The following is a 72,089-nucleotide window of genomic DNA, read 5'->3' as shown; positions in this document are numbered from 1 at the left end:
CAACTCAGTGGAACTCCGCGTAGTGGTACTATGCCAGCTCCGCTCGGGGTTATTTAGTTGGTAAATATACTAGTGCTAAGGCAGGCACACTTTATTTATGCTTTGCCAATTCAAGGAGGGCCTTCGATCTGGTGAACCATAACCTACTCTAGTCAACTCTGATCTCCCTGGGTGCACCCTGGCCAATCATTGGGTTTCTCTCCCATCTTTACGAGAACCTAACTAGTCAAGTCCGATTTGGCCTCCGTGGGGAATGTTTGACCAAATTTAAACTGGAACAAGGTATTCAGCAAGGGTGTGTGCTAGCGCCAATATTATTTTCCCTTTTTGTCAATGGGGTAGATATTTACTTGCAGTCGGTTCAGACAGATGCCCCTCGGGTGGCTGGTTGCCCGATACATTTATTGTTATATGCCGATAATGCTGTATTATTAGCACGTACCCCAGTTGTCCTCCAGAGACTGATGAACGCTTTCGCAGACATTATGACTCTAAAGAAAATGGATATTAACAAATCTAAAACATTTACCATGATTTGTGGGCCTAAGCATAAATTATATAAATCGTTTTTATTGATAATACTCCAATTGTTTTAGTGAACTCATTTTGTTATTTGGGTATTTTATTTGTGGGAATTGGCTCATGGTCACAACATGTTTTAAACATTAGAGCTAAAATGAGCAGGGCATCGCAAGGGATTTTTAAATTCTCCTCAAAATTAGGGAACCAACTCATTAACGAAATGGCAGCTATTTATAAAGAAAGAGGAGCAACTTAAGCCCTATATGGATCAGGTCTCTGTGGTTATGCAAATAGCACAGTGCTGCAACTAGAAGAAAATAGCTTTTTAAAATGTTTATTATGCCTACCTTCCTCTGTATCAAATACTATTTTACCTCATGATGTAGGACTACAGTTTTTAGAGGATCTTCTATTAGCCAGAATGCTGTTATTGTGGGCTTCATTATGGGCCAAGGAAGAAACTGGTTTTACTAGAATAATGATTTCAGATTGTTTGACCTTGAATGATGCACTAAGTATCCCCTGGCTGCTATATATTAACTCCTCCCTTACGAGGCTGTTAAATGTATCTATCTGGTCGGACCTTCCAAAGGTATTATCACTAACTAAGAGGAGGATTAAAGAAATATTTCTTCAGTATAGACTGGATCAATGATCGATGGACAATAGGAACAAATCAACAGTCACCTTTTATAAGCCTCTGAACTTGGAGCAGGGAGGAAATAGCTATTTATGACATGTGACTAATATGCAGCATTGTTTTTGTGCTGGTAAGAATGACATGTGGCATTGTGCACCATCTAGTTGCTTTTCCAACTATGAAGTCCCGTCCACCCTGTACGGCCCTTTGCCCTTGTGATGACCAAAGCAAACAAAGCACATTGCACTTTCTATTGTTCTATACATTTTATCAGTATTTTAGTTGTTTTTTTAATCTTACACCTATGATTTTTGCACAGAATATTAGGTCACATAAAGTAGCAATATAATATCTGGTGACTCTAAGTGAACCTTTCGTATGTTATAATGTTGCCCAAAGTATTTTGAAATCTATAAATGTGAGGAAAGGTACTATGTAATAGGGCAGCAAATTAATTTATTAATTATCAATGTATGTATCACATCAAAAAAGATTTTATTTGTTTTAACTGGTTATTTATATGCACTTTATGGCTGTTTTTGATAGCTAAATAATTTTTTACGAAAATTAGTAAAGTAGAAAGGTATATGTGTAAGAAGAATAGAATTAATTTGTTTCAATTCTTGTAACCAAAATTGATAGGTGGTGGGACATTCAAAAGAAATATGTTTAGTATCAGAACAGGACCAACAAGGCAATGGAGTGGTGCTATCTAACTTGTGTAAAGAAGCAGGAGAAGGCGGTTATGAATAAAAAAATAGTGTTTGAGCTGTGTTGGCAGCACGTGATGTCTTGCGCATTTTAAGCCATAATTTGTTTCACAAGGGAATAGGAAAGGAAGTATGAGGATCTGCTTCCAATTGCAATTCTAAGGTTGATTTTTGTCTATCAACAAGGGGAGAAGGAAGGTGGGTAAATGTGCAGGAAGCAGAATGGGCAATTAGCAGTAATGTTGGAATAGGTGAAATATTAAGAGGGGAAATGGGTAATGAATAAAGTGAAAGGTATGTGGTAGAAATAGAAGAGATCAGTAACGGAAATATGTGTTGATATGAATGAGGAAAGTGAAAGATGGGTTGAACCTGCGTAAAAGAGTTAGGTGAGTGGTTATGTATCAATTGATGAATCCATAATAGACTTTTATCTCTCCAGGCTTTCCAAAAGATATTTTTATTATTCATTTTAATGAATGTACTTTGCCAGATCGAGGATTGAAGGAATCGATCTAGAGGTGAATGAGAAGAAATATAAAATGGACGTACTATTTTGCAAGCATTTTTGAGGATAGGAAGAGATAAGGGCGTTAAGCAAAGGATAAAAGTTCTGCAAAGGAGAAAGACTGAATAAAAGATAACTTAAATGTGTCCATTAGGGATATGGAATTGTGGTTGGCCCCCCTTTAAAATGTATTCACTGTTTTAAAAAGAAAGCGCTTTGATAAGACTGATAATTAGGAAAATGTACTTCCCCTTGCTGCTTTTTCCTATGCAATTCGGACAAAGATATACAATACTTTTTATTATTCCATAAGAATGCAGTAAGAATAGAATAAAAAAAAATGAACATAGAGGTGGGAAAGTTAATTGGGATTGCCGAAAGATAGAAAAGAATGATGGGGACTACCATCATCTTAGTAGAATCTAACCTACCCCACTAGGAGTGAAATAGAGGTTTCCATCATTAAGTATGGTTAGATAAAGTAGACAGTAAAGTAGTAGTGTTGAGTAATAGTGTCTTTTATAAAAGTAGTGTACCAAACATTTAATTTTTGTCAGGCACCACAAACTGTCGTCTCTGTATACTAGTAAACTGTATTAGCTTGCAATCCTCTTGAAGAAGCAATGCTCAGAATATTCCCATGTTTGTAACATTCTCAGTCCTTTGCTCGAGTCTTTCTAGAGTTCATTCGTTAGTTGAACTGTCCATTGTATTTTTGTATTATTTAAATATTGTGCCATTTCCTATGCTCACCTCATTCAATCAATATGCTGTAAAGTAAATCCTAACCGTTGTGTCTCATTGAATGTATCTTGTGTACTAGAATGGTTACTGGTTAATGTTTTGAAATATTGGTACTCCAACCCTATCAAACCATTAGAAGTAACTAAATGTGTGTGTTTCTTTCTGTATAAAACTATATGAAAGATGTTTTGGGGATGTATGCCAGACTTTCATGGACTTTACAAGTGAGCAGACTCTAAGATAGCCTGATAATTCATTTTATACTAAAACATTATTTTGGCTTACTTCTTTGGGAACAGAATCTGAAAGTCTGTTTTGTTGCTTTAAATTTAGCTTTGTTCTCTTGACTTGCTTCAGCAACAGACCTTATCTTAGTCTGAATGCATATTATGACCGTGACTATTTTGATTGAGCAAATTCATATTTGACTAACAAAATGCTTTTTGTCTTCAGTGATGATCTCAATTTTGAATTGCATGTCTTGCATAAAGTCTTTAATTTGGCTTCAGACTCAGTCTTATGAAGACTTACAAGTTACAAAGACTCAGATAGTCCCTGATCTATGCCTTGACCCTCGTGTCAACAGAGGCACTCTCATAGAATGTTGGGGCTGGTGCTGAATAGGATTGTGAGTTAGTTGAGAGACAAGAAGAAAATGTGTGGCTCTAGTTTAAGATCAGAGGGATATAACCAGCTGCAATGTTTTCTTTGAGTCCAGGAGGGTACAATTGAACAAATGGCTTCCCGGGTTGTTCATGTATTCAGGGTGCTACCTCTCGTGTTTATCCCATTTGGACTCTGGCTCATATCTGAGCTAACTGTGTAACGTTGAGGGTTGGCACTGCGGTAGGTAGTACTGAGGTGAATTATGAGGATCCCATTTGAGCAGCATTGTTGAATGATAGCATCCCACTTTCTTGACTGAACAAGTGCAGGTAGGACTGGGTGTGAATGAAAAACCAAGGTGGGCAGTGTCTGGTTTCAGTATAGGTGTACCACTAAAGAAAATAAGGAAAGGTAAAGCTCTCAGTTCGACTGGTGCAGACAGGAGAGGGATTGCTATCCTCAGATGAGAGTACACATGGGACATAAATTCAGGATACGTTTGGCTTACAATTGAGCCAGTGTGAATGTTAACTGTTGAAACAAAGTGGTAAAGATCATAAGATTGAATCCAGCAAGGTCAAATCACTCGTCCATCCTCCTGAAGGTAGATAAATTGAGTACAGTGATTGGGTCATGATAACATGTTATTTAAGTGCAGGTTGAGGTACTGTATAAAGACAAGTTATTGCAGGGTCCAGTTGAGGAGATGCTGTCAGGAAATGTCTTCACTGGCAGAGTAGGGCTGTATTGGTTGGTCTCTACTCAGTACATCCCTGCCAAGTGCGGCATAGTACAGTTTCCTAATGAATTTGGTTGGTACCTAACCATTATGTCATGAGAAAGACACAGGAACTGTTCTTGGATGCAGATCAAGCCTGCATTATTGTAGAAGTAAGGGAACATGTAATAGAGATCATATATAATTTGTAATTACATGTTCCCGTGTTCTCAGAATGTTAAAGCGCCAGGATATTTTGTGCAATGGCCATTAATTGAGAGTTCAGATCTAGGCTGAAGGTATTGGCACCTGTTTAAAACCTGCATAAAAGGTTTGCTAATTAATTAGAATAATATACACCAGGTCCGGAGTTTACAGAGTATTTCTTTTTGCAGTTTTATATAATTAAAACTCTAACCGAAGGTAATGGAGCGCTTTACATGAGCACCAGTTGCATTACACAAGGACACATTCATTTGTGGTAGGCACAGGGAAATTCAGTGATTTGTCCAGAATCACAGGTTGTTGAGCCAATGCCAAGACTCAAACCTGGTTCCCCAGTTCCAAAGTTGGCAGCCCCGACCGTTTCACTACATCCTCTCCACTGATTAAGTACATCTATATGATCCTATAATTTTTTGCACCACAATTATCTTGCATAGGAAATGATAAGTAAAGCTGAGATACTAAATTGAGCATGAATTTAAAAGCAGGTATAATAAAAGGCTAAGGTTAAATTGTAGTCAGTGAATCTGGGAGGGATCCAGGCACTGAGTGAGCACATAAGTGCTGCACCCCATCCCTAATTGCTAACTCAGCTTGGGTAACAAACACCGGTTAGTCCTCATCACTAGCTTTACGTACCTTGTGATCTGTGTTATTGAAGAGTTTACATTGCGGAGCCCATGCTAATGGAAGGAACCCCAGAGGCATGGTCCCTCAATCTCTGTAGCATAATGAGCCTCAGATGTTAAATGCCCACTCTATGGCTTAACCTGTAGCAGGTCCATAGCGTCCACCTGGGATCCTCCTACCTTAATCTTTCCTATCATTTTATCAAGGCCTACCAACATAAATCGCACAATTGAACATCGGCTCTTCAGAATAAGTAATACAACAATGATTTCCCAATGACAAGAATATCCAACAAAGCCGGAAATGTCCATAGAAGCATCACACCTAGAACTATGCTCCTGGAACATAAACAGGCTTAACAACAAAGTAGCGGACACTGATTTCATACAATACGTGAAAACATTTGACATCATCCTTCTCCAGGAAACATGGCTTGAAGAGACGGTTCAACTAGAGGGTTATACCTGTTACCATTCTGCAGCAACAAGGAAAAGCAAGTTTGGTCGGTTGTCAGGAGGCCTAGCAAACTACCTCAAAATATCAACCATTGGTAGCGCACGGGCTTTAAGCAATAATTCCTCGGCCACAAACACAGTAGAGATATCACTTAACTTTGGGGGCATAAAGAAATATATCCAGCTGACCAACACTTATATTAACCCAAAAAATAAGAGTCATGAGGGGAAACTTCTAATGGACCACTTACATCACGTTATCACTACTCAAACATCAACAAACCTAATTCTCTCTGGAGACCTTAATCAATGCATCTTAGGGTCTTCCGCAAACAGTGACATTCAAGCCCAGTCGTACCATTGGAATATACCAACTCAAACATTTAGTAGCCAATGTAAAACATCCAAGCTTGCAAAATCACTATTGGAAGATCTGGAACATATAGGCCTAAGGGCTCTAACTGGTAGATTTCCTGATGATTCACCATCTGTGGCCTCATTCACCTCAGGCAAAACAACCTCTACTATTGACTACACTTTAGTCTCCCTTTCATTGTTCCATCATATATTGGGCTTCAACTTAGGGGACAAGGGTGATAGCGATCATAGCCCTCAAGAAGTCATCCTAGGAGCCCTTCCTGAGGCCATACTCTCAAATCCAACAGGACTGCAGGACAGTCACACCATAAATCATAAACGAATCAAAACTTTGGTAGCAAATACTGTGGAGGTACTTCAAGCTGCAAAAAGGCAATTGAACAACTCAAATTACCCTTCGGGCAATACAGTAGCAGGTTGGGAAAAATTCACGACTGAGTTTGCAAACAATTATTCAACAACTGTACGGCACTTTCCACCATCTGCATCTGGTATTGCAAGGAAGATCTCAGGCACCCAGAAACTGGCCATGAAATCCCACAAAAAAATGATTAATAAATCTTTAAGACTGTTGAAGAAAAGCCCGGGTGACGGAATACTTCTAGCTCAGCTTCGTAAGCATGTGCTGATCTCAAAAAGCTGAAATGGGTAATCAAAAGAACCAATGATGAAGATTTATGGGCAAAACTCCATTATGCTTCCAAGGATAATAACAGCGCCCAATTTTGGTCTACTATAAACAAAATGTTAAATCCGAGAAGTAATAGCATAACATCTTATATAACCAAATCGTCTTGGGAATCTTTTCTTGACGAACATTTCAATCTACAGGTCGCAAAAACAAGCGAGCCCCAGGTTCAGCTAGTGAGCCGACCACTTTTAACAGTCTCACCATGTGAAGATGTCAAACCTGAACCTTCTGCGGTCCTAATCAGGAAATTAATCTCCAAAGGCAGGAACGACGGCGCAGCCGGGCCTAATGGAATTCCGCCGGCCCTCTTTAAACTCGAACCGGAATATTGGGCTGACACGCTGACCCCCCTCTTTATGTCTGTCAATAATTCGGGCGCTTGCCTGCCTCATGGAGGGGCTCAATCATTTCACCGATTTACAAGGCAGGGGATAGAATACTCCCAAAAAACTACCGCCTGATTGCACTCCAAGACATTGAGGCTAAATATTTTGCGGGCCTTCTATTGACCCAGCTGCGAGAATGGGCAACAAACCATAGCCTAATACCATCTAGCCAAACGGGATTCGGCAGAGACACCGGAACAACAACAAATCTGGTGCCCATTTCATTACTCATCGATAAAGCAAGAGCGAACAAACAGGCTCTCCTTCTCTGCTTTGTGGACTTTAAGGCGGCCTTCGATAATGATAACAGAGGAATCCTTTGGCGAAAATTGGCCTCCTGGGGGATTCCCTCGTCATTATTAAGTCTCCTGATTGAATTGCACATGAACACGTGGGTCCAGGTAAAGCTTGCAAATGGCTCGCACCTCTCTAGGCATATTCCAACTACAAAAGGCCTAAAGCAGGGGTGTGTGCTAGCTCCTACCCTCTTCAATCTATTTACAGCTGACCTGCCACCCGCACTAGAGGCTTGCAATTCCCACGCCCCCCGGTTAGGGGGAAAAGCATTGTCCAGCATATCTTATGCTGATGACGTGGTCCTGGTCAGCCACACAAAAGTGGGCCTTCAAAATTTGATTAAGACGCTCCATGGGTACGCCGTCGACAATCTATTAGAAGTCAACATCAACAAAACCAAAGTGTTGTCCATAACTAGGAACAAAACGTTGCACACTTGGTCCCTTGGTACAAAAGTAATTTTTAACTGCTCAGAATATAAATACCTTGGGATCATAGTTGATAAAGGTGGCCGCTACCAAAATCAATTAGAAGCCTTTAAGAGGAAAGGGATGCTAATAACCATGACATTGAAACAGCTAGAGTCCAACTTGAGTGGTGAGACTCTATTGCCACTGCTCCGAGTGGCGAAAACTAAAATAGAGTCATCAATCACGTATGGCAGTGAGGCCCTAAGAGGTACTGATGCAAAATTTCTAGATATAACTATATCAAAGGCCGACAGACTTCTCTTCCATTTGCCATCCTATACCTCACAAGCTCAGATTCGTTTAGAATTTGGTCTGACGAGCCAAATGCTTGCACGTAGAGGGTCATATATAAAGTGTTGGCACAAAATAAAGAATTCACCGGAAAACTCCTTGAATCCACAGCTCTGGCAATACCTGACCAACTCCTCTGGAACACCGGCGAAAAAATACTTAGAGGAGTCCCTGAGTATTACAGGTCTAAAAGAGATAAGGGAGATTCCTCTATCGCAGGCACAATTTAAGCACATAGTGAACAAGAGCTTAAAAAGACATTCTCATGTGGAGGACAAAGCCACCTTTTCTTACAGGCGTCATGCCTGGAGGACTCTGTGGACATACAAAACACCGGGGCTCCAAGCATATTTTGGTCTGGGATATGGCTGGAAAACAAAAGAAGCCTTTTTAAAATATAGGTTGGGGATCCTACCTGCCATTCCATATCTACCACCGTGGCTGAGAACGAACTATGGGACTAGATGCCGGCTGTGCGGAATAGAAGTCGAAGACTAAGAACATTTACTATGCACTTGCTCGAGGCTGAACGAGGAGAGAGCAGCTCTGTTAAAAACAGCCTTTAACGAACTAAGTATCCGCTCACGCAGACAAGCAGTCCTTGCCTGTTTTGATCCTGGTCTTCCACCGCTAAATGGGAAGCTGGTGAAATTTCTGATACTAGCAGAACGGAAACTACAATGCCAGGCAGTCGGCTAAAGAGGAAATTTCGGGCTGTGACTAGCTGCTATGAACAATTTGCCACTCACGTTTATTGAGTTTTAGTAATGTTACTTTTTAACTAAAATTTCTTGTTTATACATTTTCTCTTTTAATTCTACTTGTGGAGATTGTTTTAACGTATTTTTTGTAATGGTTTTAATTAACCCTAACAATAAAAAGTTACTATCTATCATTTTGTGTCTGCCCCTTGCTCGTTACTGATCTTGCACCCCACACAATCTCATATGTGTCCTTTACTAGCTTATCTCCTTCCTCACCCTAGACACAGAATGAAACTTCCACCTTTACCTCGGTAGCACTAGTGCCCCAATCTGCTCCTTGATTTGTTTCTGGGTCTCCTGCTGTAAGTCTATCCAACTTGTACACGCCTCTTGTACGTCTCCACGCAGTCCTATGCGGCAGACAATGTCTCCAAATATGGTTGTGCCCTTCAGGTCGTTTTAGGCAACTCATTGCTTTTGTCTTCAGTTATTTGAAATGCCTTTTTAGGTTTCACCTACACAGCACTTGCGCTGTGCTTGTGAAATCTTTTGTATTTAATATATCTTCAAAGGGGGCTTTTATCAGTTCCCAAAGCCGAATTACTGTGTTCATTCACTTTGAGTGGAACTTTTTTTGCTAACTTCCCCTGGCTGCACACATTTACGATACTTCTACTAAAGCTGTTCATACTGTTTAAGCCCCATTCACTGTAAAGATAAGATCTCTTCCCAGGGAAAAGGCAGACAGCATCTAACAGTCTGCTGACTTTTTATTACAGAGTTGTGTAAAGCAGATGCTTTAGTCTTAGAACATTTGTGGCATTTCTAATTCATGCCTCAGTACCTTCCTTTGTACTTTGTAGGCATTAACGGATTGATTTATTCAACTTAATGTATTTGATCATTATGATCAAATTCTAAATGTTGTAATAAGAATTGCACATCAAAAATAAATGTAATATACAAGAGCTATGCTATGTTTTACTACTAAACAGGCTGCCATGAGTGCAGTTACCTTGCGGACAACAGGGCCATGATTTGAATGGCGCAGAAGGTGCAGTAGCACCAGACCTAAAAGTTGTCGGACTCCTCTAAACACAGAATATTGCTATATGTGACAACTAAACTACAAAACAAGCAGTCACAATTGTAGTTACCTGGCAGTTAAATGGTACTTGATTTGAATGGTGAAGTAGGTACAGTTGCACCGGGGCCAATAGCTCTAGGGACCCCACTAAATCCAGATTAGTGCTAAAGTTTGAAACTAAACAGGTAGTCACAAGTGCAGTTACCTTGCAGACAACAGGGTCATGACTTCAATGGTGCACCAGGTGCAGTGACACCAGGATCAAAAGCTCTAGGCACCCCACTAAACACCTAAAACTGCTATATTTCACTACTAAACAGGCAGTCACAAGTATAGTTACCTTGCAGACAACAGGGTCCTGATTTGAACGGTATAACAGATGCTGTTGCACTGTACCAAAACTTTGTCAGAACTCCTCTACACACCTAATATTGCTATATTTTACTACTAAACAGGCAGTCACAACTGTAGTTACCTTGCAGTTGAAACAGGCTTGATTTAAATGGCGCAGTGGCACCGGGGCCAAAAGTTGTCATAACTCCACTAAACACCAAACACTAAAAATTGATATATTTTACTAATAAACAGGCAGTCACTAGTTATCTTGCAGGCATTATTTGAATGGGTCAGCAGGTGCAGTGGCACCGGGCCCAACAGTTGTTAGAACTCCTCTAAACACCTAATATTGCAATATTTTACAGCTAAACAGGCAGTCACAAGTGCATTTATCTAGCATGCAATAGGGCAACGATTTTAATGGTGCAGCAGGCGCAGTAGCACCAAGCCCAAAAGCTGTCAGAACGCCTTTAAACACCTAATATTGCTATATTTTACTACTAAACAGGCAGACACGAGTGTAGTTACTTTGCAGTCAATAGGGTCATGTTATGCATGTTGCAGCAGGTACAGTGGCACCATGCCCAAAAGCTGTCAGAACCCCTCTAAACACCTTATATTGCTATATTTTGCTACTTAACAGGCAGTCACAATTGTAGTTACATTGCAGGCACTAGGGTCATGATTTGAATGGTGCACTAGGTGCAGGGACACCGGGGCCAAAAGCTCTAGGAGCCCCTCTAAACACCAAATATTGCAATATTTACAACTAAACAGGCAGTCACAAGTGCAATTGCCTTGCAGACAACAGGGTCATGTTTGAATGGTGCAGCAGGTGCAGTTGCCCCAGGGCCAAATGTGGTCATAACTCCTCTAAACACCAAATATTTCTATATTTTACTACTAAACAGGCAGTCACAAATGCACTCATCTTGCAGGCACTAGGGGCATGATTTGAATGGTGTAGCAGGTGCAGTGGCATAGGCACAAAGATATCAGAACTCCTCTAAACACATAAAATTGCTATTACATCAATGAATTCTATTATTTGCTCTTTCATTTCATTTTTCAAAAATTTGCTATTACTAACCCACACAATTCCACTAGTAAAAGCAAAATATATTGCCTTTTTGTAATAGGCAAAACACTTTAACAGACTTTCTGTAACTTATATTGTACGACTACTCAGCAAGCTAAAACTTACAAAAAAAAGCGCCTTAATACATTTACCAATGCTTGTTTGTTTAATTTCTGCATCAGTTTTGTGTTATTTGGTTACCAACAAACCTTTGCTGCTTTATGGTACAGCGGACTTTCTTCCTGGCAGTGCAGAATATCATCAGTGTCTCTGCACTTGTGAAGTCTCACTGTTGTGGTTCTTGGAGTGTGGTGGAGAGCTGAGGGGGCACAGTGCTGCACCTCCTTGACCAAAGAGCAGCTGCATAACATCTCCTCTTTCAGTTCTTCGCGTCTCTGCCTTGGACCCCACCTATCCTAAGTTCTTGATCTACTCTCAGGCCACAGCCTAGTCTTCCAATGTCCTGGTGGCGGTAATTAGAATGTAATTAACAGCTCGGATACTCGTTGTATCTTGCAGCGCAAATAAGCCCTTTTCTAAGCCATCTTGATGAAGGAAATGCAATCTTGGTCGGCCGACCCAAACCCACACTAGCACCACTAAAATCCACCCACTACACCGGCAAACAGGGGCGGCTCCTCCGTGTAGGCAGAGGAGCATCGCCGCACTGCTTTCTCGCAGTGCGAGAAGCAGAAACATAAAATGGTATTATAAATACCATTTTATGTTTCTGCTTTTCGCACTGCGAGAAAGCAGAAGCGTTTGGTTGGGGCTGGGCGGGCAGATGGGCCGTTCTGCTGTAGGGCAGGGGAGGAGTGGCTTGCCCACTGCTGAGGGTGCTGACTGTTTGGTCGGCCTTCTGGGGCCGACCAAAGCAGTCATGCGCACTCTGCCTTTTCTCCATGTAGGCTGTATGCAGCCTATATGGAGAAAATGGCCTCTCTATACGCGCCTGGCTGGTCGGCATCCTAACCAGAGACGATACGGTACTGGCAATTTAACTTTAAATTTTTTTAATTGTAATTTTAAATTCATATTCCTCGCCCGTGTGACCCCCCGCCTGCGTGAACCCCGCCCTCCAATTCCCCCACCCGTGAGTCATGCCGGCCGCAACTGCAGCCAACCACTCAGTTGCGGGAGCTAGAAAGTCTGATCATATTACACACGTTCTGAGACAACTCCACTGGTTCCCTCTGGAGCCAGAATTGAGTTCAAGTTAGCTGGCATAATGCTTAAAGCAATACACAACCACGAATGAGTAGTGGAGGAGGAAAGATTTTCAGAGATGGGGAGTGGGGGCTGCCATCAATGGGACATCACTATGCTCAAAGTGATTCTGAAAATCCAAGATTCACACAAAGAACAAGTGTCACAAATGAGCCACGCCCATTCAGAAAGCGAATGCTAAGCATGTAATATATGTAGCGGGTGTTGCATTTTGGAGCTCACTGTCACAAATGTATCACTAAACATGGTGTGGCAGTTCACTGCCATTTACAGAGAGCTCATCTTTCAACAAAATGGGCACTAAATTTGCACACACATTCAGTTTTTTTGCTAAAACTATACGACACTCAAACGTTAATGTGTAGAAATCACGTTTCAGTGAATATTTATCATGTGTGCATCACCAAGTAAAGTGTCTTGAATTGCTATGATCCTATTAAAATCTTTGTTTAATCACACTATAGAATTGCAAAAAAGACCTCCACTTGTGCATTCCAAACTCTTACCTGTTCTGAAATATTAGTACAGTTCATTTATAAGTATTTAAATTTTGCTGTGTGTTAGTAAGAAAAAACAGGCCACAGTAGGAAGCCTGTCACATAGTTAACTTTACAAAAGAGAGGATGTAGTGTAAGGTCAAAGCTGTCGACTTTGGAGTTAGGGAACCAGGTTTAAGTCTCAGTGTTGGCTTGTCATCCTGTAATTCTGGTCAAATCACATAGGGGCTTATTTATGAGAGCCCTGAGTCACTTTAGCACCACGTAAAGTGGTGCATGCATGACGTAGGGCTCTCAATCAGATTCAGATTCATGAAGCCACGCAAAGCCACTCTGCGTGGCTTTTAGTGGCCTCATAAATCTTGAGTAAGGCAATGCAGCACAAATTGCTGCATCGCCTTACTCTGCACCCGGGAGGCATTCCGTGGGTGCAGCACCCATAGATTTTGACATTGCCCCAGATTTACAAAAATCATGTAAACCTGGGAGAGTGCTAAATCCGTACGCCTCCTAAGGTGAGGCGCGACGAGGAGAAATATGTTTATTTCCCTAATTTTTTTCTCTTTCTACGTGTGCCATATTCTGCAGCACACATAGAAAGAGGAAAATGCCTCTATGGATTGTTTTTGTGCAGGAAGGCTTCTTCCTGCACAATAACAATCCTACATGTAAAAGAGGCACCCTTGCACTATGGTGCAAGGGTGCCTACATTGGCGCTAGGCTGCCGAAAGGGTGCCAGCGCAGGGAGAAAGGATAGGACTACAACGTATTGCATAAATGAGGTGTATTCCTGCCCTTTCACCTTGGCATAGGACAGCGCTGCAAGGAGCCTTGCTGTGTTGCCATGCTCCAAAATTCCATAAATGAGCGCCACAATCTCTCCGTGCCTACAAAAAATGAAGGTGTCCTTGTTAGAAATGGTGGTCTCTAGCTGGCAATGGTTTGCACCGTTGTCCAAGTAGTAACCCTTATTTCTAGTCAGGGTGAGGGGGATACACTTCTAAAATAACCCATTCTCACCCCCATGGTAGCTTGGCATGAGCAGGCAGGCTTATCTCAGAGGCTGTGTGTCAAGCATTTGTGCACACATACAGTAATACAGTGAAAACACTACTAATGGACACCACACCAATTTAGAAAAGTAAGTAATCTTTCTCTAAACCAAACAAGACCAAGACAACATAAATTCACAATACAGTAATAAAAATGTGATTTTTAAAAGGTAGAACAGTTCTGTTCAAAGCAAATTGCAGATGTGACACTTTTCACACAAAGTATCTTGGATGCGTCACGCACACCAGCGAAAACTGTCGCAGGGAAGGTGATGCTGTTGTTTTCTTATGTCCAGGGAAGGTGATGTGTCGGTTCCTTACTTCAGGGGAGGTAATTAGTTGGTTTCCTACTGTGCGAGGAGGTGATGCGTTAGTTTCTTACTACAGCCCCAGCGTTCTTGCAGGTGTGGTGCCCAGATTTGATGCGTGAGGATCGGAGATGCGTTGGTTTCTCCAGCCGTGGTCCCACGATGCGTTGGTTCTTGCAGCCGATCAGCGGGGCCTGCGCCGTAATCGGTGTGTTGATCTCGGACTTCGTAGATTGGTGCACTCGATGCAGCATGATATCTCGAGCCGTGGGCAGGTGCTGGGTCATTGCATTATCTTTCCAGCTCCCAACAGCAGGAACAACCTCCAGAGGCCCAGTACAGCAGCAGGCACCTCCTGGCAGATCAGAACTCCCAGCAAGTAAATTCAGCGGAGCTGGGGGTGAAGTCTTTGTTTCCCTGAGACTTCAAAAACAGGAGGCAAGCTCTACTTCAAGTCCTTGGAGATCTTCCTCAAGCAGGGGATACCGCACACAGCAAAGCCTTCGACTTTTACTTGGTAGAAACAGCCACTGCAGGCCAACCCCAGAGACCACACAGTAAAGGGGCAGTACTTCTCAGTTTCTCCAGATCTCCTTAGCAAAGGTTCCCCTTGAATCCCAGAAGTAATCTAAAGTTCAGGGTTCTGGGCACCACTTTTTATAGCACAAATTCCTTAGTTCTCTGGTCGTAGACAAGCTCTTAGCCCAGCCAAAAACAGTTCTGTCCTATCTCTGGTGCAACTGCCTGGCAGGAGGTGGAGACAGCATTGTCCCAGGCAGACCAGGCCCAGTTACGTGTGAAAGAAATGTCCTCCCCCTACCCTGAATGCAGCTCAGGTCTATTCAACCCAGTCCTGCCTCACCCTGGGAAGGCAGCCCTCCCCCAAGTGTCTGTCTGAACAGAATGCACACCCCCAGCCCCTGTTACTCCAAAGCCAGACAGTCAATACACAATCCTAGCAGAGGCACATAGGATGGCTAAGCAAGAACATACCTACTTTCTAAAAGTTATATTTTCAAACACAGAATGTAAAAATCATCCTCACTAAAAGATGCATCTTTATATTCTGAGTTCATGTATACTAAACGTTATCTTCCTATCTTGTCCCAATGGGATGTTATATATTTATAAGATGTTATAAATGACTCCCATTGTATCCTATGGGACTGATAGCCTTTCAATAGTGAAACATTAAATTGGCAGTATTTCACTATCAGGACATGCCACACACATCAGGGCATATCTTACCTTTCATATACACTGTACCCTGCCCACAGGGATACCTTGGGTCTACCTTAGGGGTGACTCACATGTAAGAAAAGGGAAGGTTAAGGCCTGGCAAGTGGGTGCACTTGCCAGGTCGACAGTACCAAACTGTGCACAGACACTGCAGTGGCAGGTCTGAGTTACATTTACAGGCTGCTTATGTGGATGGCACAATCAGTGCTGCAGACCCACCAACAGCATTTGATTTACAGGCCCTGGGCACACACAGTGCACTGTACTAGGGACTGAATAGTACATCAAATATTCCAATCATGGAATCACCAATCCATAACAACAATTTATAGAGGGAGCTCTTGCGCTTTGGCACTGAACAGCAGTGGCAAAGTGCCCAAAGCATCTACACCAGCAAAAACGAAGTCCAACACACAGCAAAATAATGGGAGGCAAAGGCAAAAATACAGGGGAAACCCACGGCAATGATGCCAGGTCTAACAGTCCTTTTGTAAGGTAACTGGTGCTCATGTAAAGCCCTTCAAAACCTTTGGGTTGAGTTTGCGCTAAATAAAACTGCAAAAAGAAATTGCAGTCAAAGAAAGAAAAGTAAACACCAAGGCTCATGATAAAATAATAAGAATAACCAGCAATGTGTCAGAAGGTTAGCCCCACATTTGACTGAGTTAGGCCAATATAAGTTAGATGCACATTTTCTTAAATTGTCCTCTTCTTGCACAATAACATTAATGCTGTGACTTTTTGCACATATTCGCGAGCTTGGCAATGTTGGATTAGTTTCTCTGAAACTACTTCAGTTTTTACCTCTGGCTTTGCATAACATTATCACGATGCCTTAAACACCAAGTTAAAGGCCTTCACGCACAATGTATAAATGTTGTTCTATCTTCATCCATGGGGCGACAGGGCTATCTACATATCCATAACATTGCTAATCTATAACATACATTGCAAGGATGCTTTCTATCACAAATAATAAGCATCTCATAGGAGGCACTTCAGCTGACACCGAGGGTCCCTGTATGCTGAGACTTCACCACGCGGCGGTTTGACATCTCCTTGAGGGGTGCCCTGTTCGTGACCAGGACCAGGTCCTACATTCTCTCCCGCCAGGTAATGGGGTTGATCATCCCTTGGGTGGATTCTTGACTCTACACCTACACACTCTGAGTAGGGTTTGCCTAGTAGGAGTAAGCCTGATTACTACCTTGTTTTATATATATACCTGCATATATACACTGTCTTAGCACCGTGGTGGAACTATATCTTCTATGCACTCTTTTGGTGCTTGTAATCACTTTCATCTGCTTGTATTGATTATCGCAGCACATGTATTTTATGCAAGAATAACGTTGGTTCAATAAATATATTTTAAAAAGTCCCACTGTGTATATATCTCTGAGAACAAAAGAGCACGATTGTCTGAGCAGAAGGGTCCTGATCTGTTACCATAATCCCTGAGGAGTCAGGGCTGTCATGTTCAGTGGCTGCCAGAAACCATTCGCTCCCCATTCGGGTTAGGAAGGCTGGTGGTTATACTGTGAGCTATCTGGTCACTAAGCCAACATATCCTGTGGGGGTGCTTGAAATCAATCTAGGCACCTCACCCAAAGTTTATCTTGCCCGCAAACGCGCAGGTCCTACGGATTAGTGGGAACTACACTCTCTCACCCCCCACCCTCATCCCCAGCACACCCCTTCTACTTTACGCCTCTAAGCAAGTGAAAGCTGGAGCCAACTACTAAAAGATCATTTACCCTCCCAACCTTTCCAAAGCCTCAGAAAAAAGGTTCAAACATAACACCCTTGAACAATTTCTTGACTACGTTTTCATCAACCAATACCACTGCGGCCGATATGGGAGGCTTAAAACTGCCCTAATTTTCTTCACCCACAACATTTTATCTTGGACCATGATCTTCAACAGCTCAATTAGTGTTACATCCTCCTCCAAAATCCCACACAACTTTCAACTAAAACGTTCCCCCTCAGCTTGCTTCAAAGGATCCCTCACCATCTCCCTTACAACAATGGTAGACTCATGATTCAAGCTACTAAACATGAACACATGTCCCTCTCTTTTTGACCAGCTATTTCCATCCCTGCTCAGCACCCCTGATGCTCTGATCTCTCCTGACTCTCCAATAGACTCCTCCCTCACTACACACTCTCCTTTCCCAATCCACCTGGATCCCAGAAGCCGAGCCCCCAAGAGGAGCAGGATTCTCTTCTGACCCTCCCGCTCCCTTTTATCCCCCTAGCCTCCCCTCCTTTCAATCTCTATAGCTGGGACTTCATCCTTAGCACTCCTTCCCACTCTCATTTCCACCATGCACCCTCCCAGGACTTCGAAGAACCCCCCCAACTGGGTTATCCACCCCCTTAACCAGACCATATTTCCAGCAGCTAGACTATCCAGCTCACATAGTGAACTCTCCACCATACGCTCTTCCTCCTTAGCCTCACTGCCTTTCTTTGCCCTGCTTCCTCCCCTCTTACCTAGAGTCTTTCCCACACCCCATACCCCACCCTCATTCCTGTACAGTCGCTTGACCCGTTATTCCCCTATGTCAACGTCTACCTTTCTCCTCCCCTTTCTCTAACCAAGAAGAATTATCCACATTCTTCATCTACCCTCCTGGACAATTTTCCATATCAACTATGTCTCCGGACTTCACACACTCACACAACTTAGCTTGTGTGTCACCACCCTTCCCCCTCTCTTCACTTCACTTCCTACTACTCTGACCCCTGCCTTTCTTTGACTCCTATCTCTCCCCTCCCCACATGCCTTCAACCCACCACAGCTATCACCCTTCTTTATCTCAAATCATATACAATAAATCTATCTCTCACAATGAATGCTCTGAGAATTTTATTTGCACTACAGCAGCACCCACACTTATTTCCAACCAACACCTTATTACATTGCACTCTCCACAGCATAATCCAATACCCTCCATATCTTCATGGCTCCCCTCCTTCCTCACTCTACCTCTCAAGAGGAACTCCTTTTAATGCAATGTAACATTCCGTGCTCAGCTCTACTCACCCAAGCAAATAAACCAGGCTACCTAAACTCCACAATCTCCCAGCTTGAAGCAACCATCTCCCACTTAAGCTCTAAAATGTCTACTGTACTTGACTCCCTACTCCCTTTGGCACAATGCCACAAACTCCTAATCCCGAGATGTACTCTTCTCCCACGCCCCAAAAGAGCTGCGCACTATAACAGAAATGTGCAATTTACTTGCTAGCTACAATACCTCTAACTCACCCACCTTCTCTTCTCAAAACAACACAAATCAATGCAATGATATATTGATCTTTCTAGGTGACTTTAATCTTCACTGGGGCATCTCAGAAGATTTTACGGCCAACCAGCTTGCCACATTTCTCTCAAGAAATAACCTTTTGCAACACACTCTAAACCAACACACTCCAAGGGCTCCACACATGACCTTATCGTTTCCAAAGACAGCCTGTTAACAGTTGATGATCATGTTCCTATACGGATGTATGACATTACAACGCATGCTTTTACCACGCATGCCTTTACAACGCGGTTTTTACAACGCATGCCTTTACAATGCATAGCGCTTTGGGGTGCTAGATAGGGAATAGTTTAATTTACTATTCCAACTCCAGTCCCCGTGGATAGTAGGGAAGGTGTTGGATAGTAAATTAAATCTATTCCCTATCCTAGAGCGCCCCCCAGCGCAATGCGTTGTAATGGGTTGCGTTGTAAAAGTTGCGTCGTAAAGGCACTGCGTGGTAAAAGTTGCGTTGTAAAGGATGTTTCCCGCCTATACCAGTAAACTGGTCTGACCACTTCCTCATCCCCTTTTCACTGCACCTCTCTCATTGTGTAACCCTGGGCCAACCAAAAAGAGCAACGACTTGGTTTCACAACACTATAAACATCGACCTAGATACTCTCTGCTACACAGCCAAGAAGGCACTATCAGACATCAGCCTCAACTCCGACGTCAATGACTTAACCACCCAGTGTCTCACCAGTCTTTCCATCTTGATAGACAATGTAGCTCCACTACAAAGCAAAAAGAAAAGGCCCACATCCTCTGCCCATTGGTTCAATAGGTCCCTCTATGATGAAAGAAAAAACCTGAGTTATCTGGAGAAGAAATGGGGACATTCCCACTCCATCATCAATCTCTCTGATACGCAAGATCGCACTATCACAAATACCTCCTTGGCTAAAAAACGAATCACTTTAGAACCCTCATTGGCTCTGCCAAGAAGAGACCAAAAAGCTATTTATTCTAATCAAATCTACCAGCAATTCCACCTACTCTTCTACCATCAAATTTGATGACCCTCCCAAGAAAGCAGCAGAATTTGCACAATTCTCCAATACAAAAGTGAAATCGCTCCTTGACCATGTTGCTCAGTCAACCCCACTTGAGGATTGCAAATCCATGAACTCCATGCGCAGTTATGACATCATCCCTGAAGATGCCCTCCTCAAGAGCCTGCTGAAAACAAAACCTTTAAATCATTCTATTGACCCTATCCCTAGCAACATTGCAATAGATTTCTACACTTACACGCTCCCCTACTGGACAAGCCTGGTTAACCTCTTTCTCAGCCAAGGCTCCCTTCCCAATGCCCTCAAACCAGTTCAGGTGACCCCACTCCTAAAGAAAGCCGCCGCTGATGTGAATGACCGTAACAATTTCTGCCCTATCACCAACCTCCCTTTTTTGCTAAAATCACTGAAAGATGTTTAGGGGAGCAACTCTCCCAACATATCAGGGACAACAACCTTCTTGATTAATTTCAATCCAGCTTAAATCAAGGCTGCAGCATTACAACACAGCTGCAAGTTATCTACAATGCCCTGTGAGTACTTTACTTAGGCAACTCCTGTTTCCTGATCCTTCTGGACATTTTTGCTGCCTTTAACACTGTAAATCATAACACACTTCTGAATTCCCATAAAACAAAGAATGGGGTTTGAAGGCACAGTGCTCAAATGGTTTGAATCATACCTCATGATCATATCTCAGATGATTAAAATTGAAAACTGTCTCTACCTCAAAGGCTGTGGATCAAGGCATCCCTCAAGATTAGATCCTGACACCCACCCTTTTCAATCTTTACATGGACACCGCTGGGCAACCTACTAAATACTTATGGGATCCATAATCACCTTTATGCTGATGACACCCAACTCTACCTAAAGGTGTCCTCCGCACACGACATATCAATCTTCACCTCCACACTCAACTCCATGCAAGAATGGATGATGTCTCATCATCTAAATCTGAATCCCTCTAAAAGCAAATTCCTTCCTATCTCAACCTCAAACTCTTGTTCAATCATGGATGGATAATCTGAACATTCTTAACCACAAACCTACCATCGTTGACAGTTCCAAATCCCCAGCTCTCATCCTGGACAAAAGACTCAATCTCCAATCCCAAATCAACACCATGGCAATAAAGCATGCTCCCAACTGTGCATTCTCTGCAGTGACGTGGCAAGGGGGTGGGCGGTATGCCCAGGGTGGCCCGTGTTTTGGGGGTCGCTGCCTTCCCCCGCTCTTACATGAGGATGCCGCAGGGCAGTGTGGCATCCTGCCCTTGTAACTTGTTGCTAGGATGTCACATGCATCGGAACTCTGTGTAGAAGTTCTGATACCTTAGTCTAGAATGTAGAGACAGTGAAACAGTTAAGCCTGGACCTTCCTATCTGTGAGACATGTATCCTTTGGATGAGATCCTATTTATTTAATAAATACTTAATTCATCCTTCTACCTGCATTTGGACTTCTTTACATTGGCGACAGGACGGGATATTGGAAGGAGAAGAAAAGAAAGGATCTCAACAAGGATTTCTGAATCTCTGAATTTTTATGAGAAAACTTATAAGGTACTGTTCCTTTTGATTTTTAAACCTTATACACTGTGAGGTAACACTTCTGTGCAGAGCGATCCTCACTTCAACACTTTTGGTGCAGAGCGCTGTGAGGCGACTTCTTCCTCACTCTTTCAACGCTTGTTGTGGCTTAAAGCGCTGTTAGGTGATTACACTCCATATCACCCTTCTCAGACTCAGCCTTCGTCACGGTTTCAGCTGGCTCCCCAACTGAAACAACATTTCAGGCAATTGACTTTGTTAAGCCGTCGCTTAGGAAGAGGCATCTTTTAAAAGTGAAGCCTTACCGTTTCCTTTGCCCGGCTCGAGCGTTCACCATCCTCGCGGTGTTCTTTTTCGCCTGCACAACACAGCGCCACAGTGTTCCCTGGTACGCATGCGCATGCAAGTGCATTCTGCGTAACCTGGGTAACCCTCATCACGCAGGAGCATCTCCACGCCTGCGCAACGACGTAACAGCCATCCTCATTGTTTACCTCTGGAAGCGCTGTCGTGACTTCGGAAGCTGAGCGCATTCATTACTTCAGGAACTGATTTACATGAATTTGGCAGTATAAACAGGGTAATCTAATACAATGAATAATCGTATACCCTGAATTCAACCACAGATTTGTCAATGACTAAATGAATATGACAGATCTACAGGTATTTGGTTTTAAGGAGGTCTGAAAGGAAAAAGGAAAGACACACAAACTACTTTCTTAAATAAATTTTTTGCATCTCTGGCGTTTTAAGGAGGTCTGAAAGATAAAAAGAAAGACACAGAAACTACTTTCTGGAAAAAAATTTTTAAAGAAGGGTTTGCTTTGTTTCACATAAGTTGTTTATTCTTAAAACATTTAGAGTGTAATCTATATAATGCAGAATGTAACAGCACCTCCATTTTTTCTACAAACCCCTGGGGACCCTCCCATTAGATGGAAAAAATGGCGTAAAGTCTTTGAAAGGTATGCAAAAGTTTGTGGAGCCAATTTGAGTGCGGAGAGGAAAACAGCTTTGTTACTACACTGTTTGGGTTCAGAAGGCCAGGAAGTATTTGATCATCTCCCGGAGATACAAGATAGAAACTTAAACGAGTATGAAATTTGTATAGCGATGTTAGATAAACATTATCTTCCTAAAGTGTCAACTATTTTAGAGAGATATCATTTTGGGCGCAGATTACAACTTGAAGAAGAAAGTATAGAGAATTATATAACTGCACTGAGAAAGTTAGCATCATCGTGCAAATTTGCTGCCTCTGTTGATGAGCGGATAAGGGATCAGTTTATGCTAGGTTGCAGTATTGAACGTGTTAGAGAAGAGTTATGGCAGAAAGATGAGCCTGATTTAGATGATGTAATTACCATAGCGAAAAGAATAGAACACTCTATTAAATGTGTAGACGTCATAAAGAAAAATGGTGAAAGCAAGGATAAAAGTACTGTTAATGTTGTTAAGACCTCAAATATAACAAACGAAAATACCACCCAGAGAACTAATATGAGAGATGTAAGCAGTAACAAATCTACCAATAGTAAACCAAAACAAAAATTTGATTTTGTACATGTGAAATGTTTTAGATGTGGAAAAATGGGGCATTTTGCGAACGACCGGCAATGTCCTGGGTGGAGGGCCACATGTAGCAAATGCAAAAGGAAGGGACATTTCACGGTTGCTTGCAAAGGGAAGGAGTACAAAGGAAGGGTTAATGAGATCTTTTATGATTTTGATGAAACAAGTGAGTGTGATGAGAATGCTGATTGTGGACAAATTCTAGTTCAAGTTGTTTTTGGTCCTCAACCCAAAAACTGCCCTACAGATGAAATTTTAGTTAATGGTAATTCTGTTAAAGTGTTATTTGATTCAGGTGCTAAAATCACCATTGTAGCAAAAGAATTTTATCTCAAGAATTTACAGGGAAATATTAAGATATTTCGCCCAGATATAAAACCACTTGCATACGGCAGGAAACCTATAGAGCTTTTAGGCTACTTTCTTGGAAACATTGATTACAAAGGGAGACTCACCAACTCTAAAATTTATATTTCACAAAATGGAGACAACATCTTGAGTTGGTTTGATCAAAAAGATTTAGGAGTGATGTTAGACCCCAATTCTTCTCCCCCCATCATCTTGAAGGATCTTTCTTTAGTTAATACCAATACTGTTAATGTAAATCAAAACTGTGATGACTCCTTCGTAGACAAGCTGAATAGTGATTTTCCCAATGTTTTTTCTAAGAGATTAGGTTGTTTGAAGAATTATGATCACCGTATTAAATTAAAGAAAGATGCCGTACCAGTTTGTTCAAAAGTACGCAGTGTTCCCATAGCGGTTAGAGATCAAGTCAAAACAGAATTAGAGAAACTAGTCAAGGAGGGCATCATAGAAGAAGTCGAAGCAACCCAATGGGTTGCCCCAATTGTAGCCGCCAAGAAATCGGATGGCTCTCTTCGTTTATGCATAGACCTTAGAGAGTTAAACAAAAGTGTAGTGGTTGATCACTACCCCTTACCTAAAATAGCTGACATGTTATCACTCATGAAAGGGGCGAAGGTTTTTAGTACGGTGGATTTGAGATCCGCCTATCACCAGATAAAACTTGATGAAGACTCCAAAGATCTAACTGCGTTTGTGACACCATTTGGCACGTTCCGCTTTGTGAGACTTCCCTTTGGGCTGGTCTCAGCTGCTTCGGTTTTCCAAAGGGCTCTAGAAGGTGTTTTAAAAGGTTTGAAAGGTGTGAGAGTATATCAGGATGATATTCTTATTTTTGGAAGTTGTGATGAAGAGCATGATCTTAGACTAGGTGGCGTTTTAAAACGATTGTCTGATTCTGGTCTAACGGTAAAAATGGAGAAATGCAAATTTAAAAAGAATTCTATTGATTACCTTGGTCACACAATCTCGAAAGATGGTATCTCACCGAAAGCAAGTTTGATCAATACAATGATGAAGATGTCTTCTCCGAAGAACAAGGATGAGTTAATTAGCTTTCTAGGTATGGCTGAGTACTATAATAAGTTTATCTGTGGGTTTGCCTCTTTGTGTGTTGGTATGAGATCCTTGCTGAAGAAAGGGTGTGAGTTTATATGGACTGACGAGTGTGAGAAGGAGTTCATTCTTCTAAAAAAAAAAATTGAACAATGCCCCCAAGTTAAATAGTTTTGATCCAGAGAAGAAATCAATATTGATAACAGATGCCAGCTTGAAAGGATTAGGAGCAGTTTTAACACAAATGATTGAAGGGCATGAAGTAGTCATTTTGTTTCTGTCTAGAAGTTTGAGGGGCCCAGAGCTAAGGTATTCCGTGGTAGAACGTGAAGCGTTAGCTGTCTTCTGGGCTATAAAAAAGTTAAAGAACTTCTTATGGGGAAGTACTTTTGAAGTAAGAACTGATCACAAACCCTTATGTGAGATCCTAAAGACCAAAGGTATTGACGCTGTTTCTAGTAGAATCACAAGATGGGTAGTAGGATTACAAGATTATAACTTTGAGGTCAAATATCTCCCAGGTGTTGAAAATAAAGTGGCTGATGCCTTATCTCGTCTTGTTTCCCAAGAAGAATTAGATCTGGAGGAAGATTGGGAAGGTGAAGATGAAATGGTTTGTGCTGTAGATGAATGTGTCATTGACAAATGTAAATGGTTAGAGGCTTCACAAGAAGATTTGAATCTTTTGGAGATTTTGAGGTTGATTAAAGTTGGGTGGAAAGTTAAACCTAAAGATGGAGACACGTTGGAGAAGTTTTGGCACGTTAAAGACCAATTGTCTGAACATGACGGTTTACTTGTTAGAGGTACTAGGTTGGTTCCTCCTATGTCAATCAGGTCTGAACTTATTTCATTGGCTCATAGTGGGCATATGGGCATTTCAAAGACAAAGGAGAATTTGAGGATGTCATATTGGTGGCCCGGCATGGATTTAGAAGTGGAAAGGAAAATTAGAGATTGCATGGAATGTGCATTAAGTGAAAGAGTGGCGAAACCCAAAATCCAACCCATGATTACTCGAACGCTTCCTGACAAACCATGGGAGGAAGTTGGATTAGACATTCTTGAGCCTATTTACTCAGCAGGTTCTGAATGGTATGTCCTGGTTTTAATAGATTTCTTTTCTAGGTGGCCAGAAATTGCTATCACTCATGGAATAGAGACTAAACATGTGATAAGTTTTTTGGAGAAACTTTTTGCTAGAGAAGGTATTCCCAACATCATTTTGACAGACAATGGGAGCCAACTTGTCTCTAGGGAGATGGAAAAATTTTTGTCTAAGCATGGCATTAAACATAAAAAATCTTCTCTGTACCACCCAGAGACCAATGGCACCGTGGAGAGATTTAACCGTGTGCTCAAGGAGACAATCAGAATGTCTAAGTCTGCAGGTTCTGATTGGAGGTCAGATGTGTTCAAAAAAGTTAAACTTTATAGATTATCCCCTCATGCCACTACGGGCAGAACACCATTTGAGCTTTTCAGATGTAGGCGTGCTAACACGATGGTTACTCCGCCTTGGGTTAATGACTTGCATCTGAAGAAATCAATTGGAAGTGACGAGTGGAAAGTAGGCCAAGAAAGAAAGCTTCTGGCCAGGAAAAGGATTCATGACTTGAGACACTCTGTAAAAAAAACTGTAGTGCGTGTGGGAGATTGGGTACTCATAAAAAATCCCTGTAAGAAGAATAAAATGTTATCTGCCTCATTCTTGAAACCCATTCAAGTTATCAAAGTTTTAGGCAATGCGATCAAAACCGCTGATCATCGCATCTGGAACTTGAACAGGGTTGTTGTGATCAAAAAAGACTTTGTTGACAATTCTAAGTTTCCTGTGTCAAGTTTTCCTTCCACAGGTACCTCGTCACCTCGGATTGTTTTTGATCCTGTCATCACCAGGAGATCTTCAAGGATTACACGTACACCTACTCATCTGAATGACTTTGTAAAATAATTATGTTCTGTATTATTGTTTTGTTATAAGGAGGGAGATGTGTGGCATCCTGCCCTTGTAACTTGTTGCTAGGATGTCACATGCATCGGAACTCTGTGTAGAAGTTCTGATACCTTAGTCTAGAATGTAGAGACAGTGAAACAGTTAAGCCTGGACCTTCCTATCTGTGAGACATGTATCCTTTGGATGAGATCCTATTTATTTAATAAATACTTAATTCATCCTTCTACCTGCATTTGGACTTCTTTACAGGCAGTAAATGCAGGAATCTTCACCAGCCCTCCCGCACTTCAGGGCGACCATTGCAGGGCGGCAAAGGCAGGGACCACCCTGGGCAGCCAAGTGCCTAGCTAAGCAGTAGCTTCTCTAGGGGATTTGGCGTTTGATTCCTGAGCAAGACCTGAAAACTCTGTTTCAATCTTTGGTACTCTCCTGGACTGCTTTAATTCTCTCCTTGCAGGCCTCCCCAAACCCACCTATCTCCTCTAAAATCCATCCTCCTTCAACAGCGCGTTTCGCAATGCTGAAATTCTACTGCTCGAACCTCCAATTTATAAAAGGGAAAGATTTATGACGCAATCCTAACTAGAATTAGGAAACCTTCACACCACCACTTCTTTCTGGATATTCAAAATAGACCTTAAAACTCTTCTTTTCCAAAGACAATTCTATCAATAATTCTCCTTGCCAAGCTCCCCACCAGGCACACGGCCGCTCATCCTTGGTTGTGACCCTGATTGTTAGAGGACACTCGCGAGAGTTACTACGACTCTCCATTTCAGTTTTGTAAATAAGAAATATGCATTTCTGGAACCCGAATTGCTCCACCTATTCTTAATATGCAATCTTGGGTGAATTTGTAATTTCTTAATCTGTAACTCTCACCACGAGTAACTGTAGTAGATATATGCAGTCACCTACTACCATGTTACTCTGAACTCCTTAAGTAATTTACTTCGCTCTATTTTAAAGCGCTCTGACACCTCTGGGTAAAGTGCGCGATATAAAAAAAGCATAAATAAATAAATAAATAACGATCGCTAAAGAATGCCTTCTTAACAATAGGACTGTTACCAAGAGATACTCGTCATTTCCACTAGATGACGCCAATCAACTACTTACTGCATTCAGTGGTTCAGGAATATCTATTCTAGCTGCTGCATACGTGGATCTTTCCCAGAAGACATTTGAAAAATTGAATGTTCAGTCATAGTGTGTTTAAGTAAACAAAAAGACGAGCAGGTAAATAACTGCACTCTGTTGCCCAGACTGTTTTTTAATTGAAATAAATGTTGAACATAAGAGGCATGATTCAGTTTTCCTGGTGACATTTTCGTTTGCCCTTCTCTGCCACCTCGGAGGTGCAGAATTCACTCTATGCCGAGTTCATTTGTAATCAGACGTGCGCAGGGGTGAAGGAAGGGCTCTCCATGATTTCTTCTCAGAACACTTTGGGCGCATGTGGACACTCTGTGCACAAAGGCACATTACAAGACATTTGTTGGGGAGCAGGGTGTATTATATAGTACACGTAAAAAACCTGCACTAGATTAGGTAGTAATCATAGGAACACCAGATGACTCTGCTTGGCTTTCTGTTTAAATGTTTCCGAACCTGTTGTGTTGATTTCTTTCATTTGAAGCAATGTGATGAATACAGCAGATGGTACAATTTGTAAAATGAAAGGCCATGATTGTAAAAAATGGAATCCCTGTGGCATGGAGTCATTTGGTCACCCTATTATATTTGTGGAAAAAGTCACTGTTATCAATATCAATAAGAAAGTTCCCACCTGCTTTTTAGGTCTCGCTTATGCAGCGCGCATGTGCTACTTAGGAAAAAGACCTTTAGCCATCAATCCACTTTTGCGGGCAAAAACGTGCACGCGTTGCATTGCTTTCAATGGCAATGCATGCACGTTTGGAGATTCCCTTGCGGGAGCTCTCGGCGCCATATGTTAGCAATTATCGCTCGCTCCCGCAAGGTAAACGCTGCGTGTCCCTGCTCTCGGCCGCACTCCCCCCACCCCTTTCACGTGTTTTTTTCATGCATCGTGCTCGCTTTCACTTTCTTGCCGGTTCTTCATTTTTGTTCTGCTTTTCTTTTCCTTTTGTCTTGTTATCTTCTCTTTCATCTTCTTCCCTTCTGTTTATTTCACTTAGTTCCACTCATATCTTATGGCGCTCAGTCCTGCATGTTCCATTCTTTGATCATTTTCCATTGTGTGCAAAATAGCATATTGTTTCTGCCAGTAATACGTGTAGCCAGCATCGCCTAGTGGTCATACGTTGTAAATGCTCATAAAAAAATTGATACTTGTATACCGCACTACTCACACGCAAGGGTCTCAAGGGGCTTGTACGAATACCGCTGTGGAACCCATCCTGGCTTTTCCCTGTGAGGTGTCCACTCCTGGGCACCCCCAAGGTGGAGGCCAGGCATCCTTAGCGTTGTGGGGGCTGTTGTTGAGATTAAGGAAGCTATTGCCCAGAGTTGCAGAGTGGGACTCCATGATTGGAATAGGCACCGCGGCGAGAATGATCAGGTCCGTGGAATGTTTGAGCCCAAGACCCGCCGAGGCGGGGAATTGAACCCTGGTACCGGGCTAGACCTCTGCATCAGGGTCTGCCACTCTAACCATTGAGCCACACTTCTCATAAGCATCATTCATCGTCTATTTTATGTAGTGTGTGCAAACTGACTACCACTTTATTCCCCCCCCGCCCCCAATAATGCCATTAATGGGTGACAAGATAAGCCTAGAACCACTGCTTAGTAAATTGACTCAGCTGTAATTAGCCAGGTTTTGAAGAAGGCAGTTATTGTGCTACACTTTCAATACATTTGTTGGCAGCCAATTAATAAAGGGCATGGTTTTATGGTTCGCTTACAGTACATGCAAATGCACCTCTAACATGTGTAGTACAGCATTACCGGCTTTCAATTCATATGAACAACATTCTTTTTATGTAGCGCTTCATACCACACCATTTCTAAGTGCTGTACATAACATGATATTACTCAGTTTAATGGCAACTGGAAAACAGTGCATATTTTAGCAGTGAGCTTTTAAATCACTACGCAATCCTACTAGCTTTCTTTATAATGAATAATCACATATGTGATGCATGATCCCCTCTGGTTCAGCAAAGGGGGTGCACATTACGCAGAAAATAAAATTATCTAACAGTGGTAGTAGTCAAATGTTTTACGAGGATCCGTGAAAGGTATTTCCAGCTGGGGTGTTTTCCCGTACTGGGTGCATACACAAGTAACTCGCCACCTTGATTGCCTTCGCTTGTCAGGAAGGAGCAAAGCACCAACTCAAGCTGCTCCGGATCTACCAAGAGGCCTCAAATAGAAACCAGCCGTCCAATAAGAATTTGTTTTGGAAATACTTTTTCATATTCCAATTATTTACTTTCTAAGCGCTATAAATAAAATTTGCTATTATTACGAGGGTGACCATATTTTCAGAACCGAAAACCAGGATGGCCAAAAACACATAGGGACTAAATGTTAGCACCAGCATATGGACACCAAGACTACTATAATGCAGTGCACCCCCCACCAAAGAAGGAATATAATGCCATATCCTACAAACCTGTACCAAAGTAAAAATACAATAAGCATTGGCATAGCCAATAGGTCTCGCCTATGGGACCTTATAAGTGTTTAGCCATGCAACACGTGATGTTGTTGCACCAAGGATATTGTGCTGGATAACTAAACACTTATAAGGTCCCAAAGGCGAGACCTATTGGCTATGCCAATGCTTGTTCTCTTTTGCTGTTAAACTTAATCATCATTGGATGAGCATCACTGTCACTGACAAAAGCACCGTGCTGTCTAATGTTGCATTGAACGGCCAGCCAGGTACCATGGGTGCATGAATTAGACTCACATAACACCCACAAGCTGCTAAATCACCGCACTTTCTCCCAAAGTTCTGGATCCCTGACCTGGAGGCGGGGCAACACCGTGACGATGCGCAGGAGCGCAATAAAATCACCAGAGCCATCCCGCAGCGCATGACGTGCGTGAGGCGTGCCTGGGCTCGGGCCAAGACTGGGCCAAGTCGGGCCCGGAAGGGGGAACATCCATTACGACGCGGTTGTTACACCGCGCTACCATTACAACGCGGGCAATACAACGCAAGTCGTTACCACGACTTGCGCTGGAGGGCGCTCTAGGCTAAGGAATAGTAGATTTACTATTCCAACTCCTTCCCTACTGTACGTAGGCTGGTGTTGGAATAGTAAATTTTACTATTCCTAAGTCCAGCACCCTACAGCGCAAGTCGTGGTAACGACTTGCGTTGTAAAGCCCACGTTGTAATGGTAGTGCGGTGTAACAACCACGTTGTATTGACATACAACCCCCGGAAGAGCCTGGGCTGGGCCTATTCTCTTGGTTTAGCTGTCTCTGTGGGAGCTCCTGGGCGATGTGAGTTGATCAGAGCTTCTCCTACTTAGTAAGTTTTTCTTTATTTGTGGCTGTGACTTTTTTACTGCACAATACATTTCTGCTCATAACAAGCATTTGCAATGCAATAGGTCTCACATTAGGAAAGTGTGAGCTATTGGTATTGTAAATGATTTTTTTTTTTAATATGTGTTGTCTTTGAAAATATATAAATTAATAGCATTGTTATTCACAAAGCCAATAGCTTAGAATTTCCTAATGCGAGTCCTATTGGCTATGGCAATGCTGGTTGGTAGCAAGCAAGGACAGTGCTGTTGTGGTGCTGAGTGATGATGTGGTTGGGCTGAGTGATGTGGTGGTGTATTAGAGTGTTGTGGTGGTGCCCCTGAGTGATGTGGTGGTGCCCCTGAGTGATGTGGTGGTGTCCCAGAGTGATGTGGTGGTGTCCCAGAGTGATGTGATGGTGTCCCAGAGTGATGTGGTTGTGTCCCAGAGTGATGTGGTGGTGTCCCAGAGTGATGTGGTGGTGTCCCAGAGTGATGTGGTGGTGTTCCAGAGTGATGTGGTGGTGCCCCTGAGTGATGTGGTGGTGCCCCTGAGTGATGTGGTGGTGTCCCTGAGTGATGTGGATGTGGTGGTGTCCCTGAGTGATGTGGATGTGGTGTGGTCCGCGAGTGATGTGGTGGTGTCCCCGAGTGATGTGGTGGTGTCCCCGAGTGATGTGGTGGTGTCCCCGAGTGATGTGGTGGTGTTCCCGAGTGATGTGGTGGTGTTCCTGAGTGATGTGGTGGTGTCCCCGAGTGATGTGGTGGTGTCCCCGAGTGATGTGGTGGTGTCCCTGAGTGATGTGGTGGTGTCCCTGAGTGATGTGGTGGTGTCCCTGAGTGGTGTGGTGGTGTCCCTGAGTGGTGCCTGCGAATGATGTGGTGGTGTTCCCGTGTGATGTATTGTTGTCCCCGAGTGATGTGGTGGTGTCCCTGAGTGATGTGGTGGTGTTCCCGAGTGATGTGGTGGTGTCCCCGAGTGATGTGGTGGTGTCCCCGAGTGATGTGGTGGTGTCCCCGAGTGATGTGGTGGTGTCCCTGAGTGATGTGGTGGTGTCCCTGAGTGGTGCCCCCGAGTGATGTGGTGGTGTCCCTGAGTGGTGTGGTGGTGTCCCTGAGTGGTGCCTCCGAATGATGTGGTGGTATTCCCGTGTGATGTATTGGTGTCCCCGAGTGATGTGGTGGTGTCCCTGAGTGATGTGGTGGTGTTCCCGAGTGATGTGGTGGTGTCCCCGAGTGATGTGGTGGTGTCCCCGAGTGATGTGGTGGTGTCCCCGAGTGATGTGGTGGTGTCCCCGAGTGATGTAGTGGTGTCCCCGAGTGATGTGGTGGTGTCCCTGAGTGATGTGATGGTGTCCCCGAGTGATGGAGTGATGTGGTGGTGTCCCCGAGTGATGTGGTGGTGTCCCCGAGTGATGTGGTGGTGTCCCTAAGTGATGTGGTGGTGTCCCTGAGTGATGTGGTGGTGTCTCTGAGTGATGCCCATGAGTGATGTGGTGTGTCCCTGAGTGATGTGGTGTGTCCCTGAGTGATGTGGTGGTGTCCCTGAGTGATGTGGTGGTGTTCCTGAGTGATGTGGTGTGTCAGGGTGAGGGTGTGTGGGGGAGTTAGGGGGTGAGGGTGAGTGAGGGTGATGTGGTGGTGTCCCCGAGTGATGTGGTGGTGTCCCCGAGTGATGTGGCGGTGTCCCCGAGTGATGTGGTGGTGTTCCCGAGTGATGTGGTGGTGTTCCCGAGTGATGTGGTGGTGTTCCTGAGTGATGTGGTGGTGTTCCTGAGGGATGTATGACATTACAACGCATGCTTTTACATCGCATGCCTTTACAACGCGTTTTTACAACGCAAACCTTTATAACGCATAGCGCTTTGGGGTGCTGGATAGTGAATAGTTTAATTTACTATTCCAACTCCCGTCCCCGTGGACACTAGGGAAGGTGTTGGATAGTAAATTAAACTTATTCCCTATCCTAGAGCGCCCTCCAGCGCAATGCGTTGTAATGGTTTGCGTTGTAAAAGTTGCGCCGTAAAGGCACTGCGTGGTAAAAGTTGCGTTTTAAAGGATGTTTCCCGTTCCGGAGTGATGTGGTGGTGTCCCTGAGTGATGTGGTGGTGTTCCCGTGTGATGTATTGGTGTCCCCGAGTGATGTGGTGGTGTCCCTGAGTGATGTGGTGGTGTTCCCTTGTGATGTGGTGGTGTCCTCGAGTGATGTGGTGGTGTCCCCCAGTGATGTGGTGGTGTCCCCGAGTGATGTGGTGGTGTCCCCGAGTGATGTGGTGGTGTCCTCGAGTGGTGTGGTGGTGTCCCTGAGTGATGTGATGGTGTCCCTAAGTGGTGCCCCAGAGTGATGTGGTGGTGTCCCTGAGTGATGTGGTGGTGTCCCTGAGTGGTGCCCCCGAGTGATGTGGTGGTGTCCCCGAGTGATGTGGTGGTGTCCCCGAGTGATGTGGTGGTGTCCCTGAGTGATGTGGTGGTGTCCCTAAGTGGTGCCCCCGAGTGATGTGGTGGTGTCCCTGAGTGATGTGGTGGTGTCCCTGAGTGGTGCCCTCGAGTGATGTGGTGGTGTCCCTGAGTGATGTGGTGGTGTCCCCGAGTGATGTGGTGGTGTCCCTGAGTGATGTGGTGGTGTCCCTGAGTGATGCCCCTGAGTGATGTGGTGTGTCCCTGAGTGATGTGGTGTGTCCCTGAGTGATGTGGTGTGTCCCTGAGTGATGTGGTGGTGTCCCTGAGTGATGTGGTGGTGTTCCTGAGTGATGTGGTGTGTGAGGGTGAGGGTGTGTGGGGGTGTGAGGGGGTGAGGGTGAGTGAGCGTGAGAGGGTGAGGGGTGTGAGGTTGTGATGGTGAGTGAGGGTGAAGGGGTGATGGTGTGTGAGGGTGAGTGAGGGTGTGTTGGGGGGTGAGGGGGTGAGAGAGTGAGGGTGGGTGAGGGTTGTGAGGGGGGAGGGTGAGTGAGGGTGTGTGAGGGTGGGTGAGGGTGAGAGGGTGTGTGAGGGTGAGGAGGTGTGAGGGTCCAAAGTAAAAGGTGACAGGGCAGACATCATAAGACAGAGAGAAGAGACTGAGGGGAGATGGAGGGGTGAGGGGGGGAGTGAGGAGAGAGGGGAGTGAAGAGAGAAGGGAGTGAGGAGAGAGGGGGCAGAGAGGGAGGGTAGAGCGGGATTGGAGAGTGAGGAGAGGGGATAGTGAGGAGAGGGGAGAGTGATGAGAGGGGAGAGTAAGGAGAGGGGAGAGTAAGGAGAGGGGAGAGTAAGGAGAGGGGAGATGGAGGAGAGGGGAGATGGAGGAGAGGGGAGATGGAGGGGAGAGAGGGAAGAGCGAGGAGAGAGGGGAGAGTGAGAATAGAGGGGTTGGAGAGAGGGAGGGGGAGTGAGGAGAGAGGGGGGAGGGGAGAGTGAGGAGAAAGGGGGAGGGGAGAGTGAGGAGAGAGGGGAGAGTAAGGAGAGACTGAAGAGGGGAGGGGAGAGAGGGAGTAAAGACAACATAGACAACCAGATGGGCGGGAGTAAAGACAACATGGAAAATGCGAGGGGTAGAGGGGTACAGGGGTAAAAACACAAACAACAGGAGGGTGCGGGAAGAAATTGAACGGGGACAACGGGAGGTGGGAGTCTGGAAAGGCAACACAAACTACCAAGGGGAGAGGGCCGGAGCAAAGTGAACACGGATAACGGGAAGGAGCAAAGAAAACGGGGACAGATAGCGCAACTGGAAAGTTACAATGCAAGCTGAAGCATGATGCAATTTAGCTGTGACATGGAAGCATGTTAAAGGTCCAGCCAGGTGGCTCTTGTGTCACACTTGGCATGGGACCCTTGCCAGCTGTTGAGGGGTGCATTCCTGCTCAGGCCGAGACCTTGAGGCTTGAGGGTGAGTACAGAAATGGAGACCCTGACCCACTTAAAGCACTAGGTGCAGGTAGTAAAAAGTGCAAGCAGCAGCTCTAAAATAAAAGAGCGGAAGTGAAAGCACAGCGAGGCCAAAAAAGGGAGGGGCAGGGCTGCTTCAAGGATCAGGGAGGAGATGGGGGGGGGCTATTCTTTCACTGAGCACAACTGTGCCTTGGCTGAGGTTTCAATGATACTACTCAGGAGTTAACACAAACAAGAAATGCCAGTAACAGACGGAAAAACAGTGATGTAACTGTAAGCATCAGTGCGTATAAAAGCAGAAAGATAAAAGCGCAGTTACAAATGGTCATATACGTATCTTCAAATACACATGCATACTTACACAATATTTTGTTCTGTCCAAAAAACAAACAGGGGCAGAAAAAACACGGCCGCGAAATGAAAGTAAATAAACGCGGCCGCGAAATAAAAGCCTTTGATGCAGCAGGGGGCGGAGCGGATCCCTTTGAAGTGAAGCTGCTGGCGGCACCACGCTGGGGAAGCAACAGATGGCTGGCTTTGATGTGGTGATGCGAGGCAGGCAGGCAGGCGGATAGAAGCGCGTGCACGGGACACATGCACTTCTGGAAATCCACATTTTTGAGAGCTTAGTTTAGCTCTTAGTTTAGCCCCAATAGTCTCGTCCTATCCATTCCTTGCGGAATGGGATAGGCGAGACCTAAAAATGGCTAAAGGAAGCAGCAAGGGAACAGGGAGGGGACACCGAAGCCACTAAAGATCCTTCAAAACTCCACACTTGACTGTTTACTAACCAAGGATGCTACAGCTATTGATAAAGAAATACTGGCAGTTGAACGACGGCTATCCTTAGGAGGTAGCTCTCTTGTCACTTTGAACGAGGACCTAGTGCACAGTTGGGTGCTCGAGGTCATTGACAACAACAATTCTGAAAGCACACAATTACCAGTTGTTCCTCCAGTTGAATTACCATTACTGCCCGATAAATCACTCCCCTCCTATCAAGTCCCCATGTCACCCGGTCCATCCATTAAAAGGAAGAAAAAGCAGTAATATATGAAACCTTTGGTGGGTGCAAAGACTAGATCCAAGAAAAAGCTGCAGGAACTACCACAAGGGATTAACAGTACCTATTTAGCACCAGCCACTGTGCAAGAATCTCAGCCACTTTGGTCTCACCTCCGCAAGACACAGACTTCTTACTAATCCGGCTGGAAGAATTATTAAGTAAAAATCTTTCACCAATTTGGTTAAGACTTGATAAGCTTGAGGCTAATGTGGGGAACTTAATGAAATCCGTAACAGGTTTTCTGGAAGGGGTAGGAATAGATAGAACATCATATCCAGTTTGCGCCACCTCGGAGGGACCATATGGTCTTACAGGCACTCCTAATAGGACAGGGAATCAAAATAATAAAAACCCACTATCTGCTCCTGCTGGGATTGCTTTGGGGGAAGCTCACACTGAAAATGGGGGTCTGAAGCATACTAACCACACAGGTGACAGTGAGCTTGCTAGTGTTAGATCCTGGTCTAAAACCCAGAGCTCTAGAATTAATTTAAAGGGTAATGGTCCACCAAAGCAGTCTCTCTGTCAGACCAATGCTTTGCATCACTCTTATAAATTAACACATAAAGCCAAACTGGATCTACCACCCGAATGTTGTCCATGTGTTGCAATCCTAACCAATGTCCTTCCGCTTCGGGGCAGTCTGCACGAACCCACAGGCCAATTGAAAAATAAGGTATGTCATTGGCTATCTCAAAATACGGAGTATGAAAATTCCAGTTACCATGACATCTTGATGGTCAGAAGAGTAAGTTGTATTGTTCCCTTATGCATGTCCACTGACAGTGATTGTATTGTGATAAACTGTCGAAATCCAGATCTCGCAGGGTCTATAATTAGGAGTGTGAGAAACCAATCCAGATGGGCTTCAGACCATGGGATAGGCATTATGCCATTGGGTATCTTTTATAGATATCTAAAACCTTGCGGGCCAGCAAACCCACAAAATGCCCGACCACCACGGTATGAGCAGATGAGGAAGGAGCAATCCCCCTTGGTAACTAGCAATAGATACAAGGCATTAACTGATTTGGATAAATTAGATTGACTAAAGCCTAGTAATGTTGCTCTCATAACAGCCCAGGGCACATTTCAGGCTGACATTTCTGTGGAGGAACAGTCTCATTCCAGCCCCAAATAAATAGTGAATTACACTTCAGTTAGCGCACCCGAAAATAAAGCTTTTACCATAGACATAACAAGAGGTAGCCCCCAAATAAGGTAGCCACTAAAGGGAGGCGCCACTACCGACCGGCAGTTGAATATAATTTCTTGCAATATTGCAGGGTTACGTTCTAAACTTAATGATTCTGAGCGGGGTAATCTAGTGGATAACTGCCATATCTGTCTTTTCCAAGAAACCTGGTCTACTGAACAGATCCACAGGGTGGGTTTTTCAACATTTAGTATAGAACCAAGACAGCCAACATCTGGCAGACCAGCGGGAGGTATGCTGATTTGGGTCAAGACGACACTAGCTTGTAAAATTAAGCGTTTAGATATAGACTCCCAGGAGATTCTCGGCATTGATTTGGACTCGTTCAAAGGGGATATCCATGACAGGATTATTAATATATACAACCAGTTTAAAAGACCTCATAAGCACTTTGACACTGTGAGAATGTTAACTAACTTCCTCGAAACTGCTAAAAACGAGTGCCTCCTCATTATAGCCGGTGACTTCAACACAACACACGAGCCTGTAGAGTTCGTTCAGGAAATAGTTCGGGAGGAAGAAGAAGCTAGAGGCATTAAAAGGCTCCAGATCCCAACCCTTAAATGATGCACCTGTGTTGTGCTGCAAGTTCTATCATTTACTCTTCCTAAGGGGTGCGTACATGAAACGGGTGGACACACTCGGATGCCGGTGCAGACTATACCTTTAAGAGGGGGAACGTTAAAAGCAGAATAGATTATATCATGGTTGATCTAGATCTTTGGCCACAAGTAAGTGATATGACCATCCTCAATCATGAGGACAGTGATCACACAAATTGCTTTTAAGTCTCTCCGGGCTCCCGGTTTTACAGCCCCAGTTTAATCTAACGAGGGCACCAGTGGTAATGACCAACAACAACAGGAGAGTAAAGTGGGCAAATGTAGCCATTGATGGTAAGCTTCTCCCCAAAATCTATAAAGAGGTGGCTCAGACCTTAGAGAAGATGACTAACGCCAACATGAATGACAATACTATTCTGGCCAGCTATCAAGATCTGTCGAATAAGGTCATCTTCGTGTTAACGTAATAATGCTGTATGGTACAATGAGAAATGCAGGAAGGCAAGAGCAGAATTAATGGTGGCAGTAAAAGACGGGATAAGGCCAGATATAAATAATAAAAGGAGGTTATATAAGAGTATACAAGGGGAGGCCAAACGGATCTGGGAGATAGAAAATTGGCGTATCCTAGTTGAAGCATCCAGGCAAAAGGACTGTCGGTTATTTTGGCACCTCTTTTCTAAAGGGGTAACCCATCAGGTTAGCGAAAATTATTTTTATAAACACCAACACATTTGGGAAGAGTACTTTCAGGCACTATATTCTGAGAAGGATTGAGAGCTTGTTGGTAATGCAGAAGAGGAAATTGGGGTTTGTAATGAGGTGTCTGATTCAAATAGGGTAGTGAGTTTCTCCCTAATGGAGACTATAAATGCAATTAGCTCACTACAAACCGGTTAAGCCCCTGGGTTAGATAAACTTCCGAGAGATCTATATAAATCTGAACCCAAAATATGGGGCCCTCTGCTCCAACTAGTTTTTAATGATATTAACCGTGGAAGAGATATTCCGGCAACATGGAAGGGTGCCGAAATAATCCCAATGTTTAAAAAATGGGGCAAAGGGGACCCTGCTAATTATAGGCCCATCAGCCTTATGGATGTGTCCCAGAACATTTTAAGCAAAATTATTTTATCGCACCTCTAAAATTGGATAACGGACAATAATATACTCTCGCACCTGCAGGCAGGATATAGAGCCTCTACAAGCACCCTAGATAGAGTATTTCGTTTTCTCATGCTCATATGGAAAGAGATCAAGCTTAAGAAGTATCACCTCTATGTAATTTTTTTACCTCAAAACGGCATTCAATTCCATTGATCACACCAGGTTCTGATCTGTTTTGAGGGACATGGGTCTCCCCCCTGGCCTACTCCAACTTTTAATCCGCCTACATCATGACAATTATGCTAGAGTAAGATGGAACCCCGATGGGAGTTTGACTGAAAATATACTGATTAAGAAAGGAGTGCGCCAGGGGTGTGTCCTGGCCCCAAGTATGTTTACCCTATATATGAATGAGCTCATAAAAGAGCTGTACGACTGTGGAGGTGACCCACCAAAATTAGGAGGCAAGTTAATACCGTCCCTCTTATTCGCCGACGAAACGTTACTTATATCTAAAACTCCAATGGGCATACAGATGTGGTAAGTAAATTTGCTACAGCATGTAAAGCATGTGGCCTAAAATATTTTCAAAAACCAAGTTTATGGTTTTTAATCCATACAAATCGACAGGGCCGTTTCTAGGTGTTTTGCCGCTCTAGGCAAAAATTGAAAAATGCCGCCCCCTCCCTTTCACTACCGTCACTCTCTCCCCATGTCATCCAGATGATGAATTAGTGCATTAGATATAAAAGAACTTGCATTCAACATTAATCAATAAAACACATAAAACATATGGGGCCAGATGTAGGTGTCAAAATACCGGTCGGAATCGGCCGAAAATACAGATTTTCGGCCGTTTCCGACCGGTATTTTGACATTGGTATGTAGGGGCACTGAAAATATACAGATTCGGTAATTTTCCCGAATCGGTAATTTTACCAAATCGGTAAAATTACCGATCGGTAAAATTACCGATTCTGTTTTTTCCTATGTAGGTAGCACTTCTAACAGTGCTACAGGGCCTTTAGAATTCGTTATTTACCATGCAATACAATTGCATGGTAAATTACGAATTCTTGTGTACATGCACATCTGTGCATGTACACCTGTGCCATGTGGCACACAGACATGCCCTATAGGCATGTCTGTGTGCCACATGGCGCACAAGCCAGTTACAGGGGTGCAACAGGGTGTCAAAGTGACACCCTGTCCCCCTTGTAAAATCAGTAATTTTACCGATTCGGTAATTACCAAATCGGTATTTGCTATTGAATCCTAAGGGCTTCAAGGCCCATAGGAATCAATGGCAAATACTGATTCGGTAATTACTGAATCGGTAAATACCGAATCATACCGATTCGGTATTTGTTACCGATTTACCGATTCATGAATACCAAATCGGTAAAATTCGGTATTTATGAATCGGTAAATCACTTTTACCTACATCTAGGCCATGATAACTAAATAAACACTGTTCATGATATTTTATTTCGTTTTTAAATTTCTCTCTTCTAACTTCAATGGTGTTTTGGGTTCTTTCTCTTAATCCAATGGTACCTTCCTTGCCTTTATTTTTAGCAGAGTCTTTAAGAAGATCTCTAATGTCAAGCTGGTAAGCTATGTCTATTTCTACTGATATTGTGGCTAGTCCCATCAGTCTTTCTTGGCTCATGGAACTGTGCAGATAGGCTTTTATTAATTTGAGTTTTGAGAACCTCCTCTCCGCACTTGCCACTGATATAGGTAAAGTCAAAAGGATACGAAGAGCTACGAACAAATTAGGAAAACCATTTTCTAACTTGTTTTGGCATAGATAGTTCAGCACATATGCAGATTTCGCATTTTTTTGTATTCAATGACTTATTCCTGAAATTTCAGAGCAGAGAGCTGCTGTGTCAATGTCCTTTAGAAAAGATGGGGTTTCTCCAGGTCTACGCCGGGTTAGAGCTGCTTCCGGTTTGATACACAAATTCATGAGTTCTTTGGAAGTTTTCATCTTGAGGTCACTTATATTGTATAGAAAACCATTTAATCTTGTCATTTCATTCAACTGTGAGAATCATTCTTTCACAGAACTTATTGATGTGTCCAATATTGCAAAATAGTAATTTACTCTGAACTTCTCTTTGGGATCAGCCATGGGTTCATCTTCTGATTTGTAAGCGAGCAATTTCCTTTTCCTCCTTCTTATCTCTGGCTGAAAAATTGGCTCAATATGGATTTCTTCAGCTAGGTCTCGAGAATCAACCAAAACTCTCTCAAATTCCACGTCATTCCTCATGTTTTTTAAATATTCCTCTCTATTTTTAAGCTCATTTACTGTTTTCTCAAGAGTAAAGTACTTCTCTTGCAGCAGTTTACTGGTCAAATTGATTTGAAATAATATTCTGTGCCATGTTACAACTGCCACAACAGACTTAAATGAAGATATGCTGTTTAAAAGACCTTCAACTTCAACCTTAGTCAGGGTACCAAAAGAGCCTTTGAGAGTTGAATCTTCAGTAATTTCAAACAACGCATCATACACATGGGGTAACTGGTACTTGATGGAAGTTAAGGCATCGATCCTGCTTGACCACCGAGTATCTCTCAGAGGTTTTATAGTCAAAGATGGTATATGACGTTTCAGTATATACCATCGACGTGGAGACGCAGCAAAGAATACATACACTAGTTGTATAACATCAAAAAAGGCTGCTGCTTCAGTGCAACACGAAGCAGCGTCATTTACCACAAGGTTCAGGGTGTGGGAACTGCAGGGGACATAGAAGGCACATGGGTTAGTATCCAGAATTTTCTTCTGAAGGCCTATTTCCTTGCCCTTCATATTGCTTCCATTATCATAACCCTGACCTCATAGGTCTTCAATTGACAATGACAAGCTTTTGAGCTGATTGCTCAGAACATGATTCATCGATTCACCTGTGGTTTCGGTTAGTGGTACAAATCCCCAAAAGTGTTCTTTTATTTGCACGAAGCTGCTTTCTTGGAATTCTTCATCAAAAGACTGAAATGACTCTGTTCCTGAAGATTGCACGATGTCCACAAATCTTATGATCATGGTCATTTGTTCAGTGCGGCTGATATCTGGGGTGCAATCAAGAATGATTGAAAAATACTTTGCCTTTTTAACCAATGGAATTATTTTCTCTTTGATACCGTTTGATAGCACTTGGATCAATTTGTTTTGAATAATGTTGCCTAAATAGTGAACATGTCTTCTACCCTTAATTTGTATTCTCCTGAGATGCTCATTCATAAAAGGATCAAACATGGCGAGCAATTCCACAATTTTAAGAAAATTGCCATTGTCATGAGCATGTGGTTTATCACTGCTGCCACGGAAGGCCACATTTTGTGCACCTAGAACTCTTACAAGAGATTTTACACTCTCTAAGATCTGATGCGAGTACTTTTCTTCTTCATTAAGATTTTTTGTATTAACACTATCTATAGTTGTGTCTTCTTTTAGACTTGTATATAGGCCCTTTCAGTTATGGAAGTTAGTAATATGTTCGACACTCTTTTTGTGTGAAGACAGAATCGCTGACATGTTATGCCAATTGTTGCCTACATTATGAATGAGACTTTTACTTGAACTTGAATTTCTGCCAAATACGTTGCAGCAAAAACAGAAAACTTTATCGGTTGATAGAGAATACTGGAGGTATTCACGGTAAACTTCTTCTCCATTTGGAAGTTTTCTTTTATAATGTACGGTTGAAAACTTCCTTTTTTCTCATCTAAAGGACATTTTTTGCTCACTTGTTTTGGCCCATTTTCAACCGAAAGAGTTCTTAATTTGTCTCCACTTATTGGTAAGTCTTCCCAGGATGCAGGACCTGAATAATCTATTTTTACCCTTTCTTCAGTTATTTTCGGGCGTTTACTTTGATCAGCATCTTAATTTTCAAGGTTATTGTTGTGGGTAATTGATGATATAATGTACAGGTAGCCAGGATGGTTTATCCAAGATGTAGGTTTATTAGGAGATTAATACAAGTTCCATGTAAGTCTCAGATAATATCAAGAATATAAGTAAATAGTAAATAGATAGTCCCACCAGGAGCTTGATGTTAGTTGCTCAGCCCACTCTTCTCAACTGTCATTCCACAGACATACAGGCACACACACATTCTAAACTCTCTGACATCACGCACTCTAACATTCTACACAGACTCCACATTCACTCTGGCTTGAGCAACTAGAAAGTAGTAGAAACCATGTACAGCATATCCCTTTTTCTTCACAGGGAATAAACAGTAAATAAATATAATAATGTACAACTAAGCAAATATAACATGAAAGATAAACTTGTAAAGAAGCCAACAGATCAAAAGGAAAGAGAGAAAGAAATAGGTGAAAAGAATAAAGGAAACAAAGAAACAAAGTAAAAGGATAAACCATAAAACATGGCACATATCCCTTTCTTTTGGAGAAATCAATGAATGTGAACTTGAAAAAATTTAAAGTGCAAAAACATAGAGTAGATATCTCACTGCATTATACTTATAATGGGAATGCATAACTTTTTATAAAGTAACTTCAATATTTAAACTTATCAATAAAAACGCTAAGGCGTATTCATACTTGCACTTCCTTAATAATAACGCTAATGCGTTTTGAATCCTGCGCTTCCTCAATAACGCAAATGCGTCTTAATATCTGCACTTTCATCTATGAAGCTAACACGTCTTAAAATCTGTACTTTAATTTATGAAGCTAACACGTCTTTATACCTGTAATTTAATTTACGAAGCTAACACGTCTTAATACCTGTAATTCTTAAACATTGAAGCTAACGTGTTTTGATACCTATACCGTGTTTTGATACCTGTGTTTACTAAATTTAAGAATAACGTGTTTTAATACCTGTATTATCTAAATATTAAATTTTGTGTTATAATACTTGCACCATTTACTTGTACCATATAATAATTATAGGATTTCATTGTGTCTTGCTACTTGTCCTTTAAAGTTAAATAGTACACACCTAACGTTACACAAACTAGAGTGCACTATTAATAAATTAATTTAAAAACATGGCTAAAAGAATATAACTTACACTGCTGGATGTATAGTGAAAGTAAGTCAGGCATCACATAAATATGTAGGTATTGAACAGTTAAAGAGTGTGCGCACCACTTTCACTGAATAAATTAATAAGAGCAAGAAGACCAGCTTCTTCCTAACAATATCCTACGAATAAAGTTGGTATATGTATTCAAGAATAAAATATACAGTACCTGACTACTTCATGAGAAGGTCAAAAGAAGCAGTACATTATATATCATACAGCTAGAAGGAAAATTGTGTTATATTATATAAGACAGTGTTATTTGCTAAAAAGTTTTTGATCATATTAGATTATTCATGGTCAAAAACTAATGTAGAATAATTGATACAGTTTAAATAATGTATTTTACAACACCGGTGAGCGAACTCTCTCACCCGAGTTGACAACTGTCTGGTATGCTGGTAACATTCCCAAGTCGGTTTTACGAACAACAAACACAAGGTGATGTTTTGTACAAGATGGTGGCACGTTATCACGGCCGTGTCAAGTGGCTTGCTGCAAGTGCGTGCACCCCAACGTCGTGCAGCAGCTGATTCTGACGTGAAGAAATATGTCGTCACAGAAGATATGAGTTGCCTCGCACAAAGAGGTAAGGAGCATGTATTAGAGTTCTTAATGAGCGCGAGGCTCGCATTCAAACTCTTTTTTTTTTTTTTAAATTTGCACGAAGTATGGCAAACTGTTGTTAGGAAGAAACGCACTTTGTAATGTGCAACTTGTGCTGCGTGCAGTTCTTGAATAAAAACGCCGTAACTGCTATTATCCTCACTCGGTATACAACTGTTGTGACTCTTTGCCTCGCATTCAAACTTTTAAAAATTGTACGAAGCAATGGCAAACTGCTGTTAGGAAGAAACGCATTCTGTAATGTGCAACTTGTGCTGCGTGCAGGTCCTGAATAAAAACGCCGGAACTGTTATTATCCTCATTCGGTATACAAATGTTGTGACACTTTGCCTCAAAGTACACAATTTGTTATTTTCGCTGTGTGTTGCCCATTCTTCCTTTGTTATGAAACATTGCATTGTCACTCAAAGACAGTAAATAACTCATAATTCTGTCTTTTGCAACCGCTGATTTCCTCAACAGCAGTACTTCACAAGAGTGAGATTCAAGTATGCCGCTTTCTTGTAGATGTCATCATCAATTCGGTTAATGTCAATGTCACAACACACAGTGACATTAAGGGGCTGTGGTGCTATTCAGCTTTCACTATGTCTTAAATATATATATTTTACTCTCAGTTTTCATTTTTTAAAACAACATCTGATTTCCTTTTCCTCGAGAAAACACAGTTTAAAATGATGTTGTAAGCCAGTAAGCTATTTCTTTAACAGTCTTTCGTTCTTCACTAAATGTGATTTATTCATAAATCTTTCTAGTAGCTGTATTTATTCACAAGTTTCTTAACGCTCTTGCAGTTCCTTGTCAACCTGAGATCGGCAGGTCATATTTCATTTGTAAAATCAGTGGGTTGCTCTCAGTATGATAACAGCATCAGTTCAAATACGAGCAGCAGCAAAACATGGCATACGCCACTGTTCATAACATCATTTAAAGATGACTTTACTTTGGACAAGTAAACTTAATCTGGCACTTATTTTAGAGTTTAGGGCGACCGATTTCGGGGTCACTGGTGGGTTTTGTAGTGCCAGGTAGCCTAAATAAAGTTTAATATTTAAAGTCTTTTACCTTAATTCATTTCATTTCCTTCTTCATTGTTTGTAGGTACCTTATTTCGCTTGAAAGTAGTATCTTGCACGCTTCTTCAATCATCGCCAAAATGTTGTGGGTAATTGATGATATAATGTACAGGTAGCCAGGATGGTTTATCCAAGATGTAGGTTTATTAGGAGATTAATACAAGTTCCATGTAAGTCTCAGATAATATCAAGAATATAAGTAAATAGTAAATAGATAGTCCCACCAGGAGCTTGATGTTAGTTGCTCAGCCCACTCTTCTCAACTGTCATTCCACAGACATACAGGCACACACACATTCTAAACTCTCTGACATCACGCACTCTAACATTCTACACAGACTCCACATTCACTCTGGCTTGAGCAACTAGAAAGTAGTAGAAACCATGTACAACAGTTATCCTTAGCAGTATCCACTACAACGTGTTCTTCTTGCTCTCGGCTGTTAACTTCTAAGCCCTTGTCTGGTAGGCCTATATCGTCATCTTTTTCTGAGGTTGAAGTTGATGCCCAAGCAATTTCAAGAGAACTCTTTGGAGGACATAGACATTTCTCAATAGACACGTTCAATTTGGATAATTCTATTTCTCTATCTGCTTTTCTTTTTCTGTACTGAGCACCTGAGAGTTTTTTCCTGTCTTCCATTTTTTATCCTTTCTACCTGAAAAAATATAGGGCAATAATAATTCTTAATATTGTATATAATAATTCTTTTTATTGAATTAGAAAATTGTAACATCATTATCACAGAAAGATTTAAGAAGTCAGTAACATTAATGGAAACTAATTTAATGATTTCAACTCATTTCAAATCTTATATCAAATAGTAAGATGGTATTTTTGCGTACACATCAAATTTTAAGACAACAGCAGCTAATTTGTTTGAGAAAAGACAGTAGTTTTTTTCTCGCCAAACAAAGATTTATTTCATCCGAATTCCTACTCTATTTTCTGAAGTAGTATGAATAAATGCAAGAAATATGCACTGCTATCCAACAGATTTGCGGTCTACGCTACAAAATATCAGAGCTTGGAGCGGAGCTCGGAGTAGGAGCGTGGAGCAGTGGAGCAACGGATTATCACCCGGAGCACGGTAATCCTATTAAAACATTTTAATCGGAGCCCGGAGCGGATCAAGGAGCGGAGCTGGAGCAAGTATTTTGATGTGGAGCAGAGAAAGTCAAAACAATGGTGCTCTGAACGACCTCTTCTAAATATGCTTACACTTTACACTTTACAGACACAAACACAGTCATACATATGTCTGCTATGAACACAATGTGCTTTTGAAAGTCGGGGTTTCCCCAGAATTTTTCAAATCGGCTTATTGTTCACAAATTAAATTTTTTTCCCTGTTTGTTTTCTCCCAGCCATCACAAAATCTGAATTATCAAGCCAGTGCCATTTTGTTTCTCGCAGCCCTAACACTTTTTCACAATTATATAGGTACGTTGGTAGGAAATAAAATAACATTATTAGTAAAACTTATCTCTTTTATATGAAACATGAATTGCACTTACCTTTTAGATATGTTGAAAGAGAAGTACAAAACCTAGCTCTAGCACAACGCGACTGTGCCTCAGGCACGGTTGTTGTGCGGCTCGATCCCAGGACTTCTGGTGCTGTGTCTTGCGGTGGCTCTCGGCCCATCGATGCTTCGTCCTAGTGGCGCTTAGGAAGTCGGTATCTGAAGTCGAAGTCGAAAGTCCATTTCAGAAGTTCTTTTCTCCCAAAGTCCTCCCAGTCGTCGAGACTCGCAGATTTAATTGCGGCACGCACGGCTCCCGCCCGTAGCGCCGAAGGTGACTTGATGTTGAATTGTGGAAGGCGCTACCCAATTCGCTTTCGAGGTCGAAGGCTGTTCTAGGGCATTCCTAAACTCATATTTGTTTACGTTTTGTACTCAGTAGCGGCTCTTTACTTTTTTACTTTTCAGGTAGGTAGAGGCAATGTTTACATTAGTCAAAGTACACACTTATGAAGTAATTGTTCCATATGCTTCTGAAAAGAATCCAATGTTTTAATTTTTTTCTCCTAATTTGCTCCATTTTTTCGCTGTTTGATTTCAATTAAAAAAATGTTTCCCCCGTTTTCTGCCGTAGGCGGCCGCCTAGTGTTGCCTGATTGTAGAAACGGCCCTGCAAATCGACTAAGGGGAAAGTGAGGCTTGAAGCTCAACTATTAGATCAGGTCAAGGACTTCAAATATTTGGGGATCAGATTTAGTGACAACCTGGCATGGACTCCCCAAAGTCAGAAAAGTGTCCTGACACTCTAGCATGTGGATTCTGTAATTGTAAAAAGAGTCAAATGCTCAGCCTTTTGCACAATCTCTCCTACATTAAAAATACATAGGGCCAAAGGCTTGGGTGCAGCCCAGATTGGGGCAGAAGTTCGGGGTCTGGAACATATTAATCAACTAGTAGTTACTTAAAATACATTTTTAAGAGCTCTTTTAAATCTCCCTAAGAACATACCCATACTCCCTTTACTCCGCGACCTTGGACTAAAATCCATCTCCCATTGAGCTGTCCTGAAGGTACTTATGTTCTGGATAAGACTCTGGACTAGTAACACTCAAATACCGGTGAAAGACGCTGTGGAGGAATTATTAATCCTTCAAAGGAAGTTAGGTCTTTTGCCGTGGTTTGAAAAAGTTAAAGGATGGTATTTTAAAATAGGGCTAGGGAACATGTGGGAAGATCCTCATTCCATTACAAAAATAATAATACCTCAGCTAAAACTAATATATTGGATTTTTGCCAATCCTGTTTGCACTGAGTCTAGGTCACGTGGCACTTTAACCACAACCTTTTTAAATGTCAAATGCTGTTTTAACTTTGAAATCTATATGGATGATGTTGAACCACCTCAAGCACGAGCACTTTATATTCAATTTAGACTTGGCATTTTAGCTTTGAATGCGATGAAAAGCAGGTGGGCAAATCCTACCACTACTCCTATGTGCCTGTTCAGCAAATCTGCTATTGAAACCATTGAACATTATGTTTTCTTTTGTCCTGCATATGCAAACTTGAGGAGAAAATGGATTATTCATGCATATCGAGTGATGTCATTTTCACGCCCCTCAGATGCTCTGCGTGTTTTTAATTCTGATACGACCAAATGGCTTGTTTTTACTTTAAGTAGATACCTCCTTTACGCTTGGTGGCCGAAGTCTAAAGTGGCTATTCAACCCCACTACAGGAGTATGAGGATAACTAATGAAGGTTTAGACTGCGAGCCTAGTGGAAAAATTAAGTAGGATAAATGCTGCAGTTCTATTCATTCTAACATTATAAAATTAATTTTATCGATTTTATCTTCTCTTTTATAATACTTAAATTCTAAACTTTGTGACATAACTTATTGTTTTATCATTTGGATATTGCACTTGATGTTTTGCTGCTCAAATTTTCTAATCTATATGTATTTTTTGAATGAAATTATGCATTGAGATTTACTATTATGTGTAAGTGCTTTTATCTTCTGTGTATGATCATGCTTTGATCGAATAAAGAAATAATAATAATAATAACACCCACCACTTCAGTCAAAAGGTGCAGAAGTTGTCACAGTGCATGGCTGCGCCCAATATTTCCATGCTCAGTGGCCTGCAAACTACACAGTATCTTGCCCCATGCATAGTACAATCACATTGCTGCATTGTCCTAAATTACACCGAATATACCACCTTATCATTGACTGACCATTCCACTTAAATGATTATTTTGTACCTTAAACCCTACAAACAATATCTATGTACATCTTGTTCATGTCTACAGCATCAGGCTGTGAAATGCCGCTATGAGGCTGTGCTTGTCCACTTGCCCCATTAACATTAACCGCATGTATATCATGTGATCCTTGACCTACCCTCTACAACATCCAACACTGACTGAGCACTCTGTCACTACGGGGATACCCAAACAAGTGATGAAAGGACTTGTGCAAAGTTTATTTCTGGAAGAACTCTTTAATGTGACATCAGTTAGATGGAACTGCCTCACATAAGTATACAATCCAAACAGGCTTGTGTAATGAGTAAGAGGGAATTTGTTACATCAGTACCATGTTGTAAGGTCCACTCCTCTGAATTACAGATACAAAGTGCATATACACACTATGCATGTAGCACAGAGGTCCATCTTCTTCCCATGTCTGAAGAATAGATTCTGTAGACTGTGACACTATCCTTGACGTATATATGTACATAGACGTTGCTTTGTAATATTACACAGAGGTAGAGGGCTAGAGTGGGCAAGGAGTAGTGCTGCCAATCTTCCTTCATTCTGCTGCTCTCACTCCATTGTATGCCTGACATGGCTGAGGAAACGAATCCATCAGTGGCTATGTATTTTACACCAGTCAGGATATGAGCTTGTTTAAATTAAGGTAATTCTGCAAAAATACTGCTGAAAGTGCAGATCCGACACTAGTTCCTCTGAATTGCCATCTGGCGAATATATTGCTTTACTATATGTGGAGGATTTGCTGTCTATTCGCTAGTGGAGATTCTGCCTCATGAAAGTGATATACATTTGCTTGCCATCATGCTCTATACTTTCAAACTCATAACACGCACTATTGGTGATTGCAGCAAAGCTTCATGGGGATTGTAGAAGCCCTAGAGATCAGGGTTGAGGGAGCACATGTGGTACCCTTCCATTTATATATATGTAATGTGAGCTGATAACAATAATGTAAAGAGACAACAAACACGTGTCTGCCCAGGCATAGCACTTGGCCACTCGATGTTGTTTTGGGAAACGCACCCATGCAAGTTCCAAAGGTTGGAAGACATGTATAAAATGTTCTATGGACAAAATGCTATTTAATGTGACTGGTTGGATGGAGTTCTACAAATGAGTTAGATTGCCAACTATACAGTTCACTTAAAAACATGTAATGGGTTGGAGGGATTTGTTTGCAATCAGTACCAGCCTGTAAGGTTAATCGTTTGAGGAACAGACATACTTTACATACCATTTTTGGACTTTCCTTGTCTGCATCTATTTATTTAAATTTTTCCATTTTGGAGATATCTTTATAATTTGTCTAAGATAACATTATTTCTTGTAGGATTTGATTATATGCAAACTTATCAGATTTCCGATTCTAGCAGTCCTGTGATTTTCATCTTCAGCATTTTCCCTGACTCAATAAAACTTCCTTTTCATGCCGACACATTTTTAGATGGACGTTTTCTCATGCCATATTGTTAGTCATGATGGCAGTGATCTTTTTTTGTAGGTTCCGTACAAAATACAGCCAAAGATTAGGTTTTCTAAATCCTCTAGTGAAAGTGCAGGCTCGACGCCAACTTACCAACGTGTGACAGTAAACTTGTTGAACTGTAACCCACGAACCACCTGTGCAATAAAATGTGGATTGTGTATTATAGGCAATGATATGTCCTGTGAGACTCACAGCAGTATTTGTTGTTAGTGGGTTCCAAGCCTTTTATTAACGTAAATAGACACACTTAAGAATACACAGTAGGAATATATTTTATTAAAATAATTGTCCTATTGCAAATACACCTTATAGCTGTAACTATAAAGATAAGCAAAATAGTTGCAATGGAAGTGATAGACAAAATGTTGAGAAGATAATGAGGTTGTCGAATTGTGTACATGCGTTATAGCGATGCCAATTGGTTTTTTTTGTATCTGTTACATACACTGAAAAAAAAAAGTTTAAAAAAAAAAGAATTGCAACATTTTAATGGTATTTGAGATTTCCTTGCACGGAAAGATGGAACCAGTCTCTGTTCTTCAACCTCAACCTTGTTACCTCTAGCTAAGCTGCCTTTGCACCAAAACAGCCTTTACAAGTGTTTAAGGTGGCCTCTCACCCGCATACCTTAGTACAACAACCAGTGTGTTTGTTCTGTATTGAGAAGGTCATTCTCTGTATCTGTTATGAGGATATTATGACATACCCATATATACAAGACAAGAGCAACCCAAATGTCCACGCAAACTTGCGTATTGAAACAAACCTTATACAAGCCCTCACATGGCACTCATATATGCAGTTTACAGTAAGACAGCAAAATAACTGTCAAGATTAAATCAAGAGAGAATAAGTATTTTGTAGATATTTTCAAACATTTAAGTCAAATTTATTGGGCATGGAAAATCCAACTATATAAACAGAATTAAGGAATCAGTGTATAGTGCACATTATCTCAAGTGACATACCATACCAAAAAATTTGTGAAAACTGTGTGTGGATCAGTTATATTGGTTTCATCAAACAGCAATATTTCTCTACGAAAATACAGAAATACTAAGTTCTATTGCTGTCTTACTGTAAACTGCATATATGAGTTCCATGTGAACACTTGTGCAGCGGCAGCAGGCACGGATCAGGGGTGGTGGGTCAGGGGTGGAGAGAGAAGGGGGTGTAAAAAAAACATCTTACCTTATCGCCGGGTCTCTCTGCCGTGTTGGGCCGGAACAGGAAGCACCCAGGCTCCCCTAAGTCAATCACAATGCTGCAATCCAGCGTTGTCATTGGTCTGAGAGCCTTGGTTCCGCACTCAGATGGGGTCTGGATGCCTGGATATGTTCTCCACCCAGGCTGCAATGCAGCCTGTGTGGAGAACATGCAAAGTGGGCATGACTGTTTGGCCAGCCCAAGCCGGCTGGCCAAACATTCATGCGCACTTACAGAGTGCCCATCACTCCTCCCCCTGCTCTATGAGCAGAACAGCCCTGTCCTCAAAGCTGCAGCAGCAAGGAAAATATAAAATGATAATAACATTGAGTTATTATCATTTTATTTTTCCTTTATTTACACTGCTGAAAAGCAGTGGGGTGACGCTCCTCTGCCTTAGTGGAGAAGCGCCACTGCGCTTGTGTAAGTTTTGTTATGATAGCATACCCAGCAAGCCAATAACGCCAGGCTGGCTCCGAGATCGCGCCTGTGGCCTTCACAAAGGATGATTACAGTGAGGCTTGCTCAAACTGATTCTCCAAGTAAGCCAACAATAACCCCTCTGCAATACACTTGTCAGTATCCACGCCTAACTGAAACATACTTTTCTGGCTATTTTGAAAAGCACTTGAATCACATCGAAATATGTCAAATGTGAGAATTAACATATTAATCTTGTTGCGCCTGCACATAATTCTATAAAACATTATAAATTATGTGAATACATCTATGAATAATTGCAATAGCAAGCTATATATAAAGCAAACGATATACAGTGTACATGTGTATACAACACTAAATGCGACATACATTTAGAAATGAGAAATGGGCACTCAAATACATTAATCAATGAACTATGTAAGAAATGCAATGAGGTTACGTAAGCAGTAGATTACATCAGTAAGAGTGAATTTTTAATGTGTGTACTGGTATTTTGGCTAGAGGGTCCAGTGAATGCTTGGGTGACCTCTGCAGTGTAATGGTATCACAGAAAATGTAGGGTGAGTGAGAATGTACAACAAGTTTATTTACAAATGTTGCAGAATTAAATCTGGAGTGAAGAGTTGTTTGTTTTTTGAAGACCATAGAGACTTAGAGCATGTTATTATTGTCCATCGGACACAGGCTTAGGCTGTGAGAAACCTCTGAACTTGTGACTAGGTAGGCTGGGTTTCTGACAGACTACTAGCTGCACCCATGCACAATGAAAACTGGAGGATACTCTTTTGTCCATCTTTTATTGTTATTCCTGTCTGCATCTGAGTTTAGTGGTCCTAATTTTGCCGAGAATTTCCTGTGTGTTACCCAAAGACAGCCAATAACAAATATCTAAATATAGTGCACCTGGAAGAAAATCTTATGCCCCGACATGTGCCTTACACAAATCAACACATGTTATCTTGCAGGCAGGGGAAGTGGTCATGCATTCATTCGTGATCCTGAGGACGTTCTCGTGCAGTATTAGTGAAAACACATCCTTCCAGCATGATCTAGCCGTGGTAACATACCACCTAGTTGACGGGAGTGACTGAAAACCCAGGTCCTATCACTCAACCCCATGAGGTGACATTTAATGACAAGTAAAGAAACATGATCTCTTCAAACAGCAGTATATTTACATCTGCAATCAACGCGGTGCACTAGCAGCATCAAGTCCTTACACAACGCGACAGCACTGAAGGTTTCCAACTGTGTGCTGGAGGTGATAGTTGCTTGCGTCAGCATTGGTAAATCACTTTGGAACAGTTGGTCATACTACCTGCTGGACTGCCTGATGGGCAAAGTGAAGTGTCACAATGTCCACAGTGAGATCTGGGTCCATCATGGAAAGAGTTGTGGATCTGAGCTGCATTGATGAAAGCTTCCTAGAAATTGAATGTCTTGGCTATTTTGTGCCTGAAGGGCCTTGTCGGTGTGAAATACGGGGCAGCCAAACGTCCGTCTGCTTTCATGGCTTTTGGTGTAGGTCTGTGGTGTGGCGCTGACACTCGGCTCTCATATAATGGAGTTTGCCCCTCAATTCCAGTGGACCTGAAATAAGTCAGTACCATCTGCAGACCCAGCAGCCTGGCTGAGTTCTATTTACCAATCTGGTCCTGAAGAAGACTGTGCTGCAGAGCCTAGGATCATATAGCAATTTCATGCATGTGTGCTCCTGCTAGCACTAATAGCATTTGTAGCTGCCATCTATGTAGTGGTCATGCCACGGGTTGCACCGTTGAGCTTGGTGAGGTTGAGCCGGACATTGGTACTTTTTGGCAATGTCGGGGTATGCTGTTGTCAAGCCTGAGCAACAGGTATGCGTACACTGATGTACCCTAATTTATTAACTTATTCTAGAACTCTAGCATTCTGGTCTGACTCTCCAGAGGGGTGTTTTGTTTCTCGTGGCCTTTGATTAACATCCAGTCAGGGATAAAAATTCTTGTTCGTCCAGCTGGAGAGTAGACAAACCATAACCTCCATCCATCATTTGCCCATCTAGAAACACCTAATACTTGAGCGTCTCCAAAACTTCACCCTCAGAACCACCAGGACCCACTTGAAACATCAATGTATATGTATTTGTTGAGTCTCCCAGTTAATCCATCACTTTGGTCCTGCCGAACCCTCTATGTGCACCCTCGCATAATGTTGTTTGTTGCCACACTTAACGACACTGGCATAGGACCTCTCACTATCATACAGATATCCTAGGCCACTATATTTTTCCCAAATTAGTCGTACTCGAAATGTTTTTGCCCAAAACAATATCTGTCTCATAATTTGGCCCCTGAACATTTCCTAATTCATTTCAGCATTAATCCCGCTGCTCACTTTTCATCTCTTTGACATAATTAGTTGGGTACTCTACTTCGTCAGCAACAGCTACAGCTTTTTCTATTCTACGTCCCTACCAAGACACTCCCCTGAAATCCAAGGCTATTGGTACAGCTTATCTCCCATTAGGAAATTCCATTAGGTCTCTAAAATCACAAGAGATGGACGCACCTGGTAACGCTGCTATATAAGTGATTAGGTTTCATTGTTTTCTTGAACTCTGGCAAATAGATTCGGCCTCTCCAAATACTTTCTTTTTTTTTTTTTTTTTTTTTTTTTGAAGACGTTTATTAGTGCTCAAGGGTGCATTACACATAGCAAAGCCTACAACCCAGCGGGCCGGCTGCAATGGAACTGTAAATCGTGAGGGTGCAATTCTGCATATGAGGGCGTATCATTGCGTCCCATTTGTCCCCGGTACATTAAGTCATATATAATATAGTCACATTGCCAGGAATCAAGAAAAGAATAGGTCCATAAATGACATCTTATTTTTCAGTTTTTCTAGAACTAAGCCATGAATACAGCAAACTAAACAAAACAGTTCGTATCGGCATGTTTCAACTGTCCTATCGTGACTTCCCCACATCAAGTCCGTCCCAGTCGCACAGTGCAGATAGGAGACACCTCTGAACAGTGTGGTATGTGTCGATGATGTTACAGTACGGCAGGGGGTCAGTGGTGTACATGTGTTAGTGTCCTCGGACCTGAAGTGGGACAGCTCCCTTGGGGCCATGGTGTTTCGCCGGTCGCCGGCCTGATTAACGGAGCATGTGGCAGTCAGGTATAGTGGCCTTGCTGTCGGTGTGTCAAGCGGCGTCTACGCCTGTGGTCGCCACCTGGGGCGCCGTTGACGGTTTCTACCCACCGTAACATGGGGGGTTGGAAAGGCCACCACCGGTGAGCAGGGATCCGATACTACAAACATGTGAACAAATATGAGGAAGGGGGTGGGGGGGGGGTGTAGAGTGCGCTTGCGGGGGCAATGTCGGCAGCTCTGTGCTGAGGGCGTGTTGCTGGGCGATGACCGCCAGTGGGCGCCCGCGCGGGCGTCGAACCGTGCCTGAGGCCTGCGCGCCGAGTAAGCGTCTCCAAATACTTTCATATAACAACCACAATGCCACAGAGCCATTCCCAGCAGACATTTCAAAGTCATCTCCAAGATCACCCTGTGCCACCCTCACAATGACTTAACGGATACTCATGCATATTTTATATCGTTCCACTATAGGATAATGTAGGAGTACAGAATATTCAAGACTGTAAAGCAATTAAATATCAATCAAATATTTTTCACCAGTTTTTGCAAGGCAGTGACGTGTCCCAAGTTTCAGATAGGGATAAGAGTGGCTGTGACATACTACAAACAAAACTACCAAGACAGATGTGAAGGAGCAGACACATTTAGACTATCAGCGTGTATTTATGTCCTTATGTATCCAACGTGTATTTATGTCCTTATATATCTAGAAGGTCTAGGAGGGGGGGTGGTCTTGACCTCCACATACTCCTGTCATAGTGCCATGGTCAGATTGCTGGATCCACAAAAATGGAGTCTGCGGTCAGTACTCTGTAGGCGCTGGGACACCTTTTATCAAAATCTAGAAGTCGCATGACAGGAGCGGTCTGTTACACTTGAAAAACTTCATCAGTTGATTAACCCTCTCAGCACCTCCCGGGAAGGAGGGCTATTTTTGCCACCCATGTTCATACATCGACATCTTTGGATGCTGGGGAGACAACTCCATGTCGGTTCTCTAACCTAACTGATGTTACCTGATGCTTCTCCAGTTAGGGAACCGCCTGAAGTATTTTCTTGAGATCCTCACCGTTTTTAGGGATCCATGGGTCAATGCAACTTGCATTTCCTGGCGAAACCTCATATTACTGTTGTCCTATTTAAGTAGACACCTAAGCTTGGGTTACCCCTCTAACACTGAACCAAAATCTGTGGCTTTCTACTTAGGTGACCTTTGAAAAACAGTTCACGGTTATCTTTTGCAAAAAGCAGAGTAAGACAACCCATGCAGGTTACCTACCCACCAAGGAAAAGAGGACCTCGTATTGTACATCAGTCGCGTGCAACTGTTGGTTACTGAAGACGCTTGGACGGATGAGTCTGCGAGCGCAGCATTTTATCAAGGCCTTTGAGATGAGTTAAAAATAGTGCTCTCTCTTGTTGTTAAAAGACCCACTACATCCCCTGCACCAATACATCTCACCTTGCAAAACGATGCACACCAAAATCAATGGATCAGTGGATTCCACAGAGAGATCGGGTCCCTGTCCAAAAGGAGTCAGCTAAAGAAGGCAGGAGCTCTTCTGACAAACCAATTATGTTGAGAAATATTCACAGAAAGTTAAATGCTGAAGAAAAAGCCCCTGAAGAAAAGAGGGTTTGCGTATTTGTTGTGGAAAGGTTTGCCATTTCGTCAAAGATTGCCCAAACCTGTTGGGAAACTCCAGGGCTCAGCAGTGGACAGTGAACCCCAGCTGAATACCCTTATGTCTTGAGGTTCAGCCCAGCAGTTGAAGACAATGGGAAATAGCATTGTAAATGTCTGATAAAGTTACTTACCAACCAGGACCTCTTACCATTCCTCACCCTAATCAAGTGTGGCGTTTGTGGGTGTTTCATGGATTAATTATTTCAGCAGCAAACACATGTGGCTTCCAAAGCAACCAAAGGAAAATATTCTGAAGCTATTGTGGGGATGGTTGGAAAACCACTGCTATCAAGTGAAGTTTAGGAATGGCTTTAGATAATGCACATTTTGAAACAATCCAATTCGGCCCTATTGAGACCCCTTCTTTTGCCATTGTCCTGGAAACTCTGTGGCTTCCTTTATTGACTGAGGTATGCAGACGATCACGTTCTCCGAGGTGCACACGGAATTGTTTTCCGAGGAGGGGACAGAATCGTGTTCTTCCATTCACTCACAATACCATTCAAGAGAACGATCAAACAAACTTAGCAGATACCTATAAGCATTCCCAGGATATATTTAGTAAGAATGTTACTAGTCAATTGCCTCCTCATTGTCCCTACAATTACTTTAATAATTTGGTACCCAGAGCTAAGATTCAATAAAAGGAAAAACGATCGTCCAACAGTTTAGAAAGAGGTGATACTTCAAGAATACTTGAAGGAAAATCAACATAAGAGGTATACACCACTCCACCTGGCTAACAGGAGCTTCTTTTTCTTCACCATAAAACCAGGAGTAGAATTTATATCCTTCAAAGATGTAGAGACCTCAGTGCTGTTACAATCCGAAATAGATGTCCAAACCTGTTAATTGCTGTCAAATTGGATCAAATAAAATCAGCTAAAATATTATCCAACGACATCTTAGATGGGCCTGTAATCTAGTAAAGATTCAGCAGCGAGACAAATGGAAGACGGCCTTCAGCACAAGATATAGATACTGTTTGTGTAACGCCCACACTGCCTTTCCGCACTTTGTAAAATAAATGTTTTCAGATGTACTTGATGCATACATTATCATATATCTAAATGACATTATAATATTCAGAGAAAATCTCATCGCGGACATGTAAAGGATGTTCTGAGAAGGCTAGGAGAGCACTCCCACTTTTCTTGAGATTTGAGATTCAGAATCTCTCAAGTAGGAACTCTAACGGATCGGAAGAAAGTGAAAGCAGTTGGAGACTGGCCCCCACCTCGAACTATAAAGAAATCAAAAGATTCCTGTCTTCTCCAAATATATAGACATTTCATGCAGGACTTCTAACAAATTGGACGTCCCATCTCCAAGCGGACTCACAAGAGTTACCTTTTTAATGGCCTATGGTTTAAGTGACTGCCTTTCGAAAGATCAAACATTGATTCACAACAGCCCCTATTTTAAGACATCCTGATTGTAACCTTTAATTCATTGTGAAACTGATGCTTCTTCATTGCCATTAGGAGCCATTTTGTGAAAGAAAGATCCTATGACTGGTGCGGTTGATCCTGTTGCCCATTATTCACAAGCTCTAATCTATTTAGAAATTATTTATACCATCTATGGCAGAGAGATATTGGCTATAAATAAGGCTCTCTGTTTTCCATTTTTACAGATAAATACAGACCGAAAACAACGTGTTTTCTGTCTGCATTTATTTTTAAAAGTGGATAAATAAAGAAAATTGTGCTTCTTTTATGTGACTTTTCGTGCTGTCTTACATGAATTATAGACCAGCAGCTGAGCAGGTTGACAGCATGGGAAATTAAAAAACAGGATGACATTTGTTTAAATAACAGCATATATCAATATACACTTATGGTATAAGGCTAGTGAGTACCAGTGGATGCATTGTCATATAATATTTGGCAGCTTAAATATCTAAAACACACAAGTGTGCTTCTATCAGTTAAATAGATATGGAAACGTACAGCTTTACAACTTTATTTATACGCAAAACACAAAATAAATATGGATAAATACAGATAAAATGGCCCAAAAATAAATACCATAAAACCGGGAGCCCTAGCTATAAAGAAGCCTTGGTACATTGAAGGAACTATTTTTAAAGGAGTTAATCAATCAATCAGTGTTTGTAGAATGTGGCACTGTCTCCCTAGGGGTATCCGGGCGCTGAGGTGCAATGTCTCTGTCGAAAAGCCAGGTCTTGACTTTCTTTCTGAAATCTGCGTGAGAGGGTGCCGTTGGAGGGTGCAGGGAAAGTTAGTTCCAGGTCTTGACAGGGATGTAGGAGAAGGCACGGCCACTGCTGCAGCAGATGCGGGCTGTGTGCACGAGGGCTAGTGAGGAGGAGCGCAGGTGTCTTGTGGGTTAATGGAAGGTGAGTCAGTGGTTGATGTAAGCCAGTCCTTGATCGTGTAGGGCCTTGTACTCGTGCACGAGGTTCTTGAACTGTCATCTCTTCTGGATAGCCAGTGTGAGTTTCCGAGGTGGGGTGATGGTGGTCTGTTTGGGGAGGTCCAGGATGAGTCTGGCGGCAGCTTTCTGTATGCTTGATTCCGGTCCAGGGAAAACATGGCTTGGCAGTTCGGGCTGCACTGTTCCCATGAGGCACAGGGCCAAGACTGATTTACATATGGCCATGTCTGGGGTGGCGGAGTGAGCTAAAGAACGGTGATGGATTAAACCCAGATCAGTTGACTGGGGGTGAGTGTTTGTATTGTCAATGCTCCGTCCATCATCACCTTTGGTTTTTCTTTGTTCGCCCTAAGTTGGCAGGGTATGCTCAGACGTGAGTCCCTTGCTCACTTTGCCACTGGAGTCAAGCAAGCCCGGCTGAAGACGGCTGTAATGCCAGAAACCGGTGCTGGGAAGCTTGATTCCGGTCCAGGGAAGACATGGCTTAGCAGTTCGAGCTGGACTGTTCCCATGAGGCACAGGGTCAGACTGATTTGCATATGGCCATGTCTGAACTGGGGTGGCGGAGTGAGCTAAAGAACGGTGATGGATTAAACCCAGATCAGTTGACTGGGGGTGAGTGTTTGTATTGTCAACGCTCCGCCCATCATCACCTTTGGTTTTTCTTTGTTCGCCCTAAGTTGGCAGGGTATGCTCAGACGTGAGTCACTTGCTCACTTTGCCACTGGAGTCATACAAGCCCGGCTGAAGACGGCTGTAATGCCAGAAACCGGTCCTGGGAAGCTTGATTCCGGTCCAGGGAAGACATGGATTGGCAGTTCGGGCTGGACTGTTCTCATGAGGCACAGGGTCAGACTGATTAGCATATGGCCATGTCTGAATTGGGGTGGCGGAGTGAGCTAAAGAACGGTGATGGATTAAACCCAGATCAGTTGACTGGGGGTGAGTGTTTGTATTGTCAACGCTCCGTCCATTATCACCTTTGGTTTTTCCTTCTGAAGAAGGCTGATAGCCAGAAACCGGTCCTAGGATGCTTGATTCCGGTCCAGGGAAGACATGGCTTGGCAGTTCGGCCTGGACTGTTCCCATGAGGCACAGGGCCAAGACTGATTTGCATATGGCCATGTCTGAACTGGGGTGGCTTGGTGAGCAAAATAACGATGGATTAAACCGAGATCTGTGACTGGGATGAATTTTTTGCCATTGTGCAACATTCCGTCCATCATCTTGTGTGTTTTGATGTTCACCCTATGTGGGAAGGGTATGTCCAGACGTGGGTCCCGTGCTCACTACGCCACTGGAGTCAAGCTATCCTGGCTGAAGACGGCTGATAGCCAGAAACCGGTCCTAGGGTGCTTGATTCCAGTCCAGGGAAGACATGGCTTGGCAGTTCGGGCTGGACTGTTGCCATGAGGCACAGGGCCAAGACTGACTTGCATATGGCCATGTCTGAACTGGGGTGGCTTGGTGAGCAAAATAAAGATGGATTAAACCCAGATCTGTGACTGGGGGTGAATGTTTTGCCATTGTGCAACATTCCGTCCATCATCTTGTGTGTTTTGCTGTTCACCCTATGTGGGAAGGGTATGTCCAGACGTGGGTCCCGTGCTCACTACGCCACTGGATTCAAGCTATCCTGGCTGAAGACGGATGATAGCCAGAAACCGGTCCTAGGATGCTTGATTCCGGTCCAGGGAAGACATGACTTGGCAGTTCGGGCTGGACTGTTCCCATGAGGCACAGGGCTAAGACTGATTTGCATATGGCCATGTCTGAACTGGGGTGGCTTGGTGAGCAAAATAACGATGGATTAAACCCAGATCTGCGACTGGGGGTGAATGTTTTGCCATTGTGCAACATTCCGTCCATCATCTTGTGTGTTTTGCAGCTTTCTGTATGGTCTGGAGTCTCTTGAAGGGTTGGGTAAGGATGCCAGAGTAGAGAGAGCTTCCATAGTCGAGGCAGCTGGTGATTAGGGCCTGGGTGGTGTTCTTTCTGGTGCTGACTGGGATCCATCTGAAGATTCAGCAGAGCATGCGAAGGGTGTGAATACAGGAGAGGCGACTGTGTTGATCTGCCGCTTCATGGTGAGTCCATTGTCGGGGATAATGCAGAGGTTGCATGCGTGGTCTTTTGGTGTGGGTCCAAGTTCAGCTGGCCACCAGCTTTGGTCCCATATGGATGTGTTTCTACCGACGATCTATACTTCTGTCTTGTCGGAGTTGAATTTAAGGCAATCGGCTCTCATCCAGTTGGCTACGTTGGAAATGGTGTTGCAGAAGTTTGTTCTGGAGGTGGCGGGGTGTTCGGTGATCGATAGGATGGGTTGTGTGGCGTCTGTGTAGGATATGATGTCCGCGAGGGGGGGTCATGTAGGTGTTTAACAGCATAGGGCTGAGGGATGATCCTTGTGGTATGCCGTAGATGATGCCCTTGGGTTTGGAGGTGAAAGGCAGCTGGATGCTTCGTGTAGGTCCTGTGAGGAAGGAGGGGATCCACTTGATGCTGTTCTCCTGTATGCAGATGCTGCGGAGTCGATTGATGTGGGTGTGGTGGGATACAGTCTCAAATGCAATTCAGCCCTTAAACTCAATGGTTCTAAAACCGAACTGATCATGTTGGGGAACTCTTCTCCTTCCCTGCCTCTAAGCAGCTGGCCTAGCTGTCTGGGAGTGCCACCTACCCCTAAACAGGAGATTAAGAGCTTGGGGGTGTGGCTTGAGCAGGACCTTTCCTTTAAGTCACACGCCAAAAAGACCGCAGGCGTGTGCTTTGGCCTGCTCCGGTCAGCCAGGAAGATCTTACCCCTCCTCCCGACGGCCACCAGGAGGCTATTAATCCAGGGGCTCATCATCTCCCGGCTGGATTACAGCAATGCGCTGTTTCTGGGGGCGCCAGAATCAACTTTGAACAAACTGCAGCAAGTACAAAACGCCGCTGCCAGGCTTTTGACAGACCTCCCCAGGTGGCAATCAGCCCGTCCGGCGCTGAAGGCGCTTCACTGGCTTCCAGTCAGAGAGAGGGTGAAGTTTAAGGCACTCTGCATGGCCCACAAAATCCTGCAGGGGAAAGGGCCACCCATCCTTCGGGGTATGGTTCAATCTTACAAGGCCCCCCGTGCCCTTCGCTCAGACCACCAACATCTCCTGCAAGTCGCGAGAGTAAGAAAGGCCAGGACCGGCGGTAGAAGATTCTCCGTCAATGTGGCAGTTCTGTGGAATTCCCTTCCGCTTGCCCTGCGTTCCGAAACTGGCACCCTACGATTTCGTAAACTTTTAAAGACTCACCTGTTCCCTGCCTAATGAGTCGTCTCTGCTAGGGTTGCTCTCTCTGGATAAGCGCTGGGATGCCCAAGGGTAACCACGCGCGATACAAAACTCATTAATAATAATAATAATAATAAATGCAGCGAGAGGTTGAGGAGGATCAAGACAGCAGTCTCTCCAGGGCCAAGGAGGGATCTGATCTCATTTGTGTCAGCAGTCACAGCAGTTTCCATGTTATTATTGGCTCGGTATCCTGATTTGGAGACTTTAAGCAGGTTATTTTGTTCCAGGTATTCGGTGAGCTGTTAGTGATGGCCTTCTTGTGGACTTTGGCAGGGTAGGGGTACAGAGAGATCGGTCGAAGTTTTGAGGTCGCTGGGACCAGAGGAGGGCTTCTTTAGGAGGGGGTCTGATCCCTGCATGTTTCCGGTCAGAGGCCTGCACTCTCCCCACAGCTCCTTCTCGCCGTCACTGCCTGTGAAGCCCCTGGCCCTGGGTGTTCGAGGCTGCTGCCTCCAAGGTTTCTATGATTTTGTGCTGTGCTAATTGCGATTTTTCTGCTGCCTGATACTCTGTTTTCTTATGTGCCCGTTTTTCCAGCATCTGCTCATCTTCATTTAGGCCGTGTTACTTAAGTTTTCTTTTCTGTGCCCACTGCCTGAGCTTGAACTTTCAGAGGCACACACCTGACATTTTAAGGCTGTTAAAGTGTGACCCTTGACCCTGTCACCAGGCAGGTCGCTCCCCTCACCCCCACGCAGACCCCCTGTGTGCCCTAAGACCGCTGATGCTCGCATTGGTTGTGCCCCGCTTCGTTCGCCTGCATTCCGTTCTGCTGTATTAACCACTGTCTTTTTTTTCCCTGTATTTTTCTGTGTCCCTGACTGTCTCCAGCACTATTACCCTTCCCCTGTTACCCAGCTGGTCCTCCATCCCTCAACCCCACATTTGGAGGCCGCGCAGCAGCGGGCACGCAGCGGGCGCGCCGCTTGCGTGCTCAAGGCAATCCCATCTGCGTCTGTTCGCGTGGACCGCGCCCTGCGCCAGGACCCCTGGCCCCAGCGAACACCACACCGCCCGCCTCCGCTACGACTCCAACACTATCCACGCACTCAACACCGGACGATCACGCACCTGCTGCCTGGCCACTCCGAAGCGCACCCAAGGACCCTTCTCCTGCCAGAACTGCAGCTTCACCAGCATTTGGCCTTCCAACCCGCCAACCGAAGAACCCAACTTCCTCAGATGCATCCTGCTCAACACCCGCTCCGCCCGCAAACACGCCATCGAACTCTGGGACCTACTTGACACCAATGCCCCAGATGTTGCCTTCCTGACGGAGACCTGGCTGAACCCCTCCTCGGCACCCGACATCGCCATAGCCATCCCGGAAGGCTATAAGCTCACCCGCAAGGACCGCACTAACGGAGTAGGAGGAGGAATAGCCATCGTCCACAAGAACACTCTCAAAGTCTCAACCAACACGGACGACACCCTCAGCACCGTCGAAACACCTGCACGTCCAGATCCACACCGACCCCAACACCACCCTCAGAGGCATCCTCGTCTACAGACCCCCCAGACCCCGACTGCAGTTAAGCGACTCCATCGCCGACTTCATCAGCACGCATGCCCTCGCCTCCACGGACTACATCCTCCTCGGGGACCTGAACTTCCACCTCGAGAACAACACCAACTCCAACTCTTCCACCCTGATAGACAACCTCGCCAACCTCGGACTCAGACAACTCGCCACAACATCCACCCACTCCGCCGGCCACACACTTGACCCCATCTTCTCAGCAAGCAACCACGTCTCATTCAACCACACCACCGAACTCCACTGGACCGACCACTGTTGCATCCACTTCACCTTCCGGAAACCCACCACACACCACCACACCCAACAGATGCCTCGCCCCAACTGGAGCAAGGTCACCGAGGACCAGCTTACCACTGCCCTCGCCCAGAGCCCACCCGCAGACCCGACCAACCTGACGCCGCAGCCCGCAGCCTCAGACAGTGGATCGACGACTGCGCCAACACCCTCGCCCCACTCAAGAAACCTCCCAACACCCACACCAGCAAGAGAGCCAGCTGGTTCACCCAAGACCTCCAGACCTCCAAGCAAACCTGCCGAAAACTCAAAAAGAACTAGACCCGGGAACAAACACCGGAAAGCTACACAGCTCACAAGAACACCACCCGCAGACACTACCACCTCATCAGATCCGCCAAAAGGGCCTCCTTCAAAGACCGCCTAGACAACAACGCACACAACAGCAAAGAGCTCTTCAGCATTGTGAAGGAACTCTCCAACCCCGGCTCCAACACCAACAACATCCCACCATCTCAAGAACTGTGTGACTTGCTGGCCACCTTCTTCCATCGCAAGATCGCAGACATCCACGACAGCTTCAACGCCGTCACCACCCCAGCAACCGCTGAGACCCCCGTGACCACCACCCACACAAACCGCCTGCTGGCCTGGACTAACATCAACGATGACGATGCCATCAAGTTCATGAACACCGTCCACTCTAGATCCCCGGAAGCCCCCTGCCCACACCACATCTTCAACAAAGCCAGCACCACCATTGCACTTCACCTCCGGAAAACCATCAACATCTCCTTCGAGACAGCAACTTTCCCGGAGAGCTGGAAGCACGCAGAGATCAACGCCTTACTCAAGAAACCCAAGGTGGACCCCAAGGACATCAAGAACTTCCGACCCATCTCCCTGCTCCCATTCCTGGCGAAGGTCATCGAAAAGGCCGTCAACAAACAACTGACCAGCTTCCTCGAAGAAAACAACATCCTGGACCCATCCCAGCCTGGGTTCCGCAGCAACCACAGCACCGAAACTGCCCTCATCGCCACCACCGACGACATGAGGACCCTGATTGACAACTGAGAAACCGCGGCCCTCATCCTCCTGGATCTGTCAGCCGCCTTCGACGCGGTCTGCCACCGCACACTACGAACACGCCTCCATGACGCCAGAATCCAAGAGAAGGCCTTGGACGGGACCACCTCCTTCCTCTCCGGCAGAACTCAGAGTATCCGCCTCCCCCCTTCTGCTCCGAAGCCACCGAGATCATCTGCGGCGTCCCCCAAGGCTCATCCCTCAGCTCAACGCTGTTCAATATCTACTTGGCACCGCTCGCCCAGGTAGCACGACAACACAACCTCAACATCATCTCCCACGCCAACAACACCCAGATGATCCTCTCCCTCACCAAAGACCCCCACACCGCCAAAACCAACCTCAACGAAGGAATGCAGGCCATCGCCGACTGGATGAGACACAGCCGTCGGAAGCTGAACTTGGGCAAGAACAGAGGTCCTCATCCTTGGACCCACCCCCTCGGCCTGGGACGACTCCAGGTGCCAAGTGCACTAGGAGCACCCCCAACACCCACCGACCATGCACGCAACCTAGGGGTCATCCTTGACTCCAGCCTCTCAATGATGAAGCAGGTCAACGCTGTCTCTTCCTCCTGCTTCAACACCCTCCACATGCTGCGCAGGAGCTTCAAGTGGATCCCCACCGAAACGAGAAGGACGGTCACTCAGGCCCTCGTCAGCAGTACACTGGACTACGGCAACACACTCTATGCAGAAGCACTGGCTCCAACGCATCCAAAACGCCTCCGCCTGCCTAATCCTCAACATCTCTTGCCGCAGCCACATCACACCCCACCTGAGAGACCTGCACTGGCTCCCCATCAACAAGAGGATAACCTTCAAACTCCTCACCCACGCACACAAGGCACGCCACAACACCGGACCAGCATACCTCAACAGCCAACTCAGTCTCTACACCCCCACCCGCCAGCTCCGCTCCGCTGACCGCGCCTCGCCACTGTCCCCCGCATCCGAAGAGAGACCACCGGTGGCAGATCATTCTCCCACCTCGCCGCCAAGACATGGAACACCCTCCCCATCCGCCTGCGGCAGACTGAAGACGTCCTAACCTTCAGAAGACTTCTCAAGACCTGGCTCTTCGAACAGTAGCAGCATCCCCCCCCCCTTCAGCGCCTTGAGACCCTCACAGGTATGTAGTGCGCTTTATAAATACCATTATTGATTGATTGATTGATTTCCAACTGTCTGGTAAGGATGCTATGGTGATGGAAGCATTGAGGATACTAGTGAGTTCTGAGCTGATGTGATTAGCTCTGAGGTTGAAGTGATGGAGGGGGCATGGGTTGGCGGGTGCCAGGAGTGGAAGGACGACAAGATAGTCATGGTAGTTTATGTTGAGTGCGGGGTCAATTTTGGTGATCATACGGCTGGTGTTCGTACGTTGTCCGAGGTTGTTGAGGTTGAGAGCTGTAGTCTGGTGATCAAAGTTGCTGTGGGAGGGGAAAGGTGGATTGTGTTTTCTGTGGCTGCCAGGTTGGAGTATTCCTTGACTATTTTGAATAGTTCTTTTGTGTAGTTGGCTGCTATGTCAATGTGGATTGTGATGGCAGCTTTTTTGGCTTCCTTCATGAGCAGGTGGCATTTGCTGAGGGCTGCTTTGTGAGCGGCTCTGTCAGAGGGATTTTTGGTGGAGCGCCTTTGTTTCTCGAGTCGGTAGCAGTTACGCTTGGTAGATCTGAGCTCTGGTCAGGGTGGTGCATGGTCCTGTATGGGCTGATGGGGCTGTATTGCAAGAGAATCAGCGGTGTCGGCAGGTGAAGGGACATTTGGTTGCTTGGAAGCGGAGGTGCAAGAGTTGCTAAAATAGCATCCTGGGACCAGAGTCAGGAACTTATCGGTGGTGTAACGATAGGTGGTGGGAGGGCTGAGTGTGATCAGGCGCAGACAGGGCCCACATGGGCTTACCTTTGGCACGCCTTCAGTGTACTTGCTGCGTGCAGCCGCTTTCCAGCCTCCCAGCTAATCATTTCACTACTACCTCAATGGACCATAACAACTTTGGGCATCTCATATCCATGAAATGTATTAATCCCATGCATACACATTGGTCTCTGTTCTTTACAAAGTTTCATTACCAGGTGAGTTATAGGCCAGGAGAACGACATGAGACAGTGGAAGAGGTTCAGCCAGTCAGAACTCTTCTATGCATTTTTGCAGAATCATTTGAACCATACCAACAGTTTTTGGGAGAAAATTCAACAGTGTTAGTAAGCTGTACAACAAAGCATGTCTTGGCACACCATCATAGCAAAAGTGGTTTCCTTGTCACACTGAGCGATAAAATCACCTTAATTTCACTTGTGGAAATGTCCACTATTACTTTTATAAAAAGTTGTTGTTTGCCAGGTGTTCCCCGACTACCTCTTCCTGCTGCCCTGTTTTATTTATGTATGAAGCAGTGCACTCAGAAGTGCAGAACCACAAGTGCCATAATATATTCTCCGTTCTGGTCAATTGCTCACCATGCGAAAAAGGACCTGCACATGAATCATGGTTGCCTGAACTAAACATAAGACTGTGGTATGAAAATATGCCAGTTTGAATTAAAAATGACGTAGCCTGCAAGTAAGTGGTCTGGTTGATGCGCGGACCAGGCAGCGAGTGACAGTACGTTTGTGGGTTCTTTTAGTTCACAGTTATGAAACTCGTGCCCAAGTTGACAAAACAGATTTAATCTATACATATCTTTGTGACAAATGTTTACCCAATTGGTGTAAGAGATTGCAATACTTTGGCTGCCAATTGCTATATCAGCTGCTGGGGTTAAGCAACATGTATTATGGGGCGTGGCTACGCGGGCGAACGAAATGGCCGCCTGATCGTAGAGCTCCGCCGGGCGAGAAATGACCGGGGCCGTTCGCCACTGATCCGGCGCTGCGCTGAGGACGAATTACGCCTGCAGCCGATCCTTGGAGCCTACTGATGCAGCCTGCCTAATCTGGAGGACGGGGGACAACGTGGAAGGTCGGAACAGCTGAGTGGTGCTGCGGCCGGCTGCGCCTCGCAGGCCGTTACGTTGCAGCTGCGGAGCGCCTGGTGAGTCTCCTGATTGCCCCCTTGCTGTCCCCCTCGGCACTAGGGCCGCTGTAGTTCTCTCCCGGGTCCGCTGCTCGGCCCCGGTGGTCTCCGTGGGTGGAGGTGCGGCCCCTCGGTGCGTGACCAGCACTTGCGGCCTGGTCCGGCCTTGGGAGCCGGGGCCTCGATTTTTGGGGACCGCCGGGTGGGGCGGCGGCGAGCGGGGAGCGCGGGCGGCGGGCTTCGGGGCTGAGGGGCGCTTGGCGAGGGGTGTGGCCAGCGGGCTTCAGGGCGCTCTGCGAACGGCCTGGCGTCGCTGCACTCGGTGGGGGCCTACCTCCATTGCCCCACCGCTACCGTGCACCCAAGACCTGCGCCTGTCCCCCTGCGGAACTTGGCCTCCTGCGCTCCTGCTGATGCGGTGGCCCTGTTTGTCTGCCGCCTGTACAGCTTCTTGTGACCGACGCTGGCTACCTGACCTGCGAGACCTGGCCCAGCTGAGTTGCCTTTGCCTCGAGGCCTTGCCTACTTGGTCCCCCCACCACACCACCTTTGGCTGCCTGTCTTGGTGGGCCCCTTGATCCGCCGGCTGCTGCCGGGTGGCTGCCGCAGCCGCCTGCTGACCCTACTTCTTGGCCTCTGGCGCACTCCTCCAGCCAGATTCATGCCCTGCTGTCCTGTGTGCAACCGCCTTGGCGACTCGTGGGCTCCCGCAGCGTGAGTCAGCCCTGGGACGGTGGACCGACGAGTACCCCTGCTCTGGTCCCGTCCTACCCGCCTTGCTACTGGGGTGCCCGGACACTGTGCTTGACTCTCTGGGTGCCGCTGTTGTCATAGAATCCTGTGCCACTGGCGATTTGCCCGCCACTGCTTCCACCATGGTGAAGAAGGATGTTACCCAGAAGCGACTTACCTTCAGTTCAGCACCCGTACGTGCTTCTGCAGCTTCGCCGGCGGCGGAGGTAGACACTGGGGGCCAGTTGGCAGCGAAAGACACTGCGGGTATGGTTGCTGAGATGATGGGTGAGATGAGGGCTGGATTCAAGGCCTTGGATTCTCGTTTTGATACCCTCGAAAAGAAAATGGCGGACATGGGCGCGACGATCCAACTGCACGATAGGCGTCTGGACCTGGCGGAATCCAGAGTTTCCGACCTCGAGGATGGTGCGGCGTCGGCGCTGAAAAGGTTGGAACGAGTGGAGAAGATCCTTAAAGACGTCGCAATTAAGAACGAGGATTTAGAGGCGCGCAGCAGGCGCAATAATATCCGAATTATCGGCGTGGCGGAGACGACAGCTACCGGACGCTTTGACACTTTTGTGGAACACCTCCTGATCGAACTTTTTGGCCGAGACACGTTTACCGCTGGCTTCGTGGTTGAGCGCGCTCACAGATCGCTGGGGCCCCGACCTAACCCTGGCCTGCCGCCCCGGCCCATTATTGCCAGGCTTATGAACTTCAGGGACAGAGATGCGGCGCTGAAGGCTGCCAGGGAGGCGGGCGAGGTTCGGTGGCAGGGAGATGTGCTCTCTTTCTACCCGGACTTCACCATCATGGTCCAAGATGCACGCCGTAAATACACTGGTGTCAAAGCTGCCTTCCGCAAAATGGGATTGCGCTATGGTATGCTGTATCCTGCCAGGCTCCGGGTGGACGTGGACGGCAGGTTTCGCATTTTTGACTCTCCTGCGGAGGCACAGGAATTTTGTCGAGCCTACAAAAACAGGGGGTCCCCTCGACAACCTGATGTTGCTCAACAGTCTCCGCCGCACACTGACTCGCAGGCTAGTGCTGACCTGTTTACCGAAACCGGACAGGGTTGACTTAGCACCTTTCCATCTTCTCGATCCGGAGTGTTTGCCCCAGTAATCTGCATCTGATACTACTGTTCCTATTTTTTTTACTTTTGCAGTGCTTTTTCATACTTGCTGACATTTGAACGTTGCCCCGGTTGTGGTTCTTGCATGGCGGAGCGTCGCCAACCCCCATGGCGCGAGCCGCATTGTTTTTTTCTCTAACATTGTCTTTATTTTACAGGTACATTAGTGGACAACTGTTGTTGTTTGTTGCTCTAGGTTGTTTCCGGAAGGGTGGGTTTAGCCTCCTTGGGCTTGAGGAGTGGCTGGGTGGTGGGTGGTTGGGATGGGCTTGTTTATGCTTTGGTCTTGTTGTTTGTGCATTCGCACTGTTTTTCTATCTAAGTGATGCCTTTTTTGCGATAGGGAATGGCAGGTCCGTACACGCATGTTTTCTTACGATTCCACCGAGTTTGAATGGCTAAGTTAGGACAGCAGTCTGGTCCTTCCAGGCTTACCTCCATGTCTTGGAACGTCCGAGGTTTAAATGATACGAGGAAAAGGCGACAGGTTCTAAACTATGCAGCGCGGCATGGGGTGGATGTCCTATTTTTGCAGGAGACACACCTAGTGGATGCTGACTCTTCCTCCTTTGCAAAAAGCTGGGGCGCGCACAGATTTTTTTCTAGCTATAGCAGATATGCAAGGGGGGTTGCAATCCTGATACATCGACGTGTTCCATTCGTGCTCTCAGACAGCATATTGGATGTAGATGGCAGATATGTTGTGGTTACGGGGGTGCTTCTGGGCTTTAAGGTCACCTTTGTTGGAATATATGGCCCCAATTCGGACTCCCCTGCCTTCTTCCGGGGACTTCAGGATGTTCTGCTGAGATTAGACACTGATATGATGATACTGGGGGGTGACTTTAACCTGCTCATGACCCCTGCCAGGGACAGCACCTCCTCTTCCCCGGATTGTAAGCCCCGCTCCCGTGCTGTGCTGGCGGATGTGTGCGCTCATTACTCACTGATTGACATTGAGGCCCGTTTGCATTCCACCTCACCCGTCTACACCCACCACTCGGGGTATCACAACACTAGCACCAGAATAGACTACTGGCTCCTTTCCCCAGGGGTAGCCGGTTGGGTGAGTGACCATTTGACACTCCCGCGCACTCTGTCTGACCACTCTCCCATAGTGCTGACCCTGCTCATCCCCAGGTTGGGAGGGTACGAGAAACAATGGCGTTTTCCTGGCAGGGCGTTAGCTGACCCG

This window comes from Lissotriton helveticus, chromosome 2_1 (genome assembly GCF_964261635.1).
Source record: "Lissotriton helveticus chromosome 2_1, aLisHel1.1, whole genome shotgun sequence".
In the NCBI taxonomy this organism is placed as follows: Eukaryota; Metazoa; Chordata; class Amphibia; order Caudata; family Salamandridae; genus Lissotriton; species Lissotriton helveticus.
This window is presented reverse-complemented; position numbering follows the sequence as displayed.